Source organism: Mauremys mutica, chromosome 16 (genome assembly GCF_020497125.1).
Source record: "Mauremys mutica isolate MM-2020 ecotype Southern chromosome 16, ASM2049712v1, whole genome shotgun sequence".
In the NCBI taxonomy this organism is placed as follows: domain Eukaryota; kingdom Metazoa; phylum Chordata; order Testudines; family Geoemydidae; genus Mauremys; species Mauremys mutica.
In genome coordinates, this window is record NC_059087.1 from 26,294,142 (window position 1) to 26,365,639 (window position 71,498).

General features: G+C 47.1%; 1 protein-coding gene across 2 annotated transcripts; it reads left to right on the forward strand.

Moving 5' to 3' along the window:
* The first annotated feature begins 1,349 nt into the window (after nucleotides 1-1,349).
* On the forward strand, nucleotides 1,350-14,536 carry TBX3 (T-box transcription factor 3). 2 transcript variants are annotated; one of them, XM_044989906.1, is made up of 7 exons: nucleotides 1,350-2,732; nucleotides 4,478-4,745; nucleotides 5,844-5,990; nucleotides 8,046-8,122; nucleotides 9,382-9,539; nucleotides 10,743-11,413; nucleotides 12,501-14,536. In XM_044989906.1, the coding sequence occupies exons 1-7, from the start codon at nucleotides 2,338-2,340 to the stop codon at nucleotides 12,942-12,944; spliced, it is 2,160 nt and encodes a 719-aa protein (XP_044845841.1). In that variant the 5' UTR covers nucleotides 1,350-2,337; the 3' UTR covers nucleotides 12,945-14,536. The 2 variants fall into 2 exon arrangements, with proteins under 2 accessions (XP_044845841.1, XP_044845842.1); XM_044989907.1 differs by lacking the exon at nucleotides 1,350-2,732 and adding an exon at nucleotides 3,715-4,207.
* Nucleotides 14,537-71,498: the final 56,962 nt, after the last annotated feature.

Consider the following 71,498-nt stretch of genomic DNA (forward strand, 5'->3'; position numbering starts at 1 on the left):
CAGCAGGGGTTTGGGGTGCTCCAGGCAGGGCCTGGTTGTGCTTTATTTCAAGGCTCGGCCTCTCCAGCCCCCACCAACTTCCCACCCCCCAAAGAGCCCTGCACTTCCCGTCTTCTCCCTGCGCACCCATCTGGAGGAGGAGGGGTGGGAAGGCGCTGGGCTGAGGAGTAACCCATTCGGCGCCAGCACGACCTGCTAGCACAATCCACTGCTTAACAAATCTACCCCCCCTCCCATTCCCGCAGTATCCCCTAGAAGCCAGTGGGGCAAGGACCCAGCCCCATCAGAGACCGGAGAGCAAGATTTCACGGTTTGCTTTAGAAGAAGAAGAAAAATATATATCAGCCGCCCCCCCACGCCCCCGATTCCTGTGCAGATACAACTCGGGTGAAGAAAAGAGCAGGAGAGCGGGAGACTGCATGTGGCACAGGCGATCCCTGGGTCCGATATCCTCCCCCCGCTGCAAGACTTGGCCATAGAGGGATACACAGATTTAGAACCAGAGCCAGGCCTGGAGACACTTTCGCCTTCAGCGAGAGCCTTTTTCTAGGTGGCGTTAGCCCAGACCTCATGCCAGGAGGGGAGCCCCCCGTTCCTCCCACACCCGTGGAACACCGATGGCCTCTATCGCACGCGTCTGTAACGTATCCTGCCTGAGACTGGATCCGAACAGAGCGTGCGGAATAGTCCCTCACTGGCTCTGACTCTGGTACCGGGCCTGTGTCCCTGGCCTATCGCCACCCCCTGTATCTGTCCTGTAGACTCGAGTCCAGAGTGGGTACGAGGTAGAACGAAGCCAGCACAGGGCGTGTTTAAATGGGAGGCCCTGGGGAACCTGATCCCTCTAACGAGGGCCTGGGCACAGCAGCCCCCTAGAGACCCGGGTCATTAAGGCCTTTCAGCAGCCGCAAACCGCGCACCTCCTGGATTGCAGAACTAAGGTGCCGCTCCCCGGGCAGAGTTAGCGCGGCTCCAAGCTCCCCGGTCCCCGCCCCCGGGCCCCTTAGCGGCTGCCCGGCGAGGCAATGCAAACCCCGCTGGGCCAGGCGGCTGCTAAATCGAAAATGAAAATGCCCAGCGCGGGCCAGCCCTAGATCTGGCCAACGGGAGGGAGCAGCGGAGCCCTGCTCTGATCCAGGGAAAGGCGAGCAGCGCCCAGCCCCCCTCCCCCCCTTCTCTAGGGCTGGAGCAGCTCGGGGGGGGGGCGATTTCGTCTCGGAGAAGCCACCTAGAGGCGGTTCTCTCTCTCCCCAGTGGCTCGCTGCGCCCTCCCCTCTGATCATGTTGACATATTCACACGCCATGGAGTAGTAGTGATGCTTTGCTGCAGCGTTACAGTTTCCGACACCTTCTTTTTATAACTCGGCTCTGTCCCCCTCCACCCGACCTGTCAAAACCACGCCTATGGAGCCACACAATTGGTCCGAAAGCGTCAAAGAGCCAATCAAGTAGGCTCCAGCTCCCCTGCGACCCATAACACATCCCTACAATCTGGTGCACGGGAAGCAGAGCTCACAGGGAATTCTTGGAGCTGAAAGTCGCTCGCTCTCTCTCCCCTCTGCTGGAGTGTGTCGGAGCGGAGACCGGGGTGTAATTCCGAATAAAAAAGGCAGGGAGAGAGAGAGAGAGAAGGGAAGGGGAAAGGAAAGAAAGGAGGAGAAGAAGAGACCCTTATTGGAATCAGGGCTCCATCCGAAGGCTCTGCGGGGAATGGGGGCGGGTGAAACGGAAGCGAGATTTCACTGCAAATTTTGTAGCTGCTGCTTGCTGGAAGGGTGATCCAGCCAGGGGTCCTTTTATTGTTTTGTGGGGAGTTTTGTTTCGTTTTCTATCTCCCCCCCTTCCCTTCCCAGGCTCTGTTCTGCAGCCTAACTGTGCAAGGAAGGGAAGGGACCCCCGCCCCACCGCAACAAGAAAATAAACCACAGAAAGACAACCCGGCTTCGACCCTGCAACCGAGGGAGAGGAAAATAAAACACGCACAGGCTCCAGGAGCTCCCGTGTCCACAGCGGAGACCTCCGTCCGCCGCAGCCACATCCTTGGATTTTCTTCTGCTGCTTCTACATCCTTTGAAATTGAATGCAAGAACCTCCACTCGGGGAGAAAAAAAAACCCATTAAGACTAATCAGCCGCCGCCACAAGGAGAAGCTGTCCTGAGCGATTATGTCTCCTGACTGGGCCGCTTGCAGTGTGTAGTTTTTCTGTTTCATGTACTCTGTGCCCATAGATCTCGCCCCCCCACACACCCTGTTTGGGGTGATTTTTCCCCCCCATGATGTACTGTTAGAAACCACTCCAGGGCTCCTCCAGCGGTAGGAAGGTCCGGGGGGAGTGGATGAGTATACCGATGAGAGATCCAGTAATCCCTGGGACAAGCATGGCTTATCATCCCTTTTTACCTCACCGGGCACCGGACTTTGCCATGAGCGCCGTACTGGGACACCAACCTCCGTTCTTCCCGGCGCTTGCCTTGCCGCCCAATGGGGCGGCTGCCCTCTCCCTTCCCGGGGCTCTGGCCAAGCCGATTATGGATCAATTAGTCGGGGCGGCTGAGACTGGCATTCCCTTTGCTTCCCTGGGTCACCAGGCGGCAGCTCATCTGAGGCCTCTAAAAACCCTGGAGCCAGAGGAAGAGGTGGAAGATGACCCCAAAGTGCATCTGGAAGCCAAAGAACTTTGGGAACAATTCCACAAAAGGGGCACCGAAATGGTGATCACTAAATCAGGAAGGTAGGTCTGTGTGTTTGGCTCCGTCTTCCCCTCCACCCCACAATGCAGTGCCACAGAAAGGCAACGACTTCCTCCAGAAAACTTGTTTCATCTGGAATTATGAAAACTTTCAGCCAGCTGAAGGGACTGAGCTGCAGGGCCCTATTCAGCTGCTGAATCGCAAATAGTCGATGTTGATTTTGTGTGTGTGAAGATGTGTGTCTGCGTGTGATAAAACAGCTCAGTGTTACTTTGTAGAATATTATAAGAGAAAAAAATAATTTTGGTTAGGATTTAAACTGGCTTGATTTCTGCTTCACTGCATGTTGTCCCTTATCAACGGGAAAGGGACATAATTCTGCTCTTGAAGTAAATATAGCAATGATAGATGAAATTACTTCGCTTTTTTCAGTTGCTTCCTTATGAATCTGTGTTTCTACTGTGATCTATGCAAGCATTTGTGCTGACTAATGGTATTTGGAAATACATACACTGATAAAAAAGAAAAAAATGATCTTACACACACTGCAGAGTTATAGGTGTCTGTTTTAGAGAAGGTTTTGCGAGCAGTTTTGGTATCCTAGAATATATGCATTGATATCTATCTATCTATCTATCTATCTATCTATCTATCTATCTATCTATCTATCTATCTATCTATCTATCCACAGACGTATATTAAATATGAATGTACGTATGTTATATGTGTGAGTATTCTATAATGTGTATACTAATAACACACGTATATGAATTATATATATACATACATATATACACAATTAATCGTACTTAACTGTATTTTATTATAAACACTTCTAATTCATATGTAATCTGCAAGAGCAAATAACTCTTAACGAACCGTTCCTGAGAAGTAATCCTATAATGCGTATAATAGTAAGATTTAATGTATAGGGTTTTTTTTAATTATCGCATGACTTGTAGATTGTAGAGCCACAAAAGAACTGAGAGCGGGAGAAAATTGTCCCTATAAACTCTCCCGCCTCCCCCCTTTTTCTGTGGCCAAACTTTTGCATGAAAGATTGAAGAGTATGAGATACTTCTTATTTGTTGCAAAGTCATGTGTTTCCTTTTAAGTGAAGATTGCTGAATGCCAACCACTCGTTATAATAAACAGCAAATTTGTGGTATCCTGTTGCAGTTTAGAACTGGACATAGGAGCATAGGGGAATGTGGTTTGCAAGGAGCCCTGCTCAGATATGTTCTCCTGCATGGAGACATTACTGGAGTCTGAATTTCACACTTAAGTACAACATTGTGGCTCTTTCCCGGCCCCAGTAGAAATCTTGTTTCGCCCCCACAGCTAATGGAATGACTCCTAAAAATGCAGAACATTTACACATTAACCAATGGCTTCCCGTGGTCCTTTGTGCAGCACTCAGGGAAATAAAATCAAACAAACACAAATCGCTGCAAGATCCAAATGCTATGTCAGGCTTTGAAGTTTGGGAGTGGAGGGCGGGGAATTTGTGGCGATGGTAGGGAAATATACCCATCCTCAGCACATGCTTTTTGGGGGAAGAATTTTCTCTTGAAACCTCTAAGCGATTAGGGGAAAAAAAACACTTTCGGGGGTGCTGGTGGTAAATCGTGTTGATTTCAGAGCATTTTGCTATTGAGACATGAAATTACTGGTTGAAGTGGCACTGGGATATAGGCGGTTATGGGGGGGAGGTGGTGTTTTTTGTGTGTATGTTTTTTTTATCTTGTCTTTTTTTCTGTCTGCCTGTTTCTCTCTATATCCCTAGGAGAATGTTTCCTCCATTTAAAGTGAGATGCACTGGGCTGGATAAAAAGGCCAAGTACATTTTATTGATGGATATTGTGGCGGCTGATGATTGTAGATATAAATTCCATAATTCCCGGTGGATGGTAGCCGGCAAAGCTGACCCTGAAATGCCAAAGAGAATGTACATCCACCCGGACAGTCCGGCTACAGGAGAACAATGGATGTCCAAAGTCGTCACTTTCCACAAACTTAAACTGACTAACAATATTTCTGACAAGCATGGATTTGTAAGTTCCTTTTCCTTTGGGTTCTTCTCTCACTTTTTCTTTCAATCCTCCCCTCCCACCCCCACATAATACAATTTGCAACAGAACCAGCCATTGAGTTTGCAAAGAGGGTGAAGCGTAGCAAACAGACATAATCGAACCGATCTGGAATATTGCAGGAGGGGAGTTCAAAGACGAAAAAAAGAATAAAAAGAAAGAAGCAGCTTTTGCATTGATTTTAACTCGATAAAGAATAGATTTGTAGAAATAATATTTTTTAAAAAAATAACCCTCCTCTGTAATACCCACGTGTCCAGCTTATAATGTAATGTATTTATTTCCCTTTTGATGAATATACTAATTTCAATCTTGATACATCTAGAAGCTCATTGGAACCAACATTGGCTTTAAAATAGTGATGATCGCATTTTTACTGTGGGGAAATTATATGAGGATGTGTATAAAGGGTTTCAGTGCCCGGGAATGCAAACATTTAAATATATATGAATCAAGATACTATAATGCAAGTCCGAGAGAAAATAAACAGACACAAAACTGAGAGTTCAAGGGGGCCATTCATTTCTACCCACTCCATTACATTTACTGGGTGTGCAGTGATAAAAAACTAACTTAATAATTAAATCAAACAAATAGGCTGATAAGTGCTAAAAGAAGTTAAATGATCCACTCTCTCTCTCTCCTTGGGAAGCCTGCATCGGAGCAGGGAGTTGGAGAATCTCTAATGCTGTGAAGATTGCATTTGCTGGCTGTGATTTGATTAGATGATAAATTTTTGCTCTTCGCAGAAGGCCTTAAGTGGGTTGGGACCGCCAATTAGTTACAACTAAGGCCCTGGATTGTTTTTTAAATTAAAATACATGTTGTCCTTATCGCAAACGATTCTCCCCCTCCCCCGTTCTGCTGCCAAAATGCTGGTCGATTTCAAAACGCGTAGAGAGATGTATTTGAATTGAAAACCGAGGCGCGTAGCTGTCAACGCGTGGGGACGGCGAGGTGTGCGTTGGGAGTGGAGAGGGAACATCCTCACATTCAGCCTCACAACCGATCCCCCTTTGTAATTCCGGGTGGTGTTGTTTTTGTATCCCCCCGCGATTGCAGACCATTTTAAACTCCATGCACAAATACCAGCCGAGGTTCCACATTGTCCGGGCCAACGACATCCTCAAGCTGCCGTACAGCACGTTCCGAACCTATGTGTTCCCCGAGACGGAATTCATCGCCGTGACCGCATACCAGAACGATAAGGTAAGGCGGGTCGGGAGGGATTCCTTTGACGTGCTTTGGCTTTTAAGAAAGCTTTTCTGGTGCGTTGTTGCTCGGAAAATCAGGAAGTCTGCAGCTGTGCAAACCAGGCTCCGAATAGCGCGTGTCCAATTTGCCTTGGCACTGTGATTTCAAACGGGAGGGTTTACACTGAGTGTGCACGTGAGGGAGGGGAATCGGTGTTTTCGGTGCGGATTCAATACGAGTAACAGGGTGTGTGTGTGTGTGTGGGGGGGGGGACTTTCAATCCGATCGGTGTTTAGAAAGACAGGCCAGAGCGTTTGCATTGCCTTTGGCCTTTGTACCAGGTTACCTCCTTTCACAACACTGGGGATAAGGCTGGAAAGCACCTTTGCTTCCTATTATTAGTTCTGTCCTGCAGTGTTTTTTATTACTGTTGTTATTGATTCGGGAGGCGGGAGGGGGTAGGTTCCGATCAGGGAGGCTCTCTAGCAGAGTTTAGCAAAGTTGTAGCGCGCCAGACTTCTCCAGACTTTTCCAGTCTGCCAGTGGATCGGTTGCACCCAAGGAGTTGTGTGTGGCAGATTGGTGAATGCTGAATTTAGGACAACGGAGACAGGGCTCGGGAACCAAAGAACCAAAACTGGCCGGTTTTATTCCTGTTCCTCCCCCCTCCCCCCCACACGTTATATTTCTTTCGTTAAACTAAAAAGTGCTGGATTTAAAGCACCTGGCTGAGTTGCTGGAATTTTGCGATATGTAAATCCTTGTATGCCCCTTGTATTTAAAAGTTGGAGGGAAGATTCCTCACCCCCTAATGATTCTATTTTAAAGAGCTATTTGTCATTTGGGGGGAGAGGGTAGTTTACACTGGTTCTGCAAGCGTGCTCTGTGTAAAGAAATCGAAGGGAAATGTATGCAGATGAGACGAGGCTGGATTTTGCACTGGGACTTGCTAGCAACGGTGCCCGCTTGAAGCCGTCAGCGGAGTCTGACTTCGTTGCAGAATAGAACTCAATGTACTTGTCTCATTGCCATGAAATTGTGTGTAAAGCCTATTGTAATGGAAGCAAAGTGCCCCTCGCCTCCTGCTCTATCTTGGCGATCCTGCCCGAGAGGTCAGAACCCACATTCCACGACTCACCTAGCCAGGCCTTTGTTAGTTTCGTGCGATCGATGGGTGCCGGGTTTAACTTTCTAGACCGAGGAGATACCACGCAGAGTTCAGGGAATCCAAACTGAAGGCATAAGTTATGTTTTAGGGAGCTGCTTTGCTCTCTAAGCGGAGGTTGCTGGGTTTGCAATAAATAAATAAAATACTCTTCCCTCTTCCCCTGTCACTCCCCCGATTTTGTAAATGAAACCTTGGTGCATTTTTCTAGTGTAAACTCCGCGCCTCGTATTTACAGGAACTCCGCAAACTTGCAGGGAGGCTTACATCTACCAAGTGTCTCTTTAAGATCGCCCGGGCCCCACCGATTCTTTAAAGAGGCTTTAAAAATGTAAAGCGGATAAGCGAAAACAAATGTTTTCAAGGGTAACCCGGTGCTTTTTAATCTAAAAAATCTTGATGCATTACAAGGCGTTTTCAATAAAACCAGCTCTATATTCGCCCCTCCCGCAACACACGCTGTGCAATATAACTATATAAAGTACTTTATTATATAGCAAGGGGGTGGCTCTGATTCGTTTGCGGTTTAATTATAGCATTTAAAGAGTTTAAACTGAGGCATAACTTTAATGGATCGCAGTGCGCTTAGTTACATTCCTTCCAGCGCGGTATTAGCAACCCTGGGCATTTTCAGTAGCAAGACGTTCTGTGCGACTGTTTTGACTAAGCCAGTCCGTCGTGTCTTTAGAACTGTGCAAAGTCAGAGTATTCAAACGTAGAGATCCGCCAAGTAATCCGCTTGCCCCTGCCAGCGCAAAAATCTTTGCCCCTCCGCGTATTGATGTATGCGCCGTGTCTCTTGAAAAGGAAACCTCCCGCTGTATGGATTGCAGGGGAGGGAGGAGATTTTTGAAAATATAGGCGGCTTACTTTGTGGCCTCTCCCCACCTTTCTTCTTTCTTTAGATAACCCAATTAAAAATTGACAACAACCCCTTTGCCAAAGGTTTTCGAGACACCGGGAATGGAAGGAGGGAGAAAAGGTAAGTGAAAAGTTGTCCCGTCCTGTTCTTTCTATCTGGCCAACTTTAGAACATGTCCAGAGGTCAAGATAACTTCCAGCTTGCTCCAAACTAGTTCCTCCCCGCCCCCAGCCAAATTGATTAAGGAGAGTTTGTTTCATAAAGCAAAACAGATTGAGGGTGATTCGATTGTGTTTTTACCTTTTTCTGCATTGCACTGCATTGGATTGATATGAGAAGTGGCATTGGTATCTTAAGAAAATGACATGCGGCCAGGGATAGAAATCTCTCTTAAAAGAGAAGGATATTAAAGCATGTGTTTGCAGCTGGCTTTGAAAAATAGGAGGAATGAAGACTAGATTTGAGAGCCCAGGGTTAAATACATGCCGTAGTGTACATTGGTATCTTCCTTGGGGTGTTAAAAACCCCTTTCTATACTGAAGAGAAAATATAATACATCTCTTTTATAAAGATGGCACCTTGATTATAAAATTGTCCAGGACTTTTTTTTTTATGTCTATAAAATAGGAGTAGTTCATATTTTATACAGAAGCACACAAAGCATTTTTATTCTGGCAACAGGCTTGTTTTAATGCCCTAACAGAGAGGCTTTTTATTTAACGGGGGAGGTGGTATTTTATCCATTTCCGATCCATTTTCAAGATGAAAAATATTGGTTCTTTAACCCTTCCTCCCCCCGCCCCAGCAGAGTGTGAAAACAAAACCCACAGTGAAGCCACAAGACGGAAATTATTTCTAATTTCTCTCTAAATATAAATAGATTTCACTCCGGGTTAATTGTTGGTGAAAAGATTACATAAAGTACCTAGCAAAATAACCACTTCCTAGCAATCTTAGCAACCATTAAGATGCCTGAGATCCCAGGAACATGCTAACATTTTAAAAGCTAATCGCTTGGGAATTATTATTTTTTTTCCTCCTCATTTATTTAATACTCTGCCCTCGCTAAGTACTGATGCTAACCGCTTCCAAGAATCTCTTCTCATTAGCAGACAATCCGGAGCGTTTTAATTCTGCCTGGAAAAAATGTCTTCCTCCCATGAACCCTGATCCGTAATAAATGTGACCCGATCCCCACCAAACACACGGGGGAAAAGAATCTGAAATGTACAAAAAGTCATTATTCGTGCAAAGATTCCGTGGCCCCCATCCCGCTGCGCAGCCAGAAGGGGGTGGTGGGGTGCAGCTGGGCTTGTTATCAGCTTAACTGAAGTGCTGGGTGAGCGAAGAAGCCCCCTGAAGAGGTGCTGTCCCCGCAGAAAGCAGCTGACCTTGCAGTCCATGCGAGCTTATGACGAGCGGCAGAAAAAGGAGAACGGCACCTCGGATGAGTCCTCCAGCGAGCAGACGGCCTTTAAGTGCTTCGCTCAGTCCTCGTCCCCCGCCGTGTCTGCGGTGGGCACGTCCAATCTGAAAGGTGAGGTTCGCTCCCCGCACGCACCTTCGAGATCCCGACGCCGGAGACCGTCTCTGGGTTTGTCTTTTCGCTTTGGGCGTGAAGGAGAAGTTTCGCTCCTGGCCAAACTTCTGGCTACAGCGAAGCCGATGATTTTGAACATGCATCCGCTCAAGGCTCTTTAGATATACAGACCCGCTTCTCTTCCCCACCCCTCCCTCGCTTTTTTTCTGCTGCTGTGCGCTGAATTTCTCTCTCTCTCTCTCTCTCTCTCTTTTTTCTTCCTCCCCCCTCCCTGTGGTTCAGAAAGGAGCCAGCCCCGAGTCAAGGGAGCAAAGGCAGACCACGGGGCAAAAGTTCAAAACTGGAGCCAGGCCATTAATATTCATGTTTCAATCTGTTATTAAAGGCAGGCTCCTTCCCCGGCCTCCTTTATAAAATCCTACTTTCTTGCAGAAAAATCGCGGTGGATTTATCGTTCCTCCTCTTTTCTTGGCGGTGGTGTTGAAATCTTCCTTGGACTTTCTGTTTTGTCGGCCAAGACGCTGGATTTCTTTTTCAATTCTCTCCCCTCCCCAATTTTATTTTATTTATTCTGTGGTTTAAAGTCGTGCAGAGGCGGAGGTGGGAGGGGAATCTGAAAAACAGACTCGATCTTAACACCTGGAGGTTGCACTTAGGTTAGGAGATAAAATACCCAGGAATCTGATGCAGGGCCAGGAGGGGTGGGGGTGGGGATAGGAGAGAGGGGAGTTTGTTCAAAGCCTGCAGCGGGTTTCCTGTCTTTAAACAGGAAAAAAAAGTCTGAAAGCTGCAGAAAGTGATTTAGAAACCAAGAAAAATCCCATAACGTTATTTTTAAATCCCTTGTTTAATTACATTTGAATAGGAAAATGAGGATTTTGCTTGGTATACACACACAATGCGCCCACGACCTGCTCCGAGTTCCAGTACAGATTTAGGTGGCAGCTAATTCGGATTTACCCCGCTGTAACTGACTGGCCGAGGCACGTTCAGTCTGGGGTAGTTTGCCATACACACGTGTATGTGGTTCCTCTGCTGATTGGAGTGGAAGGATTCGCTGTGGTTTGAGTTCAGGCTTGCAGGGAATATTTCCCCAGCCCTAGGCCTGGGGAGCGCCCAGAGAGGTGCTGCCTGGCAGGGCGCATGGCTCTGCAGCCAGGGCCACGGTTGTGCAATAGCGCCCGCTGCTTTGCCTTTCAGACCTGTGCCCCAGCGAGGCGGAGAGCGACGCCGAGAGCAAAGATGAGCAGCAGCTGCCCGGTGACTCCGGCAAGATCAGCACCACCACGGCGGCGGCGGAAGACCCCCGGGAGAAGGGTGGCAGCCCGGCCAAAGCGCCCTTCTTCTCCCCCGACGCGGCGGCCGGCAAGAGCAGGGAAGGCCCCAGCCGGACTGAGAAAGCCCCCCCTGACTCCAGGCACAGCCCAGCCACCATCTCCTCCAGCACCAGAGGCCTGGGCAGCGAGGAACTCAAAAGCCCCCTCAGGGACGCCCCGAAGGTGGACGAGTCCCGGCTGCTGAGCAAGGAGCCCTTCGCCCCGCTCACGGTTCAGACGGACAGCGCCGGGCACCTGAGCCAGGGCCCCCTGCAGAACCTCGGCTTCCCCCACGGCTTGGCCGGCCAGCAGTTCTTCAACCCCCTGGGCAACGGGCACCCGCTCCTGCTGCACCCCAGCCAGTTCGCCATGGGGGGAGCCTTCTCCAGCATGGCCGCCGGCATGGGCCCCTTGCTGGCCACCGTGTCCGGGGCATCGGCCGGGGTCAGCGGACTGGAAAGCACTGTCATGGCCACGGCAGCGGCTCAAGGACTTTCTGGGGCGTCGGCAGCTGCGCTACCGTTTCATCTCCAGCAGCACGTCCTGGCCTCTCAGGTACCCCCCAGGCCTGCCTTTCCTAACCCTGGCACCCACAGGGTGCTGCTGGGCTGGGATTCCTTTCCCTCCAACGCGGCTGCGATGCCTCCTCTGCCCGAGGGGTCCGCCTCGCCTTTCGTTTACACTGGGTTCTGGCTTCTGATTTACACCCGTGCAACTAAGAACAGAGTCAGAACCCCCCCCCCCACACACACACACCGGTAGGGAGCGGTTTTACAAAATTGCAACGGGTAGAAAGCACCAGCTTGTATAAAAATTAACCTAGGATAGAAAACTGGGAGGGGGGGTGTGGTCTTTGTTTTTCTTTTAGTCTTTCATTTTTATTCCCCCCTGGGAAACTTGTGTACAGTGTGTTTGATCTAGATCTGGTTCCCTTCCAAGCGCTGTGACTACCTTACTTCAAGTAATCCTTACTAACCTCCAGTTTGACGTGTTTGTTTTAAAGAAGCACAGTGAATTTGGTGATCTGAAGGGTGGGGGAATTCGGTGCTGTTTGAAATTCATCAGTCAGCGATGAGAGAGACTGTAGGGCTCTCAACAGTGAAATAAAGAAAAGGTTGGGAAAAAAAGGGGGGGGGGAGAATCTCCACTAATTTCCATTAGGGACCATGGTCTCTCTTGTATCTACAGGCCCACAGTTTTCAAACTTTGGGTGCCTGAACTTCAGCACTCGCATTCCTGTGTAAATAGCCTGATTTTCAGAGGCCTCGGGCCCAGTGGTTTGAATGGGTGATCAGCACCTTTTGTGGAAAGCCTGGGAGGTGTTTCCAAATGAATTGAAGTGACTCCACTTTGGGGCTTGCAAACGGTGGCCTGGCTATGCCCTGCCCTGCCTTGATCTGCTCTGGGTGTAAATTCTCACACTCCCAGCGGCTCTGCCTTTGACATGCAGGCCTGTGTGTGTGTCTCCTGTTCCATAAAACAGACCCCAACGCTCCCCAGCCGGGGGGCGGGGGGGGGGATGATTTGTGGCGAGCTGAGGGAGCGGTGTGTTTTCTCTCTGGGCTGCATGGGAACATGGACCAAGGGTGAAAAAACACTGACACCCCCCCCCCCCCCTTTGCTTCTGTTTTTCTTTTCGCAGGGCCTGGCCATGTCTCCCTTCGGAAGCCTCTTTCCATACCCGTACACCTACATGGCAGCTGCAGCCGCCGCCTCCTCCGCAGCCAGCAGCTCCGTGCACCGCCACCCCTTCCTCAGCGCCGTCCGCCCTCGGCTGAGGTACAGCCCCTACTCCATCCCCGTGCCCCTGCCGGACAGCAGCAGCCTGCTGACCACCGCCCTGCCCAGCGGGGCCAGCAGCACCGGGGAGGGCAAATCGAGCAACCTGGCAGCTAGCCCCGCTTCAGTAGCCTTGGACTCTGGCTCGGAACTCAACAGCAGGTCCTCCACCCTCTCCTCGGGCTCCGTGTCCCTGTCGCCCAAACTCTGTTCTGAGAAGGAAGCGACCAGCGAACTGCAGAACATCCAGCGCCTAGTGAGTGGACTTGAATCCAAGCAAGACAGATCCAGGAGTGGGTCTCCTTAGTATTGTCCCCTCGCCACTGCACCCCGTTCCGCTGCAGGGGCGGGAGGGGGGGGAGAGTGGGTTAACACGGGGGGGGGTCCCCTATATTGTCTCATTTCAAATCACTCTGGCAGTGCACTTTGTTTGAAGGAAGCTTTCTGCGGACCGCGCTGGCTTATCAGCAAAACGTATCTGGAAACGGGCGAAGGAGAAGGGGTGGGGGCCTGGTTGGAAGAGCTGGTTTGAAAGCTGCTATCAAAGCTCATGCTGATCACAGCAATGACATGTGGGCCAGAGAGGGGGTTGTGCGGGGGGTGGTGATTTCTTTTCTTCACTGTGTAAAGCAAGCAAACAAACATATGGATTCAAAATAAAGTAAGACAAGTGATTTTTTTTTCTAAAAAAGGTGTAAGTAACTTGCATATCAGTTCTTTCAATATTGTTTTTTTGGGGGCTGGGTTATCAAATATAGCTCTTGTTAGCCTATATTAAGGGAAGCTGTGTCTTTTGACATATTCTTGTGATGTCTCAAAGCCACCTTATGGCTTTTTGCATGTTCCATAGTAGTCCGCTTTGGGGGAGGGGGGGTTGTTTTATTTTTGGATGCTTGTTAAAAATCCCAGGGATAAAATTAAAAAAAAACAAATAAAAATATGATCCTTACCCCTTTCTTCCCACCCTCCCCCTTTGTAGCAACAAAAATAAAAAAACGTAGCTGGAAAGGGAAAAAAATATTTTATCTAAAAACCTCTGTAGCTTGATTGTAGGTTTCCTACAGCTTTTCCTCCTTTACTGTATATGCAATAACAAGGTTTAAACATAATGAGAAGAAAAAAGTGGACACTATTATTAAAACAAAGTATTTATGTAATTATTTGATAACTTGTAAATAAGTGGAATATGAATACTCAAAATTAAACTTTAATTTATTGACAGTGTACATATCTCTGTAAATATGACTGCAGCTGTTTTTTTCTGTTTTGTTTTAGTCATTTTCCAGTTCATACTTCCTTTAAAAATACACCTAAAACCAACAAACCAACCAAATCTATACCCCAATGATAAGTGTTCACTTTTATTTTGGTTCACCACCATGCAAACACTTAACTGATTTTTTTTTAAAAAAGAGCTGAATGCAAAAGAAAAAGAAGAAAAAAAATCAATGAACTTAAAAAAGAGTGAAAGAAATGTGCCATTGTAGCGGTTAACCCTTGTTTTTCAGTGTTAAAAGTGCTACCCCCAGTATAAAATTTCAAAAAAATAAATAAATCATAAAATGACAACACACTTCTCCAGTGACTTGAAAGGGAAAAGAGAGAGAGAGAGAGATGAAGAATCTAGGTTTTTCTTTACTTTTTAAAATATATTATTTTCCAATTCCCTTGGTGTGTCAAAATCACAATGGATTTTTACTACTGTTATGCTTATTGTTGTCTTTGTTTGAGTGGGTGCATATTTTAATGGCTTGAAAGTCAGGTGCTCAGAGCTGGTTAAAAGAAAAATGAAGGTATACTTTGTGTTATATAATTGTCAAGAAGTTCTTGGATTTTATGTAATTCCTCCCCCCCCCTTTAAAAGTCACTGAAGTTTCAATAAATTTTTATTGAAATGTCTTTGGGACTCTTGTGAAATGCCTTAATAGAAACGCTCCTAAAACTTGAACTGGAGGGAGAAGAGAGGGGTTTTTAAAATATTGCCTTTTCTGTCTCTCTGTTTCTTGCTCTATATCAAAACTAAGATCTTCCATGTGAAATGAGTTGAGAAGGATCTCGTTTAAATTAAACAGTAAAGAGAAGGATAACTTGCAATGTTCCTGGGAAAATACAAGTTTTAACCAAACTGTTTAATAATACCCTTTTTTTTTCTTCTTTTTCTTTTAAAAAAGTGGATTCATATGCAACACAGTCAAGTTTTTTAATGGAAAAATATTAAGTGACATTTGAAAAGTTAATGAGAATGGCTCAGCTTTGCTTTTATCCATCATAAATTAATAAAGCAAAAGTGAAGAATTAGAAAATAGATCTGTTAAAATTTAATGCAAAGGCCTCCTCAAAAGTTTGCAGGCAAAGTGCTTGTAATGTGGTGTGGTATTACTATTTTATTTCCTTCTGTCTGTTTTTCGGAGTAGGATAATTCTAAATTTGCACTGAAAACACATTTTTCTTCCTCCAACTTGTCCTGTTTTTATGGTTGTAATAATAATACTAAAGACATATAAAACGGCTGTAGCAGGAACACAAATTCGGTATTTAATAATTGGGTTTAGATTCTAGTTGCCTACCCCCACCAGGCCTTGGAGGTTATAAGAATAGAAATAAAGAAAATTGGCACCAGCTCTCTGTACATTTGCCAACTCCTTGATCACATTCTCAAGCAGTATATATATATTTTTCCTTGTTAAAAATATTTTTTTAACAGTTAGTGGCCCATATATTGGAAAGTGATTCATCTCCAGCCAGTAATAAATATTATAAGGATCCATTTCCAGGCTGTATCCTGTTTTATTCTCCCTCCTCCGCCCTGCAAGGCCTCTGAATTGAGTGGTTTGTAGATAAACAGAGGTCCAGTTGGTGAAAGTGGATATATACAGAGCAATCTTCTACAGCCCTAATAAAATCCCTTTGTAATGGGCACTTGGACGCTTCCCTTAAGGAGAACTGCTGCTGAAAACGTCATGCAAAAGAAGGGGGTTAGTCACACTTTGGGGTTCATTTGATCCGATCTTCGGTTCATGGAGAGTTTTGGCGAGAAAAGGGACATTTCATCTTATTTGAACCCCAATAAAACATTTTTGCTTCTTTATAGCACAGGAAAGACAGCACAATGTTAACGAGTCCAACTGTTGACTTTTCTGTACTTTCCCCGGTACTTAGTAGAGGAAAGAAAGTTGATGGGAGTTTTAGGAACAGTAACACACATAGCTCTACGCAGACACAAAGCCATTAACAAGCACACACTACACAAGCGCTGTATAGACACCCTACATATTGCACACACATCCACACGCTGCAAACATAATGCACACGCACACACACTGCTTACACATACATATTGCACTCACACACACACATTCCTCGCAGAGCTGTCTCCAGTCGATCATTTACTGGAGGGTGTTTTCTGGTATTTGACAGCGGGAAGGATGGGCTTGTTTTAAACCACTGCGTGTTAAATGTTGATGGCTCAATCGGCACCCACGGACGTTATTAAGGGACAGGAGCAAATGCTTTTTTCCTTTGGGTGTCTTGCAAGCCCGTTGTGAGGACTAGTAAGAAATGTCAGTTCAATGATGCACCACTTAGCTGGACTCTAAATCATAAACCCCCGCTCAGTTTCGGCCCAAATATTGCTGGGGAGAAAGGCCGTTGGCTGGGAAGGGTTAGAGACGCAGAAGCTGTATGTTACCCGCACAGCTACTGCTGAAGAAACCTAAAGCAGCGTCTCTCACCATTCCCGCTAGATGTTCCGGGCTATTAACGAGCTGCGCCTGACGTGTGCAATAATTGATGCATACAAAGTGTATTGGAAAAAACATCCTTTTCGCCACGTGTGAACGTCTCGCGTCCGCCGAGGCGGAGGGCTAGAGGAGATGCGTGTAAAGGAACTTGCGTGCTCCCTCACCACAGAAGCGGTGTAAGAGTCATTTTACTTTGGGGCTGGTGGATTTTTGTTGCTTCGTGTTGTGCTGCCTGCTTGCACTGGGAACGTGAGACGTGTTTTCAGGGCGAGGGTTTGGGGGCGAAGAGGGAGCCTCGCTGTTGGCTGGCTGCTGGAAAGCAGTTGTTCCTGTCCGACCTCTTCCCCGCTGCCTCTGGGCTCATTGATTAGCGGATCGCCCCAAACGTCTCAATGGACCTGAGCTACCTAACTAGCCCTTAGCAAAAGGGCAGGGTCCCGCTGGTGGCCCCGTGAACGCTGGGGGGAATCTTCAAACCTCACACCTGGAGCTCAGAAGTAAAGGCACCTTTCCCTTGCCTGTTCGCCCTCTTCCTATTCGGGCAAGCTACGAGCCAGGCCCCACCAGGGAGGAGTTATGCACCCAGGTGTAAGTCTGACTTGCAAATGGCTTTATCTCCTGTGTATCTTATTTGTATATAGTAACGTTAATGAGTAACCATTGTGGCGCTTGTGGATAGAGGTAAACGGCGCGCAATCTCGCTGGATTATCCTGTCTATTACTCACCTGGCGCCTGGGCTGATCTCCCCAATGGTTTTATGGGATTGCCGGCTTGTGCAGGCGCCCTGCCTGGCGCTGGGGGAGCGTTTAGCGGGAGAGGAGCGCCCCCTACGCGAGCGCAAGGAGATAGCAGGAGCTCCTCGGACTTCGAGGACGCCATCAGGCTTTTGCGAACCGGGGGTTCGTTTCCTTCTCGGGCCAGGAAGCCCGCAGTGAAATTGCAGGAAGCTAGACGCTGCAGCCTTTGTACTGAGTCGTGTGGAACTGGGTGTCTGAACCCGAGGCACGGGACGGTGAAGTGATTTGAACGCCTACCGGGGACTGCTCTCCCGGGCGTATTCAGAGGGAGCTTTGCTTGATGGAGTGCAAAGCCGATGGGAAAGGCGGCCACGGGTCTGCCTCCCAGCCCACGCGTGACGCGAAGAAGAACCTCAAGGAGTTGCGCGCGCGCGCGCAATAAGGAGTAAACCACCCAGTGCGCAGCAGAGACGCAACTGTTTGGGATTTCCAGCCAGAGCGGCTTTGAAAATCAGCAGCCTGCTCTGACAGCGTCACTCGGGGTTTTCTCCCGGTGAACAATTTGTCCTGCTCGTTCTAGAGAGGGTCAGAATTAAAGGTCTTGGTGACCCGGAGAGCGCCAGAAGATCACCTGCCCTACACTCCTCCACCACGTGATTCTTTCTTTCTTTGCTTTCTGTCTTTCTTTTCCCCCCGACCCCCAGGAAAGGAAAGTGAGCGGTCATGTCCCCCTTGAATTCACACCCCTTTCGTTGTCCTGCCGCAGGCGACACCAGCTGTTCTGATTTTTCCACCAAGCAGCACACAAGTCAGCCAGTCCTCTCTCTCTCTCTCCCTTTTTGTCTTGAAGTTGCACGCGCTGTTCTTGCGGTCCCTGCCCGGTGGGTTCAGCCCACAAGATAACATTAGTTAATTATTTATCGATTACAAGTGACAATTTATTACACCCAAGCGGGTTTTCCCCCTACAGATCCTATTAAAACCCTCCTCCCCCCACGCCCCTTCAGTGGAGCGGTTCCCTCCTGCTTGGAGTCCGCGCTCTGTGCCGGCTTGTGCAACTTGTTGTGTTGTTGGCCTTTGCAGCTTCCAGTAACAGGCAACAGCTTCAAACCCACCAGCTACGATTCCATGTCCTGGCGCCCCTTGGTCGCTTTTTAAAAACGCATAGATACCCCCACCCCACCCCATGCTAATACTGGCTTTTTCCTGCCAGAAATGGAATCTTCAGCCGTAATTTCATTTGTTCATTTGCCGCCTTGAACGATCAGAATAAAACAGGATACATGTCGCCTGAGGGGATCAAAGGGAGCTCCAGATTCTGTGCAAGGAAGGAAAATGTTTCCTTCATTACCGATTGTTCTTAAATGTCTTAAAAAGCAACGACCAAATGCAGTCTGTCCCTCTTCCACCTCCTCCCTCAACTTACTGCACCCTGGGCTGTAACATTTCACGAGCTGTGCTACAGGGAAGTGACTAATAACACAGACACAAGTTTCGTGCAGCCTTGAAAAGTAATTATTTTCCATCTCAGAAAACAGGAGGATTAGTGCGCTTTCTACACCGGAGCTGTTGTGTTGTAAGAAACACAGAGACAGCACATATATATCACACCGGCGCAAAATAGCACTGAACATTGGCCGGCTAAACCCAAGCTCGTGAGTTCAATGCTTGAGGGGGCTACTTAGGGATCTGGGGCAAAATTCAGTACTTGGTCCTGCTAGTAAAGGCAGGGGGCTGGACTCCATGACTTTTCGGGGTCCCTTCCAGTTCTGTGGGATAGGTGTATCTCAAATGATCTTATCTGTCTATCTTAAAGATCCATAGCTACAATCACTGATACATACCACAAATGTGAGATTGTGGTCAACAGAGTTATTTACTTTCTAAAGGTACTTGTAGGAGTGTGGGCATATATCTATACCTATATATCAAGAATGCATGGGTGTGTCTCCATGTATATGTGTTGGTGTGTATACACACACAGAGATATACACATGCTCCTATGTGTTGAGCTTAGCATTCAAGGTCAATCTGAGACTGGAAGCCCCTAATGCATATGTAACCAGTGTGGTTGTAAACAAAGCACTACACACCCAGGCGGTGTGTACAGTAGTGTGTGAACACAGTGATGTGTTTAGAGCTCTGCTGGTGGGGAAACAAAAGCGCCCCGTGCAATAACTGGGGCCAAAAGCCGCCTGAAGTGAATGGGGTTTTTTTTGCACAAGGAAGGTGAATGGGCTTCATAACTGACATTGTCATGCAGCGATGCCCTGTGACACTGCTCAGAAAGGGAGCGCGGGGGATGGCCACATGCAACACGCTGGAACCCTCCCACCTTACCTGCCCATCACTGTGCCCCGTGGGAAACCCTCCACTCCCCTCTCTAGCAGCGAAAGACAGAGACTCTCAGCATTGCCAAGAGGGGGAGGGCAAGTGGGGCAGTTTGCCCCAGGCCCCACCAGGGCCCCCAGGAGAATATTCTATAGTATTGCAACTTGTTTTTATGGAAGGGGCCCCCAAAATTGCTTTGCCCCAGGTCCCCTGAATCCTCTGGGCAGCCCCTTGTTCTTCAGCCTGGGTGCACAGGACACCCCTTGCTCTGCCCCTGCCTTGCAGACACGTGCTGCCAGGGGCGGAGATAACAGCGTCTGGAGAGGCCCAGGAGGGCGCTCGGGGAGCCGCACTCCGCTTTCTCTGGGAGTGGCGGGGTTGTCCGAAGCTTGGCTCCAGCCACGTGCAGCTCCTCCTGTGGAGGTTTCTGCTCCGTGTCAGTCTCAGGGGAGAGATGTGGACGTTGCAGCTGGGGGCAGCTGTAAGTTTGTTCCTAGAATTAATGTAAGGGCGTTACGGACATGATCCGACGCAAGCTTTTTGACGGTTCTTTTACAATGACCATGGAGACACACAGACGTTCTCTTTCCCATGCACAGACGCACGACCTCCACTCTTTAACCCCCCCCCCCCCACGGGAGCACACCCAAATATCTCCTCACACCCCGTTACACACAACGCCCCATACAACTCGCCCTTCCACCCCCTTCACGCCGGGCCAGGGAACCAGGCATGAAAAGGGACAGTCCGAATCTTGCAGTGGGACGATCGGATGGATGTTCTCCCTCTGACCTAGCAACCCTTCGCTGCAGCCCAGACCTTCTTACGTGGCTTGAGAGTTTAAAGAGCTCCCGGTCCCCCCTGAAGCGTGGGGCGGGGGAGAGAAAGCCACTGGCTCATCAGAGAGCAGGACTGAAGCGAATTCGGCTTCTTTTTTTTCGACCGAGTCCCAAACTCCACACCTGCGCCGCCTAACCCCCCCCCCTCCTCCTCCTTACAAGGGAACAATCAAGACCGGAAAGGCGTGTAAAAACATGGCGAGGATAAACTCGCTAGTGAGCTAGCAATGCAGGGCAGCCCTGCGACCCTTGCTCCGAGCCCTCCTGACACGAGGATTCTAATCCGGATTTGCACGCCTGCTCTTGACAAGAAGTCAATTCAGCTGCGGACAAGTGGCTCGAAGGGGCGCTTCCAGCTGTGTTGCTTCAGATTCTATTCAATGGGGACATTTTAGATGTTGCTAGAAACACAGATTAACAAGGGGGTAGAGAGGCAGGTGCTCACATTGGGAGGGCGTTAAGATTGTAACAGGCTCTCCGAATTCGCAAAAGCTCGATAATACTCCTGTATTTTTATCACACGTCCGTGCTATTTACTCCTTGATCTAGAGCAACTGTGTTAATCCCCAGCACACACTTCATAACATAGAAGATCTAATTTCTTGCTGTTTTTTCATCCCAGTGAGATTCCCTCCTCCTTCTCGTGTATCCCTTCTCCCCAGTTCCCTTCTTGTTAGTTTAAGAGAAAATACTGTTCAAGCAACTTTAAAAAATGAACTAAAATTCTTACAGCAGAAAGGGAAACAACCCTTGTCTAATGCAATTTGACTGGGGACAGAATTCCTGCTGAACTTGGGATCTTTCCTTGGAGTGGTTTCTCCTGCCTCCTTACCCCCCTTTTCTGCAGGCGGCAGGCAGACCTTTTTGACATCTTGACTGGCATGGGATTGAAAAGTCTGTGATTGAAAACAAGCTGCTCCGAGACAGTAGGCTCCACTCTGCTGAGTGTTTCAATTGGGTTCCAAGACCATTTTGGAATACAAGAAGCAGCGCTCATTTGACTTCCTGATGAAATCTACAGTTAGGCGGTGTTTCTCCCTCTGTGTGTCTATCTATCTATCATTTAAATGCCATTTAAAGACAGAGCAATATTGATTGAGTCTGAGGACATTTGAGGTGTATGTTGCGTTTGGTTGGTTGTTTTTTTGCTAGCTTCTTTGTTTGTTGCAAGTTTAAGTTCAGTTTTTGTTTTAAGTTTACAAATCCTCTCATTGCAAATTTAACCTGAAAGAAAAGGGATATTTTGGGGGTGAGAAAACCCCAAACAAACTCACTTTGGACACGTCCATTAAAAAAAAAACCTAAATACATAAATGGAGATACACCACAGCAGTATGGGCGGGGGGGAACTCAGGGAAAAATACGGCTCCCCATTTTTGCTGAAGCCTTAATAAAATGCAGGACATTTGTTCTTATAAAGATCAGCTGCGACATTAGATCGCAGCCACTTGTAACGGGGAAGGGGAGGATTTGTTTAAGGCAGGAGTGTAAAGTTTTATAACATTTTTCTTTCAAGGAAGAGGCTATTTCTGAGCTGAATCGGTGTTGGCGCTATCGTCTGCAAAACCGCGTTTTCATCTGCCAAAGTCATAACGTGGACATTGAGGTTTGCAATCAGTTCTCTCGTTTACCTCCTTGGGCATTTAGCATTGCAATCAGGTCTGTCATGAATCCCCGCCCGGACAGGCTTCTTTCGGACTCAGCTCTGGTATTGCTTGTTTGCTTTGCGTTTCTTTAGAATTAGTTTTAAATGTGATTTGTTTAAAAAAAAAGTCAGTGACTTTATTTTGAGGGCCACTCCACTTCCGCCCCGAGTCTCGGGTTAAACTAAAGATTTTTAAAAACATTTAAAATGCAAGAACTGATCATTAGTGTTTCCCCAAAGTTCTCCTCTCGGAAGAGAGAAAAGCGTGGTTTAACCGACGGCTACTGCTAAGTCTCACTTTAGGGCTGAAAGGGCTTATGACCCATTGCACCCCTTACTATTTATTCGTCTCGCTGTCACAAGTCATCAGTCATTGAGGGGATTTTAACTTCACAACCGCATTGGTGTGTGTGTGTTTTTAACTATGACCGCTGATTTCTCCACATGACTCCAGCTGGAAAAGAGAAAAATACCCCGAGGTTTAGACACCCGTAGGAACACATGTGAAACGATCCCCGATTCTGTAAAGTTAGGGCTAGATATTGGTTTGCATCAGGAATAATTTGCTCCGGGGAAAGTACAGAGTGGGGCTGGGATGAGGCTAACGCTACCCGGGTTTTAACAGAGGCGGTGCAGTTTTTCGGAGGGCCGAATAAACAGAAAGAAAGAGAGAAAAGAGCATTCACAGCTGAAGATTGTGGCTGAAATTGACCATGATGAAAAACGAGGGGCGTGTGTGTGCGCGCGCACACATTAAACTACGTTAACTGGCACGACATTAAAAACTTTGTGTTGTTTATATAAGTAATACATATACAACTCTGTTATCTAAGTAATATAACATGTAATATACTATCGTATGTATGATATGAGAAATACCTCACACTTTCCCTGTGTATATACACATATACATTATACATACACCGAGTTATAATATAGACACTTTGTAGATGTATACAGTACATGTAATATATACATATAAGTACAGCTCATATTAAATATAAGATGTACACAAACATACACATCTATAATTATGTATATATAAAATAATACTCTTAGACTGGGGTAAAAAATCTACCAACTATTTTACATACATCTTTAAACACTTCGTCTCCTGTCATTTCTCTTTTCCATCATGATCAAATTCAATCACAAAGTTCAGCCGTAAATGCCCTAAAATTCTCTCTCCATCTCCCTCCCTCCCCCCGCAGATTATTTAGCTGCAAAGCACCTTTACGTATGTTTGCCAGTTTAATACATCCAAGGCTAAACTCTGTGTCCCTCGCATTGCGATTCTCTGCTTCTTCCCGAGAAGCAGGCGTCATTTTTAGCCCCAGTTTATGATTAGTCTCCTCTCTGTTTAGCCCCTGGGGAGAAGCGCCTTTGTTGGCACTCATTCACTCGGTCGCTGATTTTTTTCCCTTGATAATTGTTTAAATGAGGCTGGGTGGCGGATGGAGGGAACCCCCAAATACATATTTAAACCCTCCCCGACCCGTGGATGCAACTTCTCCTGTCGGGAACTTCTCCGGGGTTGCTCGAATGCTTCGGAGCGATTTCCTTGTGCAACCGTGACCGATTCCGAGCGAGCAGCTGTCCTGCCTTGCAGATAGTAATCAACAGGGTCAAGGATTCTGAGTAGCAATGTCGCCTGTTAATTAGGGGAAATAATTTTCGGGCCAATCCCTGACCAGCTTGCACCCCAAGTCTGCACGTTTTGGGGTCCCAACCCCAGCGCCTTGTTTTTGCATTTCTTGATAATCTTCATAAATCAGTTCTGTCCATTGGACTCATGCTAGAACAGGGAGTAAATCAACATACCTGCCCGAAAGGGAAGGGGGGAATCGCAGTTCATGTGGAGTACAGTGCAGTGCGATGATTCAGTGCCCCGGCCTGGGCGGTCTAAACTGTTCTTGGAGTGCCATCTGCTGGCAGAGGCTTGTAAATTCAACTCCTTTGTCTTTGCAAAGAAGTGAGTTACACGCAGAAAATATAACAAAGAAAATTCACCCGACTCGCTTGTCTGTTCTTGTCGCTCTGTAATTCACTTCTTCAGTCCCCGTCCCCCCGCAAAGATAACTGGCATGAAAGATCTCCCCAAGTGTTACCCGATGATGGTAAACCTATGAAAACAACGTTGTGAGATTTCTTTGGTTATTAGAGCCAATTTCAAAGTGCTTTAGTTATACAAATGAAATGAAACTGCGTGTTGTCCATAAATGAGGGGAAAGGATGGGCCTGTCTGACGTCCATAATTACACCCGATTTCTTTCTTTGGCTTGAGTAAATGTGTACAAGTGAGCTTAGCGGTATAGGCCTTGTTCAATACCCCATTGAAAGCAATGGTGAAGCTCTCAGTGATTTCAGTGGACTTTGGCTCTTTGGATGGAGGAAGAGTTTGGCCCTATATTTTTATAGACAAACTACAGAAATACTGTGTGTGCTTAGCTGTGCTCTAGTAGGAGGGAATTTTTTAAAATGGAAATCCCCCCCTCCCCCCTATAAAGTTACCATTGGGTTAACCCACAGGTCAGTAAAGAACAAGTCGTTCTGATTTTCAAGTATTTTATCTTATTATAGTTTTATTGCTATATTATCCTCCCCCCCCCCAGGAATCACTATTTCTCTCTGCGCCCCCCCCCCAGCTATTCTGCCTGAGAAGCAGAAATTTTGCAACCAAAGCTCCTGATCAATTTGCTGAGGGAGGCCACTCAAATGTGAGAACACGGATGTAAAAGCCGGAAGACTTCAGGGTAAACAATGGGAACGATACTGGTTGCATGTTGCCATGCAGTGGTCACACATTGGGAAAGAAAGCCTTCTCCGTGAGAAGGAGGTCAGCTTCTCCTATGGAGCAGCCATGTATGTTTAACTGACCTATGGATCCCAGGCCCCAACCTCAACATTTCTGGAACAGTTGAGAGGTCCTAGTGACGCAGACAGGCAGAGGCTCTTCAGGCTCAGCAGAGATGGAAAATAAACTGCTGTCCTAGTTTCCAACTGTCCCTGATTATTCATCAGAAATTCCCATTGTCCTTTCTCAACCTGCTGTGCACTCTCATTAAGAGCTTGGAATCGTGTCGATGCGCGTGAGTGCCAGGGCTGCTTTTGCAACCTCTGCAAGGATCAACATGCAGGGTTTCCGTGGCAGGTAATTCCTGCTATACAGCAGGCTGAAAGATTTATGAAGGAGTTAAATCCTGAGAGTTTCATGTTAATTCTTTTGGGGTGGGGCATGGCGGGGAAAGAATGATTGTCATTCTGCAGAATAGCAGATCTTGCCACAAACGTTTAGTGTAGCTGTGCAAACAGAGCTTTGGGGGAATTCACAACTAGATGGCCAGCAATTTTGCTGGAAGTAGAAGGATTAACTTGAGATGTATCAAAGTAACCACTCTTAATTCCTCGGGTGTTGGTTTTTGATCCAAATTGACAGGGGATATGCAGTCTGGAAAGCAAAGCAATTCCTTACATTTCTTAATGTGTTATCTAAAGTCCAGATCACTTTATGCTCAGCGAGGATGGCGCAATAGACAAGGCAAAGTGTCAGAAAATGTGAAAGCGCATCTGCTCTTTCCACTTGGATAGCTGCTATCAGTTTGGATAATGGACATCCTGTTCAGATCCTTCGGGGGAATCTTTGGGACTCTGGGCTTCCACTAAAAGGGGACATGCTGATTTATTTATTGAATGATAGCCTGATTTGGGGAGTAATGGATTACTTGATGCCTTTTCTTCTCCGTCCTTTTAAATGACAGCTTTTCCAGCAAAATCCAGGAGAGAGGGAGAGAGAGGAATCTAGAGATAGTCTTTTAAAAATATGTTCACATCAGTTTGGTACACATTAAAGGGAGAGAGTGACAGAACTAGTGATAGCCAGACATAGTATGGAAAAGGCTTCAGATCTACTCCGCTTTGGCACCTTAATCCTGGCATGCAAGACCCCTCTGCTAGCCCAGTCCTGGGCCCCACACAGCTTTGCCAATGAACATTGGGTAACGTTTTCCAAAGGGACTTAGGAGCCTAAGTCCTGGCAGTGGCACTTAGGCACTTTTGAAAACGGTGCCCCTTATTCCTGATAGACCGTCATCGTATTCCTGATATTGCAGTCCTGGGCTCCTTCTAGGCACTTTATTCCTGACATGCAGGACCCATTTTCCCAGGCCTAGGCCGGGGCCCAGCCATGGCTCTGTCACTATACCCTGATTTGCAACATCTCCTTCTGTTACAGGCTGCCCCACCAACCAGTGCACATCGTTTTCGACCTGCACCAGCCTGGCCCTGACTAAAGACTGCTGGTCAGGCCAGTTTGTTTGATAGCTTTTGTCATATGGCCAAAGGGCCATTAGGGACCATAAGATGCATTTCTGACAAGCAATTGGCAACAGGGTTTGAGCCCAGATCTGCAGCTGTGGTGGTTTAATGCTCTAACATGGAGCTTGCTTCCATCCTCTCTCTTCTCTTCCGTAACCCGTCTCCACACACTTGCTTTCTGTTCTGCAGGAGGCTAAAACTGTAACTTAATAAGCAGCCGGCCTGGTGTTGCGCCTCTGGTTGGTGACACCAAGCATTGTGCAGGTGTTGCCAGCTCCCTACAGGAGAGGTTGTTGAGATGGGCTGGCTCAGGACACAGTCACCTGGTGTCACGCTGTCATACCCGAAACTGGATCTGAGCTGCATGGGAAACCAAGCTGATACGCAAGGCCCAGTTCATGGGATATTATATTGACCCAGTAGGAAACTGCCTCTCCAGCCCCACTGCAGGAGAATGAAGGCAGGAAGGGCATCTCCCCAGAGAAAGGGATCAAAGCTAGAGAGGTTTTCCAAAGCAAGGGAAGGGATGAAAATCCCATAGACTCTCTCTGGACTGTCACCCCAGCTGATCTAGTAACTTATCATGATATCAACCCCCATCATCACTCTGCCAACATGCCCAGCCTTTGCAACCACCTCCCTGAATGTCTCTAGGCTTTCTCCCACGTTACCCTTTATTCATGGGAAAACGCCCTGATAAGATTTGTACAGCCATTGCCTCCTCTTCCTCCAGATCCCTCCTGCAGACGCAGTCCTGCCATGACCCTTACAAAACCCAGCTTGCTCATTATGACTAGGCCGGGGGTGAGCTGGGACTCGCAATGTTTGCTCAGCACCCAGAACAGTAGGTCCTGAGCCTGAGATATATAATGCTTATTGTATGACTACTCCGAACAGGTTATTGTGGTGGGGATTTGAAGATCGTTGCTTTTTTCATGGTTCCTAGGAATGAATTTTTCAAAAGTGCCTCAGGCCCAGATCATCCCAGGTATTTAGGCTCCTAATTTCTATTCATTTCAATAGAAGTCAGGAACCTAAATGCTTTAGAGAATCCAGGCCTCAGAGAAGAAGGGTAATAATAATTGGAGCTATACTTATCTCGTAGAGCTGGAAGGTCATTGAGTCCAGTCCCCTGCCTCCGCTAGCAGGACCAAGTACTGATTTTGCCCCAGATTCCTAAGTGGCCCCCTCAAGGATTGAACTCACAACCCTGAGTTTAAGCAGGCCAACGCTCGAGTCAGTGAGCTAGCCCTCCTATATGCTACAGTGCAGCCACTTCCTACATCACCTTCCTACTCCATTAGTCTACTTAATCCACCTCTCTGAGCCAGGGTAGCTAAATTGATGGAAGAATTCTTCCATTGATCTGGCTGCATCTACAATGAGGGTGAGGCCAACCTAACTACAGTGCTCAGGGTGCCAATTTTTGCAATGCCCTGAGAGATGTAGCTAGGTGGATCTAATATTTAGGTGTAGACCAGTAGTAGATCAAGTCTCATTGACTTCCAATGGATTTTAGGTGCCTCAGTCACTTAGGTGCTCTTGGAAAATATACTCTCTATGTTCTATGGTTCTAGTGTCATGTTTTTTTAAAAAGTGAGATGTGAAGGATTAGTTGGAGAATGGGAGGAAGCATGTGGGCAGATCCCTAAATTGCTCTCCAGAGTCTCTGTTTGCATTAAAAAAAAAAAGGTAAGTCCCAGCTCCACAAAGGTATCTAGGCTTCAAACATCCTAAGTCACTAGATGTTATGGTTGTAAAGGAAACCTTGAGAACAGGACCTAATGTAATTCATACTGCGCTGTCCGCCTGAGTTTGCACACAGCCTGAGACAACGGCTCTGAGGCACGGACACCACATTCATCTCAATGGATGTTAACACAGATGGCAATGACGACACTTTAAATGCCAGCTTGGTTAGTGGTTTCACTGATCAATAAACCAGGAAGGAAAACAGAGGAATGAGCCCAGTGTGAAGACTTACATCAGCATCCCCCAAAGCATGTGTGGGTGTGGGCGGGCTCATAAAACCCAAACTGGCAGTGACCACGTTAAGGGGAGCTGTAGCAGCCAATATGCACATTCTGTGGCACCCGCAGGGGAGACATAATTAAGGATTAGAGCCACCTGAGGAGACCCAGCCTGGGTGGGTCTATAAGGGACAGCCTGCAGGGCTAATAGCTGAGCCCAGAGAGAGATGCTGCAGTAGGGAGAAGACTGCACAGATGAAGGGGGTCTAGGGTGTTGTCAGAAAGGCTGGGAGCCACCCTGAGAAATTGCCTCAGCCATAAATTGGGAAAAGCTGCCCAGAAAGCGGGTACTGTGGGGAGAGAGGAGTGTGCAGCTCCATGACAGATACTGGCAGACATGCAAAGGTAGGTGGCAGTCTTGGGGGCCAGTGGGAAATTATAAGAAACAGCCCTTAGCTGCTTATCACAAGGGTCTTGGGCTGGGGCCCAGAGGAGAGGTTGTGCCTGAGTTCTCCTTACATCCCTTAGCAGGAGGGGTCTTGGGAGTAAAGGGGCAAGGACCCTACATGGGGCCTGGTCTGTGGTCACTTAGGCTTTAGGTTTTTGTTTGGGCTCCAGATGTGGGTGAGGCTGCGAGTGTCCCAGCTGGAGGGGTGAGGCACAAGAAGGAACAGACTAGGGGTTTCTGTGCCATGCTCCCCCATGAGGGGGGGCACCCCAGCTGGTGACTGAACCTTCTATGGGTTGTGTAGTGTTAGCTGGGGGTGCAGAAGATGCAGTGGCTGAGATGGGTTGGCCTTTAAAACCCCATGGCTGGGGCCCAGAGGGGGTGGGCTTTTCCCTGGGGGTGGGGGGCACTGTGTTCAAATGCTTAAGAAATGCTGCTCCCATGGACCCATTTGCAGAAAGTGTGTTTTGAGTGGCTGTGTTCTCCAGGGGAGATGGGGGGTGGGGGGCTTTGGGATGGGCAGCAGGACAGGTACTTTTCATCCCTGGGTCACCAGTTTAGGCCATCCCAGGGATGTAGAGAATGAAAATTGCTGACATCAGGTGGCTTTAATCCAATTCCTGGCAGACAAGTGTCCAGCTCCCAGAAATCTCCCTCTAATTGGCAGTGTTGTTGGAAGACTTGGCAGAGAGGCTGAGGAAAGTGAATTATCCTCTCCCCTCTACTCCACAGGTGGCCTCCCCAGGTTGGCAATGAGGTCCTGCTGCTGGGCCTGCACTGGGGCTAAGACACTCAATCCTGCTGCCATGGAAACCTTCTCCATCCATATCTGAGCACCCATATGGCCCCCATTCCCCTCAAACCACCCCTGCGAAGCAGGGCAGCAGAGATGATCTGTGCCTGCCAATAGTGGGGGGGGGGGGGATGTGCAGAGTGAGGGCAGCTGGCTTCAGCAGTGTTACTGAACATGCTCAGTCCATATGAGCATGCTCATTACAAGCCAAACTGGGGGGGAGCAGCACCTGATTCCATATGTGTCACGTCTGCAGGACAGCAGTTATCCCCATTGTACAGATGTGAAACTGAGGCATAGAGGAGTTCAGGTCACAAAGAGATCCTGCAGCAGAGCAGGGAAATGACCCCAGGTCTCCCAAATCCTAGACAAGCCCTGTAACTACTCATTGGGCCCTTCCTCTCATTGGGTGTAGGAGCCAGCACAAAAGGCTTGATCTTGCAATGGGCCAAGGCTGACTCCTGGAATGCTGAGCCCCCTCATCTTCCACTGACTCATGGGAATAAAGGGTGCTCAGCACCTTGCAAAATTGAGGGTGTCAATCATTCTTCAGGGCTGTCCCCCTGGCATGATCCACTTCCCGTGCACTAAGGCCCCAACTCCGCAAAGCACTTCAGCACCCACTTAAGTCCTATTGAAGTCAACAGTCTGCCAGGCAGATCACTGAACTGGGGGCTCCGTGTGGGCACGGGGGGTCTGCACGAGTGATGCTCTGTGCAAGGTCAGGGACCTTTGTTTGCCGGCTATGCTGCATTCTGAGGCACCCCTGCTTAGGCGTCATGCTCGCCAAGGTCACGAACCCTTTAAAGCCCTGAAGACTCCATTAAGTCTGCTGCACGTCCATGTAACATGCTTCTTTCATCCTGCGCCAGGACGAGGGTGTATGCGGGGAGGGAGGGTGGCTGAAATTCTTATTTTTATCATTTCTCTAGCACGGCACTGCAGATGTCCACACGGCTGTGCGATAGGTGAAATGTGTGAGCCAACAGTCCATGGCTGGCGCGGCTTATAGTCAAAAGGCAGGAACTGAGAATACACAACAGAGCAAATATTGAATGGATTGCATGCTTCAGTCAGAATTCTCTTTCTCTCTCACACACTGTCAACGCTCCATGTTAATATGTCACTCACTTACATTTTTGTTAGCATAGCTGTATCAGCCTTAATAGGCTGAGAGTATCTGAAGACAATTCTGTCCTTTTCCATACCAATAGCCAGGGAGTTTTGCAAACCTTCTCTGAGCCTATTTAGAAGCTTTTATTAAGGCCAAGAAAAGCCTTAGTGAGTTACCCATCTTCAAGATCAACAGTCATCTCCTTGCCTCTTTGTCCTGCCTCCCGCGCTCTGGCTGCTGCCTGGCTGGCTGCCATGACCCCTGTATGTATGACCAGAGTTGTCTCTGCAGTCACAGACAGCAGCAGCAGCAGGGCGGGGGTCAGAATAAAGAACCAAGGCTCCCTTGAACAGACCTCAGTTAATGAGATGAGGGGCGGAAGCGGCTGAGTGTGTGGCAGATCATCTTGCCACAAAGAAAAGCAAAATAGAGTCCCTACGACTCTAAGTGCTGCCTGTGCTGTGTTTTCATTCTCTCTTCCTAGTGCGGGAGAAGTTGCTGGCAAGGCGGAAATCACCAAAGAATGCCTGGCTTATTATTCTGCTTCTGGGTTTGAGTGGGCCACTTTCAATTTAGGGCAGGTCACCCTAGACTGCTACTTCAGCCAGACCTCTGCATCTTGAGAAATTAATTAGGAAGAGGAAAGCTGCTGGGTTGGAGAGGAGGGGTGGGGGAGTTTCCACTCAAACCTTCAGGTCTGGCTGGTGCTAGAGATGTGAAAATCAACAAAATGAAGGCTGTGGTTTTCATCTGAACCTAAGGCCCAGATCCTGAAAGGTATTTTGGTGCCTAACTCCTGTGGCAGTTAAGCACGGAGGCCCAGATCTAGAAAGGTATTTAAGGGCTTGGCTACACTTACAAGTTGCAGCGCTGGGAGTTACAGCGCTGGTCATGCAGCTGTGTAGGGCCAGCGCTGCAGTGTGGCCACACTGACAGCTACCAGCGCTGCAGTGTGGCCACACTTGCAGCACTTTCCAGCGCTGTATTGAGAGGTGCATTGTGGGCAGCTATCCCACAGAGCACCTCGTCCCGTTTTGGCGCCGTTTTGGCGCTGAGTATTGTGGGAAGGGGAAGGAAGTGTGTGGGTCATTCCGCTTCCTGTTCCAACGCCCCGTGGTGCATCGCTTCACATCCCAGCATTCTGTCTTTCTGGCAACGTTTGGCGCCATTGTGAGTGTATTTCTGCTCTGTGTGTGAATCGCGATTTCTGTGGGAAATGGAGCCTGAGCTGCTGAGGACTGTGCTGATGAGTGTCGCTAGCACAACACGTTTGGCAGTCGAGCTATTCCTTCAGCTCCAAAGTGACAGTGAGGAGTCTGACGATGATATCGATATCGATTCTCCTGCCGCGTGTGACACCAAAGTGCTTGTGGCATTCACAGAAATGCTCAGCACCGTTGAACGCCGCTTTTGGGCTCGGGAAACAAGCACTGAGTGGTGGGATCACATCGTCATGGAAGTCTGGGATGACGAGCAGTGGCTGCAGAACTTTCGTATGAGAAAAGCCACTTTCATGGGACTGTGTGCTGAGCTCGCCCCCACTCTGCGGCGCAAGGACACAAGATTGAGAGCTGCCCTGATGGTGGAAAAGCGGGTGGCTATTGCAATCTGGAAGCTGGCAACTCCAGACAGCTACCGGTCGGTCGGGAACCAGTTTGGTGTGGGAAAGTCGACCGTGGGAATCATTTTGATGCAAGTTTGCAAGGCAATTAATCGCATCCTGCTAAGAAAGACCGTGACTCTGGGGAGCGTGCAGGACATTGTGGATGGCTTTGCACAAATGGGTTTCCCTAACTGTGGAGGGGCGATAGATGGGACGCATATTCCTATTCTGCCCCCCCCCCCCCGGCATCAGAGTACGTTAATCGTAAGGGGTATTTCTCTATGGTTCTCCAGGCGCTTGTGGATCACCGCGGGTGTTTCATTGACATTTACACAGGCTGGCCTGGAAAGGTGCATGATGCACGCATCTTTCGGAACAGTGGCCTGTTCAGGAAGATGCAGGCAGGGACTTTTTTCCCAGACAGGAAGATCACAGTAGGGGATGTCGAAATGCCCACTGTGATCCTTGGAGACCCCGCGTACCCGTTACTGCCTTGGCTCATGAAACCCTATACAGGGAAGCTTGACAAGAGCAAGGACCGGTTCAACTACAGGCTGAGCCGGTGCAGAATGACTGTGGAGTGTGCTTTTGGGCGTTTAAAAGCCCGCTGGAGATGTCTGTATGGGAAGCTAGACTTGGGGGAAAGCAGCATCCCCGCGGTTATATGCGCTTGCTGTACCCTCCATAATATTTGTGAATGGAAGGGTGAAACATTCAGTCAGGCATGGACCACCGAGGTTCAAGTCCTGGAGGCTGAATATGCACAGCCAGAGAGCAGGGCTAATAGAGAGGCCCAGCACAGGGCTACAAGGATTAGGGATGCCTTGAGGGAAGAATTTGAGGCTGAAAGCCAACAGTAATGTTTGCTGCCTTGCATGGGAGTGAATTGCACTGTTTACACTGTTATTCTATTATCCCTAATAATATGATTTGCAGTGCCTCTTTCTTTACTGGGCTAAGGTATCTTTAACTATCTGCTATAATAAAGACTGTTTTCAAAGCAAACAATTGTTTTATTGAAAAGAAAAAAACTTCCTTGACAGACAGACAGACACACAACATTTCATGAAAACAAGAGGGCAGGGGTGTGGGTTGGTGAACTGTACAGTCACAAGTTTGCATATGTCCTGTCTGGAGTGCTGTTTAACGAATCCTGCACTTCAGGGTGCATATACTGCATGGTGATGGGGGTTGAGTGCAGAGGGTAAGGGTGGTGGTAGGTATCAGGGCTGGTTGGTGAGCGTACAGCTGTTGGAGGCAGCTGGTGGTGGTAAGAACCTGAATGCTGGGGAAAGGTGGTTTGAGCTGACATTGGGGCACAAGGCAAAAAGCTTTGGGACCGGGGGGGGGGGGGGAGTAGCACGGTAGTGCTCTGCCTGCATGGCAACGAGTGACTCGATAGAGTCCGCTTGGCGCGACAGGATGCTTAGAAGCTGCTCTGTGCTTTTCCTTTTGGCCACTGCATTTCTCTTGCGGATCCTGCTTTCCCTCTGGCGGATCTTGCTTTCCTTCTCTCTCCACTCCTTCAATTCCTTTCTCTCTGTAGCAGAGTGATGAAGAACAGTTTTCAGCATGTCCTCTTTGCTCTTTCGGGGATTTTTTCTCAAATTTTGAAGCCTCTGTGATGTTGAACATCTGGGCAGTCCAGTAGTCAAGGTCACTGTAGAAACACAGAAATGACAACATTTAACACGGGCAGCATTGTATTCACTATCTCCAGACATGAATTGTTACACTGAGGGAGTTCTCACTTTAGCATTCTTTTCCCAAACGCATAACACAACAGAAGCCACGAAATGGTGAGTGAGGGGTGCTTATAGAGGGAGAAGTGGGGCTTGATTGATAGAGGGGAGCTGGTTGCTTCGGGTAATCTGGAGTGCTAGAGGGGTTGAGTGAAGATGCAGCTGCAGGGGTGATCTTATCTCCCTATCTCTTCACTAAAGAGTCTCCCAACATTTTTCACAGGAGTTAATCCTGGAAGATGTCTCCTTGCTGCGAGTCACTAGGGAACAGCGGGAGGCTCTTTTAGAGCAATGTGGATTCCGCCCGGGACCCTACGCGGCTTGCCTGTGTTCAGAAATGGTCCCCCCACCACTGGCAGCACAGTGGCGCGGACGCGTCACCGTCACTGGGACAAGGGACACAGTGGCTCTGCCTATAAACCTGCGCAGGCATATTGCCCACGCTCTGGCTGAAACTTTTGCTGAGATAACTGAAGCAGATTACCGCGACGTGATAGACCACATCAACGGGCTATTCCACATCTAGAGGCTGGCATGCATGCAGCCATAACCCCCCTTCCTCTCCAGAAACATTTCCACCCAGAAAATAAAAGCCGCTTACCGTTAACCCGCTCCTCTGCTTGTCCTTCTGCAACTGCTGGCTGCTGCGATTGGGTACTTTCCTCCTGGCTTGAGAAGAGCTCCTGGCTGCATGCCCACTCTGGGGTGTCTTCCCCCATCCCAGTAGCTTCACTCGCGGTTTCCTCCACCCCCCCCCCCGCCGCCGCCGCCTCCGCCTCCTCCTCCTGTCCCCCAGCCTGCTCAGAAGTGTCCATCGTTGTCCTGGGATTGGCAGTGGGGTCACCCCCAAGTATCTCGTCCATCTCCCTGTAAAAACGGCAGGTCGTGGGGGCAGCTCCTGATCGGTGATTCCCCTCGCGGGCTTTGTAATAGGCACTCCGCAGCTCTTTAACTTTCACCCTGCATTGTAGTGCGTCCCGATCATGGCCCCTATCCAGCATGGCCCTTGATATCTGCTCAAAGATATCGTAATTCCTACGGCCGGAGCGCAGCTGTGCCTGCACAGATTCCTCCCCCCAAACACTGATGAGGTCCATCAGCTCGCCATTGCTCCATGCTGGGGCTCGTTTGCCACGTGGAGGCATGGTCACCTGGAAAGATTAACTGATTGCACTCCACACCTGGCTGCAGCAAACAGGAAGGAGATTTTTAAAATTCCCGGGGCATTTAAAGGGCGGGTCACCTGAGGCAAGAGCAGTAGAGTGCAAACTGATGAGCAGAGTGGCTGAACAGGAATTCTGGGATACCTCCTTATTCCCTGGAGGACAATTAAAGCGCTGGTGAGTGTCCACACCTGCTGAGCAGCGCTGGATCACCAGCGCTGCACTCCTTATACCCCTGCCGGGATGGGTTTTCAGCCAGCGCTGCAACCAGGGAGTTGCAGCGCTGGTTGTGCCCTGCAAGTGTGGACGGGGTGTAATTGCAGCGCTGGAAAGCCTCCACCAGCGCTGCAACTTGTAAGTGTAGCCAAGCCCTAAGTGACTTAGGAGACTTTTGGTGGGACTTCAGTGCTTTTGAAAATTCCACCCTAAACATTTACCCTGGACCTGAACCCACCAAACTTTTGGGAAGTTCGAAAACATGTGGCCAACTTGGTCGTCTTTCTTTTCTCCCTTCCTTGCCCTGGGACCAGAAGAAGTGTCCTGATACAGCCTGTTCTTGGGACTGGGGGGAAATAGTCCCAGTCCAGTCAGAAAATCTTGTAGGAAAACCCTGTTCGTCTGTGAGTCCTGGGTGCAAAGACTGAGCACCACTATCCTGGCCCCACCCAGTGCTTCAGATGAGTCTCCCAAGAAATCAACACCTGGCTCTGACTGAACTGAAGCGAGACTGAAGTGAAAGGGAGTTTCAAGGAGCTCCTATTGTCTGCTGTTGATGAACCCAAAAAGCATTTATTTGGTTTCTGACATGGTGGTGATTGTTTGCCAACACACTGATCTCTGCCTCCCTCAGTCATCAAGGCAATAACAGAGATGCGTTGTTTGTTGGTGGCAGTCTAGTTCCATAGCTAAGACACTGGTCTCAGGATGTGGTTCCTGGTTCTGCCATTGATCTGCGGTGTGACTTCATGTAAGTTACTTCCCCTCTGTATACTGGTAAGAGCTATGTGTTGGTACAGCACTGTCAAAGTCAGACTCAGGACTCACAATTTGTCAGACCACTCTGTTTTATTAGCAAAGCGCTCTGCCAATACACCCAGATAGCTTGAGTCCCATGCAAGGCTTAAGCTACTTTATTTATACAGATAAAAAGGGTGCAAACTTAACAAGATTACAAAGCCAACAGAACTGATAAATTTACCTGGGGCTAGACACACACATCTTATTTCCTTATTAACTCTTACCGATCTGCTAATGTCCCACCATTAGCTTAAGTGGACCCATTGTTCCATACCTTAATGTTTCTCTTCCTGACAACTTTATCTCAACATTCCTCATTTCTGCTTAAAGGAACATACAGTATTTCTTTAATCCAACATTTTATTATGATATTTAAAAAGTTTCTGGTGATCAGGGAATAACGTATAGATATCGAGGGGGTGCAAAGTTCAGTTTAAGATCGGGTGGCGTAAGGAATACATAATCGGCAATAGCCCCGATTAGGGGGTAAAAGGTTAACGGCTCAACGTACAGACACTGAGAGATGAGGGTATGTTCATATGATGGCTATGTTCAGGTGTGGCGTATAACGAGTGGATACAATGATGAGGATGGATTGACCCTCATTTGGTGAGATGTAAGGTTCAGTGAGCTTATGGTTCCGGTTCTATTACATCATCCCATTGGCCTCAGGTTCATATCTGGTGTTTATTCAAGACTTTGGTCTTGCTCATTAAGTCATTCAGTGGGTGAGGGGGTTGGTCTATAGATTCAAAGAGTTTAAGGCCAGCTGGGATCACTAGATCATCTAGTCCAACCTCCTGCATATCACAGGCCATTAAATTTTACCCAGTTGCATTGAGCACAATAACTTGTGTTTTGGCTAAAGGATGTCTCCCCGAAAGGCATCCAGTCTTGAGCAGAAGACAGCAAGGCAGAGAATCCACCTCTTCCCTTGGTAGTTTATTCCAACACTTAATCATCTTCCCAGTGAAAATGTGCATCTCATTTCTAATTTTGAGTGTCTGGCTTTAGATTCCAACAACTAGCTTCTGTTCTCCTTTCTCCACTATGTTAGAGTCCTTTTAACACCCAGCATTTTCTCCTGGAGAAGGCACTTAGACCCTGTACACAAGTCCCCGTCTTCCCCCTTCTTCCCCCCTCAGTCGTCTTTTTGGTAAGTTGAACAGAGTTCTTTACATCTCTCACAGTAAGGCATATTCTCCAGTCTCAAATCATTTTTGTGGCACTTTTCTGCACTCTCTCCAATTTTTCAACCTTTTTAAAATGTGGACACCAGAACTGGGCGGTGTAGTCACCAGTGACACACACAGAGGTAAAATCACCTCCCCAGGCCTACTCACTACTCCCATGTTGATCCATCAAAGGATCATGTTAGCCTGTGTTGCTACAGAAGTATAGTAGGACCTCACATTGAGCTGCTTGTCCAGTAAGACCCAAACACACTTCATACAGGAGAACCCCTCTCTACCCATGATCCACTGAAGATCAAGGTTGGTCAACTATTTGTTATCAAAACACGTTTTTCAATGAAAAATGACTTTTAAACTAAAATGGAAAATTTTCATTCTGGCCATTTTTTCCCCCAATGATAAATTGAATGTGTGTGTGTGTGTGTGTGTGGGGGGGTGTTATTTAAACAAAAGATTTCAAAAGCCATTTTAAAATTATTTTTCTTTCTTTGGTTTGCCAGCCCCCCAAAAAATATTTAGTCAGAAGAAATTTTTGGGGGGAAAAGCTATTTGACATTTTTGACCAGCAAATTCTTTGGGGTGATGCAGCTAACAGCACTTGAAATGAAACTTGAGAGATGGAATTAAACGTACCCTCGGGTATGCATCCATTTCTGGCCTCTTTCAGTTTAGGTTTGAGTATATAGGGTCTATGAAGTTTTAGGGCCCCCTCTTTTGCTGGCAATAATTGAGTCCTGCTAGTCTGATAGAAAAGATTGGGGATCTATATTTACAATACTTTTTGAAAGCCAAGATCTCTACCAAGGCAGAAATAGAAGAAGGGAACTATACTTCCCTCCCTGCAAACTTGTAGCCAAGATAGGGAAATTGTAAAGAAGGAAGTAGCGAGTGGTGCTAGGTAGCAAGATGCTCACTCGCTCTGTGGATATCTTTATTACAGGATAAAGCCAAATGTGCATGGGGCAGGCACCCAAGAAACTTCCTCCTGATCATTGGATGCTGTGGGATGGGGTCAAGTAGAACTCCAGACCTTCTGTCCTAGCATTTGGGTGAATCTACTGCCAAGAGAAGTAGAGGTGTAGGAGGAGGGTTAGGTCAAGGCCACAGTGTAATCCACCCTCTGCACCTGTAGAGTAGTGTGGTGGGAGAAGGTAGCGTATGCTGCATCCTGTGAACAGGTAGAATCATAAGGTTAGGAGGGACTGTATGGGTGAGATCCCAAGATGTAAGGATCCAGAGCCTGGGACAGCTGGTAGTCCTACAGTGCCACCAGGAAGTGCAGCAAGGACTGCTTCTCTAGGGATTCGGCCTCTTGAAACTGCTGCTGTTGCACAGCTCCTACTGAATCTCTCTCCCCCCCACCCAAAGTGTAACAACTCGGGACCTGATTGCTGTGTGCAGTCATTGGCACCAGTGCAAAGTGGGTATAAATTGCTATAGTTCTGATCTAGTGTTTTGCACTTGCCTTGCATCAGTGCAAATGACTGCACGTGCTCCAAGGGCAACAGGTCACAAGCCTCCTGGTCTTACTCTGAGCGTTCAGAGCTTCGGAGGGGAGTTTGTGAGATGCATCATCACAGTGATGGTATTAACAACCTTGCATCTTTCACTGGCAAGAGTTATTCATTTATTTTCTAAAACACTTAGGGGATTCAGACGCCCAATTCTCATAGATTTTTAACAGCAGAACATAAAAGTGAGTACAAACCGTAGGAAAATATTTGTAAAGGCTCCTCCTCCCACAAGATTCTACTGCCTGACAAGACGGTAGCACAAAATGCAAGAGTGTATTTATGTGCTGACTGCTGAGTGGTTTTTCTTTTTCTTTTTTTTTTTTTGTAGTGTGCAAATGATTCAGTTCCTTAACTTTTAACCAGAGCAGCCAAAAGAAAGTGCCTCCCAATGGAGCCATCTAGTGGTGCAGTCTATGCTATGGTCCGGCACTAGTATTTTCTCAGACAACAAACCTATCCCCATTACTCCAGAGTCTCTTCCTTGACTACCGCAGGGGCAATCATCTGGCTACAGCTGTATCCTGGGTTCTGGGCACAGTGTAATCAGACGTGCGCCTCTAAAAACAGGACTAACAGGATTGTTTATTGATGGCACATGCCAACAGTCTCTGAAATAGTCCTGAGAGACAGCAAGAGCTAAATAAAAAGGAAAACAAATGACGGAGACATAGGTGATGTCTTAGGAATATGCTCGCTGAGTATTAAAAGCGCCCCCTGTGATGGGATGATTACCCAACACCAGCCTTGAAAGGATTAATGGGGCTGAGAAGGGGGCCTGTTAACTTGATAGGCTGGCTCAGTTACCCCTGACTGGGAACAGAGCCCAGCTGAGAAGGAAAAGGCAGGGCTCTGAGAGAGCCAGGAAGCTGGCACAGGAGGACAGGGGGAGAATAGAAGCCCTGTGGGGAGAGTGTACCTAGGAGAAGGTGGCGAATGAGTCGGATAGAGGCAAAGAGCCTGACAGAGATGAAGTAGGAGCAGCCCAGGGAAACGGTAGCAAGGTTTGGGTCTGTGCAGAGTTTGGCTGCTGGTTGTTGTAGGGTCCCTGGGCTGGAACCTGGAGTAGTGGGTGGACCCAGGTCTCCTACCGTCCACTGGGGAGGTGGCACAGACCAGGCAGTGGAGCAGGAGATGGCATAGGACAGTCATCCAGTGGGACTTTGCCCCCTCAAAGGGAAAACATGTAGTGAGCTGGCTGGAGGGCCAAGCCACAGAGGGAGAGCTCCCGGCATCACAGGCAAAGGGGTAGATGTTCATGTGAATGAACAGCAGAAGGGGGCATTGGACCTGGAAAGACCTAATCCCCACAGTGGCCAGGAGGAGGCTTCCCAACAGTGAGTGGAGCTGATGACACCCCCCCCCCCCCAGCGCTACCAGTAGAAACACCATTTTTCATGCTCTTTAATGTACAAAGGTGAAGGTTGTACCAGCTTTAGTGAATCAGTGCCATCCTAAGGGAGTAAGGCCCTCTGTACCCCAGGGGGGAGACCTCCCAAGAGATGCGACCACGGCTTGGACCATGGTACAATTCCCACTTCAATCTTTCCTGTGGCCCCAGCGGAGGCCTGCCAGCAGAGAGGATATGCTCAGTGAGTGCATTCTCCAGCCAACTATGCCATGCCTCCTTCCTGGGCAACGCCACCCGCATTTTGGACTGTGCTGGCCCCCATTGCTTCCCACCCTCTATAACAGAGTAGTCTGCAGCCAGCTTCCACATCCGCCCCCATACGGAATTGACTTCAGTGGAGTTACGTATTGTATGTGAAGTTAACCACATGGATAAGTCTTGGCAGGATCAAGGCCTCATTTTGTGTGTGTGTTTTTTTCCCCCCCCCTGTCCTGTAGGTTTAGTGCCATTATTATACAACTTCCAGGCTTGATTCTCTGTTGCCATTCCCCTTGTGTAGGTGTAAATGCTACTACCCTGATTTTTCTGGTGTTTTACCTCCACTTGTCACTTGCCTTGAAAGTGACAGGAAAAAGTTGCGGAGCAAGGGCGACTCAGACCCATTGCTCTTACTCAGGGTAAGGGCGACTCAGCCGAGGAAAGCTACAGCACCGCAGCTGTAGTCCATAGAGTAGACACTTCCTACAGCAATGGAAGGGATTCTTCTGGTGCTGTAGTAAATCCACTTCTCTGAGCAGTAATTGCTAGGTTGATTGAAGAATTCTGCCATCCACTTAGTGCTGTCTACACAGGGGCATAAGCCAGGTTCACAATGTCTCTTGGGTCTCTCATACGCCAGAGTGACGTAGCTGGGTGGAGCTAGCTTTCGAGGATAGACCAGTCCTCATTCCCTTAGAGAAGGAAAGAATCTTCTCGTCATGTTAGTTAATCAAATGGTTTAAAAAAATCCACCAAAGGTGGTTGTGTTTCAAAATAATCCCCTCTAGTTCCTCTACATGCACCTCCTCCTCTGATCAGACCTGATATTAAAGCATGGTGCAAACCATAGCCACAGAGTATATACTCCTGAGCTCAAAAATATTTCTCATGATGATTTAGATTTTCTAAAATTAACTTGCCAATAGTTTAGGTCATACACATGTCTGTTCAATAATCTCTATTTTTGTCCTCTTATAGAATGTCTTCCATGGAGGAACTAGGAAACACTTTGCAAACATTAGCTCTGTGCCCTACTGAAAACAAAGGTGGAATTAAGAGGTGCACGGGGCTTTTGCTGAATTTCTGTCCAGTGGTGAGTTTCTCCCATTAGTTAATTAAGCCTCATTGCAGCCTTTTGATCTGGGCAAGTATTCTTACTGGCTAGGATCTGTTGTGTTAATTTCAGTGGAATAAAGGTGTTAACATTAAACAGTGTTAAATGAGATGGGGAGTTTAGTATACAAAGACCTCAGCCAGCTTAGTACCATGGCAAACACACCATTAAAATTCCTTTTATTAAAGATACAGAAAAGAAGGAAACACTGTGTGAAAGCATTTGAAATGGAAAGTATTAAGTAAGGCTTTCATTTTCACAACATTTCTTGTCCCCCCCCCTGTTTGACAGGGTCTTAGAGGGTATCAGAGATGGTAATAACTGTCCTTTGAGGAAAGAGAAGAAGTTGGCTGAGATGAATTGACACTGTTCCTGTTATAAAGGACCATCCTATTTTATTGCAGGTGGTGGTTGAGGTTCAGCAGGAGCTGATAGGGGTGGAAATGTCAGCTGGATCCCACTTTCTGGCCAGAGCTGGTCAGGACATCTCCCAGGATTAGGACAAAAGGGTCTGGGGTTGCAGGAGATGGTGCGGGTAGCAGCCATGATGGTGAAGCTTGCTCCAGTAGCCTCCATCCCCTCTTCCTTTTCTGTCTGTTCTTTTTGTCTCCCCTCCCACCCTGACCCCAAAGTCTGCTTTAAGGACCCACAAAGGGAATTTTGTCCAACCGATTAGGTCTAATAGCTGACACCAGTTTTGGTTCAATGACTTCAGCCACCACATCACCTGTTTTAAGCAGCATAATTTCAACCGTCCATGGATTATATCCGCATGGTCCTTTTGGTTTGGCCTGATAGTTTCTTTGACTGGTTTTCTTGCACCTATTCCCATCAACGTCTGTTGTTTGAGATTGTGACATTTTATGAACTTTCATGTACTTTTTACAACTAGGGTAAATCTGTAAGCTTAATTATTACAACAGAGCATCTGGGCATATCTCACCTAATCATTTCCCTGCCACTGCAGGGGCCTCAGGAACTGATGTGCTTTGGTTTCTAGTGTTTTCTCCCTGTGGCACACAGAACTCTAGTCTCCTGAGGTCCAAAATGCTTTGGTTTAACTGAAGTTATTGGGCTCTGCGAAGGGATATTTGGGTGAAATGTAATGGCCTGTGATATGCCGGAGGTCAAACTAGTTGATCTAATGGTTCCTTCTGGCCTTGAACTCTGTGGAACTTTGATGCTCTCTCCATTTAACAGAAGAAGAAATTGGTTCAGAGGCCACATAGCAAGTCAGTGGCATGGATGAGGCTAAACTCTGTCTGGTGCCTTAATGACGAGCCCCACCTTACCATACTATTTTGGTTTTTATACTGTTAAGAAATAGGGCCATGTATGTTTTATATTGGAGGCAAAGCCATGAGAAATACATTGCTTTGGGGTCTGCCTCCCACTACTTCTCCTGTAGGTTGTCCATTCGTGCTTCGACAGAGCCAGTGTGATTGATGGTCATCACTTTGGCTGAGGCACGGGGAACTGAAGCAGGGACCTCCAGACCTAAAAGCACAGGTTGTTACAGCTTGGGATAAAGCTCTTCAATTGGGCCTACAATAGAGGGGGACCTGTCTCTCTCCGACCCCCCCACCAGAGTTCAGGGACTGACCTAAAAAGATTCACAACACAAGATACTCCGTTCAAATGATTATTGCTAGGCCTTCCAATTCATCCTAATTTGGAAAGCATCTTGGAATGGATACGATCATTTGAAAGTTATGGTAGGGAAAGAAACAATATTTCCCTTCCAACGGAAGCCTTGGCCCAGATCCTCAAAGCTCTTGAAATCAATGGGATCAGTATTTGAATCAATCAATCTCTGAAGATCTGGGCCCTTGTATGAAAAGAACCCTATGTATGATTTGCCAAAACCTGCCTGTCTTCTGATTTGACCATTATATTTCAGTGCTCACAAGGCCATTATAAGATGTGACAGCTGGTAGTTTAATTTTAAACTATATATGGATAGATCATTATTTGGGGAAAAAGGTATAACAAACTTGGCCACTAGATGGCTCCAGTGAGAGACCTGTTGATATTATGCCAAAAAGAGCTAGCTCCTTTTTTCTGGCACCAGGGATTCTTCCCAAACTCTGTCTCTCAGTAATCTTTGGCTTCTGCAGCTCAGCATCTGTCTCGGTTTGGGGCCGTATAACCTGTTTGATAGCAGTTTCTTGTGCCTTGAGGGGCTAATGATTAGAGAAGGCTTTTCAAGCTAAAACAACCTTAACAAAGGGAGGGTAATGGGGGGGGGGGGAATGCTTTCACCATTAGATGCAGAGAATTGAGGCCACTGCTGGGCAGGCATTTAAATCTGTCACCGGTAGAGCACCAGTTGTGCATTTCCAAACCATCAGTGCATGATACCGGAGATGAGCTCCGAGCCAAACACCCCTACACTTGTTTTGGAGGGGAGGATGAGTTAGAATCCAAACCTGGATCCGGGTCTGAAATTCCCCAGATCTGACATGAAACGTGAACCTCAGAAGCGACGTGATTTCTTTTCCTTTTGAAACACATAAAGGGTCAGATCCTCCTTTCAAGTCAACAGAGCTGCTCAGATTTACAGCAGCTGAGGACTTCTTGGGCCAGAAATATAATAAATCTTTAGAAGTCAGTGTGACGGTCTTCAGCCCTGTATTCACCTCCTGCATGCTACTGTAATAACATTTGCACAATGTATGCAGTGCAAGGCATCATTTGAAAACTCATAATTTGCTGGTCAATATTGTCTTGATAAAATATATATGGCAACATTGTAGGTAAAGTTATAAGATTCCACTGTATGGTGTTGTTAACACATGTTCCAAACCCCAGCCGTGCCTAGACAGAAGTTGGCAATCAAGCACAAAGGGAGTTCCAAGGGGTGGATAAACAGTCAAAAGGGAGGCTGTCCCCTGAATTTCAGCAGGAAATCTTTTCTAAGGGGGGGGGGGACTGACACCATAAAAACGAGGGACAAACACCCCAAGGCAGCCCTCCTCCCCCTCTCACTCTGTTCATCGATTGACTGCACCAGAAGGAACGTAGGAAGCAGCCATGACACAGAAGAAGGGGTTTGGTCTAGAGGTATGGCCAGGAAGAGTATTAAGAGCATGTGGTGAGAGAACCTTTTGCTTTGAATTTATCAGCTTAAGAGCTGCAGTAGTGGTGTTTTAGCTTGTACCCAATTCTGACTTTTGCCCCTCATTACTTGTACTCATTTAAAATCGCTCTCTTTGTAGTTAATAAACTTCTGTTTTATTGTTTTAGTTAAACCCGTGTGTTTGTTTGGGGGAACGGGATTTGTGCATATTGCTTCTATTACTAAAATGATGGACTTTCTATGAGCTTGGATTGTCCAGGCGAGGGCTGAGCCCTACAAAACAGACATTTCTGGGGAAATGTCCAGGACTGGGATTGTGGTGGAGGAACCTTGGAGTGTAACTCAGGCTAGTGAAAGCCTGAGCCTGACTAACGGGTTGCAAGTGCACACACGCATAGCTAGGCGTGACTTACACGCTAGACACTGTTTGTGGAGGCAAAATCAGCCAAGCAAGGGCACCCCAGGTTAGGGGCCGGGGGTGACACAGCCACTCACTAATCTCGATAGTGTGTCCTGGGTATAGGTCAGATGCATTCTGCCCAGTGTGGTTATTCTGAAATGGAATTTAAAAGTGAATGACAAGGTCATTTGTGTGGCCTATATGATCAATACACTAGTGAAGAGGCATTGACAGGCAATCAGAAATTGCCACTTGTGTATGATCATTTGTTTCCCAACTGCGAGAGTTTCTTCTGGTTAGATTCCCCAGTGCCCCGTGCTCTGAACAGTACAGAGTCTCTATTGGATACAGCGCATGGAATGGAGAAGGGGCTGCATGCTTTCTGTGTTGTACCTGAGCTTTGAGTTGAAACTTATTTCACTTTACAGCTACAGATGGACTGAGGAGGTGATGTGTTCCTGGGGCACCAACCAAGATCAGGCTAGGCACTGTGTAAACACAGAGTAAGGCACGGTCCCTCCTCTGAAGAGCTTACAGTAGTCTAAATAGATAAGAGGTGCGAGAGGAAACTGCGGCACCGGGAGAAGTGACTTTCCCAAGGCCTCAAAGCCGATCTACTGGGAATGAACCCAGGTCTTCTGTGTCCCCATCTAGTCCGTTAGTCACAGGACCAAACTGACTGTAACGGAGGCAAAATGAGTTACACCTGGGGAAGCAGGCAGAGACTCAAGCCCCCATTGTATCCAGGCTTCCGGTAATACGCACAGAGCTGATGCCATTCCACACCTGAACTTTTCAAGGCTAAGTTCTTCTTGGGGGTCTAAACCCCCCAGATGAAAGGTGCATCAGAGCATGGGTGGGAGAACTGCGGTTATCTGCGTTCGTGTGCAGTGCAATGGGAGCCCTGTCGGTCCCAGGATAATAGAGAGACGAGGTGGGTGAGGCAACATCTTTTATTGGGCTAACTTCTGGCGGTGAGAGCGAGTTCTCTCTGCTATCCTAGTTCTGCAGCCTACGAAGCTAGATGCTAATTCCAGCGATGACACTGATTCTAATCGCTACACCACGCTGGGCCACCTGTATGCCTCAGGTCAGCGGCACTACTCCAGGGGCCAGTCTGGCTCGCTGTCTCTGTTTCCTCCCCTGCCTTGTGGGGTTAATAACACCTCTCTGGGCTGTTGGGAGGCTTAATTAGTCATTGGATGTAAAGCGCTTTGAAGATCAACAGTGCTGCGTAAATGCTAAATGTCATCATTACTGTAGGCCCGGGGCTGTGCTGTCTTGCGGCACAGAGAGGGGCAGAGGAGGGAGTGAGAACTCAATAGGAGGCACCTGAAATCTCTCCCTTGAATGCTTCTGTACCTGAGGGAGGGAAGCTGAGGCCTCACACAGGACCTTTAAAGTACATGGTGCTGCTTGGTGCATATGCCCCAGTGCCAGTAGAAGTTAATGGGGCACAGTAGGGACGAACAGACCCACTTTGCAGGGGGCGTGGGCTGACTCTTAAAATGATCACAAGGCAAAGACAGGGGGCTGGTGGATTACTGTCCATCCCCTGCTTAGGGTGACCAGATGTCCCAATTTTACAGGGACAGTCCCGATATTTGGGGCTTTGTCTCATACCCCCCCCAACTCCCTGTCATGATTTCTTTTTCACCCTTGCTATCTGGTCACCCTACCCCTGCTCCATAGAAGATAATTTACTTCCTCTGCACACATGTAACTTGGTGGGTATGCACTTCTGAGGGCAGAATCTAGCTGACCTTTCCTGTACCTCGGATTCAGTCACTGGTGGTCAGCGACTGTCGTAGACCTCTGGTGTCGACCAAGGCAAGCTACAATTTGCACCAGTTGCACTTATCCCCAGCTTGAAACTGGATTAAACTCAATCAGTGCAATTTGTGGCTGTCTCATCTACACTTGAGCTTTGCACTGGTGCAGCTACCCCAGTTGCTGTCCCTCATTGGCTAAACCAGGGCTAACCCCAGTCTAGAAAAGGGCTAAGATGCCCTTGGCTAAGAGCATTACAACGCGGCTCATTCAGGAAGGCGTCGGTCTCGTGTCACTCATGAGAACCCCCCTTCCTTCGGCGAGTGGCTGGAGAGGTTCCCGAGGAAGTGTGAGCCCAGCCCTATTTGATTAGGGGGGTGATTGCTACAGCACCAGGCCCCTGAGAGGCAGGGAGACATACCCAGGGGAACATGGGAGTGAACTCACGCCTCCTCCTAAAAATAATTGTCCACTGCACAACACTCAGCTACAAATAACTCCCTATCGTGTTTCAACTTATCCTGGGTTGGTGACTGCTGACTCTGTATTTTTGATGGGTTTCACTGATTTCCTCAGGGCAGTTTGCTTTAGTGAGTGCAGCACAGATCCTCAGACGGTGCCAACTGGCTCAGTTCCAGTGAGCTGAAGAGCACTACGCTGGCTGACACCAGCGGAGCATCTGGCCTAGGCTTTTTAACCTGAAAACCCAAAGCACCTGTAAAGACAAGTGCGTTCATTGACTATTTTGGAGACTGGCAAAGAGCCAATGGCAGGGGAGGGTGGTCCCTAAACTCACTCCACCCTCGCTGGGAGCTTGGAGTGGGTGAGAGAAGGAAGGCAAGAGAAGATCACGCCCACACCCCAAACGCTCATGGTATTGCACGTAGAGCATCCGACCCCAACCAAGGTTGGTGCCGTGTTGTGCAGGATGCTGTGCAAACGTAGTGTCCCTGCATCAGACAGAGAAGGAGTGGGAAGGGAAATGGCAGCTCACAGCGGAGACATGAGTTGCCCAAGGTCAAACAGCAGCAATAACATGGAGGTACCCTGTCTCCCAGCGCAGTGCACTCTCCAGTAGGCTAAATTTAAGGTTGCCATGGAGATTTCATTAGATGACATTATCTTTAACTAAAGATTAATCTTTAATTCCTGGAGACACCAGGCCAATCCTGGAGGATCGGGCAACCCAAACCACACTGCTAATCTGTTGGATAGGCTTACAGCGTTTCTGAAATGCTTGTTGTTTGGGAAGGGTGTTCTGGTTTCCTCTGTGTTAGAAGAGGGGTCCCCCAGCCATGCCCATACTCCTAAGAACATTCTGCTGGAAGAGAGGAAACCTTTCAAACTTCTTTGGCCTTCCACGATGTCAAAACTCGTTGATGCACCTGATTTTCCAGCTGTGGATATAATTACGACCAGAATGATTAAAATTACATTGAAAGCAAGTTATCAGATATAACCTGTCTTGGACCATCCCAGGGAGGGGACTTATTATCGAGATCTGCCTCAAATGTCTCATGCATTGTTTCTTATATAACTAAGGAAGGCTAGTGTGCCAAGATTACATTTCTGCTCTTGATTACACCTTTGATTTCAATGACTTACAGCTATTAACTCCATTGCTCCTGACAGATTATATGTACCTGGAGCAGAGTGAATAATTTTTTGGTTCTCTGACAATTCTGGAGGTGAGGAGGAGAAATTCATTTCAGGTCAACCTGAAAACATTTTAAATGTTGGTGAATTCAAAAAATTTTTTTTTTAAAATGCATAGACTGTCGGTCTTTCATCAGTTGAGACTGAGTCGTTCACAACACATCTTCCAATCTTCTATCACTCTGGCCATCCTTTGCCATGTTTGTCCATATCTCTTTGTTAGGAAATCATCTCACCTCTTTGGAGGCTGACTGCATGGCCGTTTCTGTTCTCACGGATACCACTCGGATATGGCTTTGGTCCATCTGGTGCCGCTGAGTCGGGCCACATGTCCCGCCCACTGCATTTTGCTGAGTCTGCTTTCAACAACGTCTCGCTCTCCAGACTGCTGCCTAATTTAGCTGGGGAAGTGATTGCAGAGCAAAATGCCCAAAAATGCATGGTTTGACCCAAAATGAAATGTCTAATTTTGATTTTGAGATTTTTTTTTAACATTAAGATTTTAAAAATTAAATTGAAGGAAATTTTTCAAACAAAACAAGGTTTTGAATCAAAACAAAAATGTCAAAACATTTTGGTTTTGGGAGGATTTTTCTGTGTTTTTTTTCAAACTAAAGCAGGCAGATTCAATGAGAATTTACAAAATGTTTTAGTCAATCTGAATCAACAATTTTTGACAAAAAAAAAAGTTTGTCGAAAAATTCCAGCTATCTTTGTTCATTTAGTCACCTGCATGCATCATCCTGAAAGGAGGACCAGATTTTCAAAAGAACTCAGAAGGCATAATGTGGGGCAAATTTAAAAAGAGATCTGCATTAGAGAGTTTGGAAAATGAGGTTTTCTCCATGATCAAGTTTGACTTCTCATTCACAAACTGAAACTTTTCAGCAGATTTTTTTTTTCCATCAGACAATTGAAAAAAAATTTGAAGGAAGCAGGTGTGCAGATGAATAGCTGAATGCCCCCTTCATCCTCCTAATTTAGGACAATATGAATTCATAGGGTGGGATTTATTTCCCTCCATTTTTCTTGGTCTAGACTCTGCCCTCCAACTCTTGTTCTTTCCCAACTTGATCCCGTCCCCATCTGGTACAATCCCAAGGAATAATTCACCCTCTGGCACTGGTGCAATAATTCCTTTCTCTCTCTCTCCATCCCCTTAAATACACCATAGATTGGAGCTCTTGTCGTTTGAGGTAACCTGGGCAGGATGTGGGGCGGAGCCAAGAACTGCAGGAACTCAGTCAGTAAGAGCTCACCAGAACCAAATCCCAGCAGAGGACTCCCAGAGCCCGGAGGCATGGGAGCCCAAAGGGGCTGGGTCCCGCACAGGCTCCTGAGGATCAGGAACCCAGTCCTGGCACAGTGCTTAGAAGTAGCTGGGAAGTAGGTGAGGACAGGGACTGAATCCAGTGTAATGCTTGGGGTGAACTGGCTCTCACAGGACTCCCAGCACACATCCAGAGCTGCCGCTGAGTCAATCCTGGCCTTTTCCTTTTCTGGCGCCTCAGTGGGATGATGATTGATGATGACAATAATGATGAAGAATATGATTTAAAAGGGATCGCAGATGCTGCGAAAGGTGAAATGCAGGCGAAAGGGGTAAGATGTTTTATGGAGACATCTCAGAGAATATTGCCTTCAATACCTTTAACCCTTTGTGCTTAAGTCTGGAACTCAGCTGCAGCATTGAAGAATCCCCAATTTCTCATTCATGTCTCTTTAAGAGCGAAGTTTGCCTCACTGCTCTCTTATTAAGGCCCCTAGTTCCAGTGGGTGTCTGTCGTTGCCCCTACCGCAGTCTCCAGGATTTGCGCTTGGGACCTTCACAGCATCATCACACAGAGTCCTGCCACTTGAGCTGAAGCAGTGACTTTATTAGGTGGTGACAGTAGTAGGCTGTTATCCTCCACCCCCTAACAGGAAACATGGTGCCCACTTTGCATATATATTATATGTGCACCAAACCAGTCCTTATTAAAGTACTAGGCAGTCAAATCTAATCTAAAATCTAGTCATTATCTCTGTCTGACTGTGTGTGTATTGTGCCCATCACCAAGGCATCTGGTTGATACGATATCTACAGCACAGCTACAGATTACATTCGTGTTGCTGCAGCGGCTTGGACTATTACTGTCACATATTGTAGCATTTCCTGAATAAGAAAGTTTCTCCCCTCATCCTTCAAACTAAGGGCTGGGTTGTTTCTTTGGGCAAAGGTGGTACATAGCTGCACTGCCCCAGGAGTAGCATCAGGGAATTAACTGTGACCCTGCTCCCTTCATGGTCCAGGAGGGAAGTAGCCTGCTGCAGTATGTGGCTACGTGCACATTCCTTACCCCCAAGAGCTCAGCTCCAGCCCTTTTGCTCATGAGGGGTTGTGTGTATGAGGAAGCCTGTTTATCCCTGTGCCCTGACCTAAAGGCTGGGGCTGCCATGCAGAGGTGAGTATGAGTGGGTCTGACTCCCCTTTCTGGCTGTGAGCGGGTGTGTAAGGCTGGGCCAGGATCTAGCTGTTACTCAGGCCTGGTCTACATTACGCGTTTATACCGAATTTAGCAGCGTTAAACCGATTTTACGCTGCACCTGTCCACACAACGAAGCCCTTTATATCGATATAAAGGGCTCTTAAAACCGATATCTGTACTCCTCCCCGACGAGGGGAGTAGCGCTCAAATCGGTATTGCCATGTCGGATTAGGGATAGTGTGGCCGCAATTCGACGGTATTGGCCTCTGGGAGCTATCCCACAGTGCACCATTGTGACCGCTCTGGAAAGCCATCTGAACTCGGATGCACTGGCCAGGTAGACAGGAAAAGCCCCGCAAACTTTTGAATTTCATTTCCTGTTTGGCCAGCATGGAGAGCTCACCAGCACAGGTGACCATGCAGAGCTCATCAGCACAGGTAACAATGCAGTCTCCTAAGAATCGAAAAAGAGCTCCAGCATGGACTGCACAGGAGATACTGGATCTGATCGCTATATGGGGAGAGGATTCCGTGCTAACAGAACTCCGTTCCAAAAGACAAAATGAAAAAACATTTGAAAAAATTTCCAAGGCCCTGGTGTAGAGAGGCCACATTAGGGACTCAGTACAGTGCCGTGTGAAAGTTAAGGAGCTCAGACAAGCCTACCCGAAAACCAAAGAAGCAAACGGAAAGTCCGGGGCAGGGCCAAAAACATGCCGCTTCTATGCTGAGCTGCGTGCAATTCTCGGGGGGGTCCGCCACCACTGCCCCACCCCTGTCCGTGGATTCCGAGGTGGGGGTGGTAATCGCAGCCATGGCTGAGGATTCTGCGGATGGGGAAGATGAGGAGGACGAGCTTGTAGAGAGCACACAGCACTCCATTCTCCCCAACAGCCAGGAGCTTTTTCTCACCCTGATGGAATTACCCTCCCAGCCCTCCCAAGCAACTATCCCAGACCATGAAGCCATGGAAGGGATCTCTGGTGAGTGTACCTTATAAATATAAGACATGGTTTAAAAGCAAGCATTTTTTAATTATTAATTTTCCCTGAGGACTTGGGATGCATTCGCGGCCAGTACAGTTACTGGAAAAGTCTATTAACATGTCTGGGGATGGAGTGGAAATCCTCCAGGGACATCTCCATGAAGCTCTCCTGGAGGTACTCCAAAAGCCTTTGCAGAAGGTTTCTGGGCAGGGCTGGTTTATTCCGTCCTCCATGGTAGGACACTTGACCACGCCATGCATGTAGCAAGTAATGGTATCATTGCATGACAAAGCCTAGCTGCGTATGGTCCCGGTGTTTGTTGGCATTCAAGCAACATCCGTTCTTTATCTCGCTGTGTTATCCTCAGGAGAGTGATATCGTTCATGGTAACCTGGTTGAAATTCCGGAATTTAATTAAGGGGACAGAGATGGCCATTCCTACTGGGCTGTTTGCCTGTTGCTTAAAAGAAATCCTTCCTTGCAGGTAGCCAAGCAGGGGGAAGAGGGGCAGGTGATTGGCGCTGAGCTTTTTCGCGTTTGGCTAGCAGGGATCTTCCCTGTTACCAGCCACGCGGGTGTGTGTGTGTGTGTGTGTGTGTGTGTGTGTGTGTGTTTAGCAGTGATCTTCCATGATACCAGCCACACGGTGGGAGGAGGGGTAAAGTGATCATCCCAGAGAATTGGATGCGGGGGTGGTTTCTGTTGCTGCATGTTAACAGGAAAGAAGCAGCACTGAACGGGCTTTGCTTGCTATTTGGTAAAGGAGGGTGCTCGATATATGAAGGCTGCAGAAGACAATGGCTTACCATGGCCGCATGCAAGCCAAATTCTGCTGCCCAGACCTGCGTCTGTGAGATTTCTAACACCAGAGCCACAGGCACTCAATATTAAGATGCAAAATGCGACCTTGTAGTCAAATCACATGTGCTATGTAAGGTGAACAGTGTTGTTCACCATGAAAGAGTGTAAGCATTGTTCTGTAAAATGTATCTTTTTAAATACTTCTCTCCCTTTTTTTCCCTCCCTCATGCAGCTGCAAATTTTTCAAGCCTCCCTACTCCATCCCGAAGGCTATCTCAGATAAGGCGGTGGAAAAAAAAGACACGAGATGAAATGTTCTCAGAAATCATGGAAGTGACCTGCAATGAAAGAGCTTATCTGAATGAGTGGAAGGATGTGGTATCAAATTACAGGAAAGATGCCAGTGAACGTGAGGACAGGAGGGACGCTCGAGATGAGAGGTGGCGGCAGGAAGATCAGAGGTGTAGGCAGGAAGATCAGCGGTGGTGGGATGTAACTTTGGGGCTGCTGCGTGATCAAACTGACATGCTTTGGCATCTGGTGGAGCTTCAGGAACAGCAGCAGGATCACAGAGTGCCGCTGCAGGCCCTGTATAACCACCCTCACCATGTTCCACATCCTCCTCACCCAGACGTGTAAGAACGCGGGGGGGGGGGGGGAGGCTCCGTGCACCCGCCCACTCCACCTCTGTGGACAGCCCAACCAAAAGGCTGTCATTACTTTGAAATTTTTTTAGTGGCCTTTTCCTTCCCTCCTGTCCTCCTCCCAAACCACACCCGGGCTACCTTGTCAGTTGTCTCCCTCTTTTTATAATGAATTAATAAAGAATACATGATTTTTAAATGATAGTGACTTTATTTCCTTAAGCACGCTGTAATCGAAGGGGGAGGGTGGGTTGTTTACAGGGAATGAGTCTATCAAGGAGGGGTGGGGTTCATCAAGGGGAAACAAACACAGCAGTCACACCGTACCCTGGCCCGTGATGAAACTGGTTTTCAAAGCTTCTCTGATGCGCACCGCTTCCTGGTGTGCTCTTTTAATCGCCCTGGTGTCTGGCTGCGCGTAATCAGCGGCCAGGTGATTTGCCTCAGCCTCCCACCCTGCCATAAAGGTCTCCCCCTTACTCTCACAGAGATTGTGGAGCACACAGCAAGCAGCAATAACAAAGGGGACATTGGTTTGGCTGAGGTCTGAGCGAGTCAGTAATGTGCGCCAGCGCCTTTAAACGGCCAAATGCACATTCTACCACCATTCTGCACTTGCTCAGCCTGTAGTTGAACAGCTCCTGACCACTGTCCAGGCTGCCTGTGTATGGCTTCATGAGCCATGGCATCAAGGGGTAGGCTGGGTCCCCCAGGATAACTATAGGCATTTCAACATCCCCAACTGTTATTTTCTGGTCTGGGAAGTAATTCCCTTACTGCAGCCATTTAAACAGAGTAGTGTTCCTGAAGACGCGAGCGTCATGAACCCTTCCTGGCCATCCCACATGGATGTTGGTGAAACGTCCCTTGTGATCCACCAGTGCTTGCAGCACCATTGAAAAGTATCCCTTGCGGTTTATGTACTGGGTGCCCTGGTGCTCTGGTGCCAAGATAGGGATATGGGTTCCATCTATTGCCCCGCCACAGTTAGGGAATCCCATTGCAGCAAAGCCATCCACTATGACCTGCACATTTCCCAGCGTCACAACCTTTCGTAGCAGCAGCTTAATGATTGCTTTGGCTACTTGCATTACAGCAGCCCCCACAGTAGATTTGCCCACTCCAAATTGATTCCCGACTGACCGGTAGCTGTCTGGTGTTACAAGCTTCCAGAGGGCTATTGCCACTCGCTTCTCAACTGTGAGGGCTGCTCTCATCTTGGTATTCTGGCGTTTCAGGGCAGGGGAAAGCAAGTCACAAAGTTCCATGAAAGTGCCCTTTCGCATGTGAAAGTTTTGCAGCCACTGGGAATCGTCCGAAACATGCAAAACTATGTGGTCCCACTGGTCTGTGCTTGTTTCCCGGGCCCAAAATCGGCGTTCAATGGCTAGAACCTGCCCCATTACCAGCAGGATCTCCAATGCGCAGGGGCCCACGGTTTGAGAGAATTCTGTGTCCATGTCCTCATCACTCTCGTCGCCGCGCTGCCATAGCCGCCGCCTCCTCGCCTGGTTTTGCAGGTCCTGGTTCAGCATAGACTGCACGATAATGCGCGAGGTGTTTACAACGTCCATGATTGCTGTCTTGAGCTCAACAGGGTCCATGCTTGCCGTGCTATGGTGTCTGCACAGTTCACCCAGGAAAAAAGGCGCGAAACGGTTGTCTGCTGCTTTCACGGAGGGAGGGGTGAGGCTGTACCCAGAACCACCCGCGACAATGTTTTTTGCCCCATCAGGCACTGGAATCTCAACCCAGAATTCCAAGGGCAGGGGAGACTGCAGGAACTATGGGATAGCTACCCACAGTGCAATGTTCCGGAAATCAACACCAGCCTCAGTACATGGACGCACACCACCGAATTAATGTGCTTAGTGTGGCCGCGTGCACTCGACTTTATACAATCTGTTTTAAAAAAACGGTTTCTGTAAAATCAGTATAATCCCATAGCGTAGACGTACCCTCAGTATGCAATGATGACTGCAATGTTCTCTGCCTGAAAACGTGCTTTTATAACCAAGCTCAGGAAAGGGAAGGGGAAGGAGGAGTGCTGCAAGCGTCAAGGTGAGCTGGAAGAGCGATGTTCTGAGATTTAATTTCCGTCCAAATAATTTTCTCAAGCTGTATAAACTTTCTTTATTTAAAACAAATACCTTCAAAAACGCATGCTGTGTCCCTGGCCCCTGGAAAATGTTCCCAGTAACAACTTTTGCCTGCACTTACCCCTGAGCCAAAAGCCAGCAGTTTTACCTTTTCCCCCCATTAATTTGAACAGTAAATTTCCTTGAGCAAAGTCTCCTGGTCCCAGACCGCAGAATGAATTTAAGTAAACAAGGTGTACAATAACAGACTTGTGTTAAGGCAGGTTTTTCAGGTGGCCTCTAATATCTTGTGTAAGTTCTAAATCTCTCCACACTACGGAGGGGTTGGTGTGTGTATGTAGGAGAGGAAATGATTGAAAATACCTCTAGGTAACTGTTTGAAGCAACCTGCCTCATATCCAGCAAAAGTGGATCAGGTGTCTGATGACCAAAGACATCAGGTGAAAAATCAGTGCCGGGAATCCTATCAAACTGATGAGCCCCCGGCTTCTGAATACCAAGTTCCTAGAAGGTATCTCTAGTTGGGCTTTCAAAAACTGAAGCAACCAAAATCACTAATTGCTTTGAAAACTCTTGGACTAATTAATCTTCAGGATTCAGCCCATTTAAAAAAAAATCCTCATGAGAGAGGTAATAGGAAAGCCATAAGAGATGTGAAAAGGTTCCAATTCATACCTGTACATCACAGAGCTGTGAGTCTGAAGACTGATGCACTCTCTTTACACCATGCAGAAGATGTGCAAATGGCTCTGTTTTGCCTCAGTAAAGTGTCTCCACTTGGACCCAGAGGGATCATCTCAGGGGTGAGAGAATTCAGTCTCCTTGATGCATTCATGCTTTGGTGTCTCTACTGAGTCTGCTAATAAGAGGGTCGCTTGTGGTGAGAAGGCTTACTAGGAATGGACCAACTGTTTTCATAGCCCATCAGATGGGTCACAGCTTTCAGTTAAGCACCAGCCAGGTGAATTTGATCTGACAACTCAGAGGTGAAGGATACGAGAGCCCATTTCTCTACCTTGAGCTATCCAGTTCCTCTCATCAGGGGGCTTCTAACGTGGACTATGGATGTTCTCTCAAAGGGCTTCTGTTCCTCCTTTGTTCCTTTGGCCTGTCTTGGTGAGTTGTGCAGATGGACTCATAACAGGACACCTCCACTATTTCTGGATGAGGTATGTGGGTGTTTTAGCCCTTTCCTAGCTAATGGACGAATTTTGGGTTTGGTGTATGGTGGTATGTGTAGACTAGTATGACGAGGACAACAGAAACATCCCTAATCTTTCGCTTGCCAGTGTGGGCGTGTCCATCCATTAAATTTAATAATGAATAGTCAATGGAAACCATGCATAAAGGGAATGAGAGGAAAGACAATGCAGGATGTTTAATGTTTCAGCCCATGGGGGAAGCTTATCCATGAAGATTTTCCACATCCAAGGGTCAAAGGGATGGGAGGAGAGCAATGCTGGTGCAATGAGATTGGCAGTAACTGGTTTTCCAGCCATCACCTCAGACCCAGGTTCATTTCTTACCTCACAGGCACTGAAGAAGGACCTTTGGTGGGGAAAGCAAAGTCTTCTACCAGATTTCTGATTACATCTATGGCAGGGATCTCCTAAACGGTAACTTCTGGGCATAGCTCTCAATGAGACTTGTGCTGCTAAGTCACGTAGGCACTTCTGAAAATCCCATCATAGATCAAGTGGAAAAGAATGCCTCTTTCTGCTTAGCAACAGAAAGCCGTATCCCGAGTGAAAAGGTTGTAAGTATTAGCTTGACATAAAGGTCCATTGGTGGTTTCCTTGGACTCCACTGGACTGTGGTTCATTGCTTTGGGTTATTATTTACTCTGAACTAAGACCCTGCTTGTAAAACTGGTTCTGTTCTAGCTCATTTGGGAGGAAGGAGCAAATATCAAGTTTCAGCATTAAGGGCCTTATCCAAAGCCCACTGAAACTCTTGACTTCAATGGACTTTGGATCAGATCCTAAGCGTGTGGAGAGTAATTTACTAAGGCAAAAATGAGCTCATGTCTAGCTACGCTTGCTTGATGTATAAGCCAAGAGAAGTTGCCAATTACACAGTCTAGGGGGCAGTAAAAGGTCAGGACCTTTTCAGTGCAGTATAGAGCATTGAGCCTAAAATGAGAGACCAGGAGACAACGTAAGTTTGTGTGACTAAGGGTGCGCTTGAGGTATTTACAGTCTGGGCCTGTTGTCCTGGACTTTAGATCTGTTTTTGAGGAGATGCGAGGAGAGATTGAGCCTAGTAAACCATTTATATTGCCATTCTATGCTTTCTAATACCGGCTTGATTTCTTTGCTACAATACGCCCATTGTTTATCCTTGAAAGAGGTGTTAAGATCCAACTCCAGTTTTTGGCTTGCCTTAACTTGTAGGAGAAAGACGTCATAGCTAGCTAAACACTGAGCATGCAACCTTGGCTTGGCCTACACTTAAAAAGTAGATCGATTTAACTTCCTTGCTCAGGGCTGTGAAAAACATCCTGCCCTGAGTACCAGGGTTACGTCAATCTAACCCCCAGTGTAGCTGCAGCTAGGTCAACAGAAGAATTCTTCTGTCAACCTAGCTACTGCCTCTCAGAGAGGTGGATTAACGACATAGACAGGAAAACCCCTTCTGTTGATGTACGAAGCATCTACACTACAGTGGCATATGGCCTTTGAAAGCTTTAGGCCTCGTCCACACTACAGACACTTTGCTGGTATAGATATACTGGCAAAGCCCGCAAGTGTAGCGTACTTATGCCAACAGAAGGAATTTTTCTGTCCTCCTGGTAACGCCATCTCTCTGAACAACATTAGCTGGGCCAAGAGAAGCATTCTCATGCCAGCATAGCTGGATCTACACTGGGGTTTTTGTTGATGTAGCTATGTCAGCTGGGGTGTGTTATTTTCATACCCCTGAGTACGTAGCTATACCAGCATAACTTTGTAATGTAGACCTGGCCTTACTCATGTTGGCTGGCACTTATTCCTGTGGGTAGCCCCACAGACATGAAGAGGACCTCTTCTGTGAGTGAGTGTCATTAATATGCACAAATGTTTGCCAGTGTGAGCGAAGGGTTGAGCCCATTGTAGATTAGCAAAAATCACATCGCACAAAAACACTTAATTACATCTAATGTTTTGCTTCCAAGGGGTAATTTTCCCTTGGGTCAAAAATCATTTAATGTACTTCCAATTCTTCTTAAATTCTTATTCTTGAACAAATAATTTAGGAAGGGATTTTTAAAGCAGCCAACATTGGCCTAACTTTGTTCCCATTGAAGTCAATGGGAGTTTGAGGAATCAGTTTTGAACCTTAGGTTATTGTGCCAGTGCAATGCATCACTGCAAAATTAATTTTCCCTAGATTTGAAAGAAGGTATCGCATTTGATTTTCCATCTATCATCTATTTTTATTAAGGCAATTAACACCTTGGATCTAAGCACAGATTGTTTCCATACACGTAATATTAGCCTCAGACAAACGTATAATTGCGCGCATGGTTTTGTGTCTTTGCAGAACTTTTTCAAAAATGAGCTTGATGGGCCAAATGCATCTCTAGTGTAATTTGTTTTAATTCAACTGAATTACACCAGGATAAATTTGGTCCCATTTGGAGAACTCACTTCTTTCTAAAATGTCACTTATTTATGTTGAATATGGACCTTCCTAAAATGGGTAGCTCCACATTTATTTATATTCTTTGGCTCTGATCTGATTCCCTCTGAACTCAGTAGCATAACTCCCATTGACTTCAATGGAGCAGGCTCAGACATCTATACAGTATGCCCAAAATAAAGATCTCTTCCTTGGACCAGTGCTGGTTCACTAAGGCTCTGGTTCAACAAGGCACTTGAGAATATGTCTAGCTTTAAATATGTGAGTAGTCCCATTAACTTTAAAGTTAGGTACATACTTGAGTACTTTGCAGAATCAGGGTCTAACTAGCTGAGAGACCTATTGAAAAGCAAGAGTTCTGTTGCACAATGTGTCCTAACCTCAGAGACACCTGTGGCCTGTGAAGAGAGGACCGACAACCCACTTCTGAGTAAGCGCACCTTTTAAAGTGTGGAGTGACTGTCATTCCAGGAATAACCTCATCCTATATAAATGTATTTTATACATATTTTTCCATAACTGTTAGTTGATTATATGCTGCTGTGACACACCTTTTTACATAGAATTTGTTAGCTACCTGTTACGTTTAACAGCCTATCAGTCAGTGAAAAACACAATCATGTCATTTATCAGAGGGGTAGCCGTGTTAGTCTGGATCTGTAAAAATCGCCTGTGATTGGCTAGCCAACTACAAAAGCAGTTTCTCCTCCCTTGGTGTTCAAACCTCAACTGCTAGAAGAGGGCCTCATCCCCTCTGATTGAACTAACCTCGTTATCTCTAGACTGATTCTTGCCTGCATATATATACCTGCCTCTGGAAATTTCCACTACATGTGTCTGACGAAGTGGAGATTCACCCACGAAAGCTCATTCTCCAATACGTCTGTTAGTCTATAAGGTGCCACAGGACTCTTTGTCGTTTTTTACAATCTCGTCATTGTAGCCTAAAAGATTTTAAAGCTGGAATTGAAACCGTTATGAGCATCTACTCTAACCCTGCATAACGTAGGCCATAACATTTCACCCGGTTGCTTTTCCATTGAGCCCGGCAACTTGTGGTTGAACTACAATATAGCTTTGATGTAAAGGCTCAAAGTGGCAGAGAATCCACCATGTTCCATCATAAGCTGTTCCAGTGGTTAACTACTCCCACTGTCACAAACTTGTGCTTTATTTGCAGTTTGAATTTGTCTAGCTTCCATATCTAGCCTGGATCGTTCCTTTGTCAAACGGATTAAAGAGCCCTCCACTATCAAACAACTTCTCCCTGTGCAGGTAGTTATAGACTACCGTCCTCTTAACCTTCTCTTCAATGAGCTAAATAGACCGAGCTCGTTAGGACCGATTTTTAAAGATATGTAGGCACCTAAAGCTGCTATGTCTAATAGGATTTTCAAAAGCTTCCCATTGATTTGCATCTATGGGCTTTTGAAAATCCTACTGTGCACCTGGCTGCATCTTCAGGCACTTAAATACCTTTAACAATCTGGCCCTTTATGTCTCTCACTGCTGGGTGTGTTTTGTAGACTTCAGAACATACTTGTAGCTGCAAAAATAAAAAGTTCCTTTTTTTTAAAGTTGCTCATAGTTACAATGAGTCCATTACAAAGTAATACAAGGCAGCTCATATGCGTTTTACAAGGCATGGAAAGTGCTGCAATTGGCGGATCATCGATTACTGCTTCCTAAAATAAACTCCTGGCACCAGGAACACCACTGGACTGCCCCTTCTTGACAAAATTTACAGCTATTTTCCTTCTGGGAAATTCTTGTGGCTATAAAAGGAAGGCAAGTCTCTAGCTTTGCCTGAGGGGAATTAGAAAAGCCTCAGTGGATTGACAGCATTCTGGAACAATTGGATACACAACGCTCTCTCGATTATGTGAATTTGTCCCTTTGATCAGACACATCTTCCCCTGCTCTCTTCTGGGTCAAAAACATAGGTGAGTCCTGATGACGTGGTTGTAAACTATGCTAAAAGTGAGGAGCTAGAGCAGGGTGAAACACAAGCTTTGGTTGGTGGCCAAACAGGGATTTGCAGAGAACAAGAAGTGACCCTGCGATCCAAAAGCCACTGGGTTTCAATGGTAGTCGCTCTACTGACAGATGTCCAGTAAGAGGCAAAATAATTCTGTCAGCATGAGTTCAGCTTGTCTCCTCCGATCTGCATCCCGGATGTCTGTAAACTACATGGATTTTGTCTGTTATTGTCCTTTGGGTTTCATATCGTGCTTTATTTGCACCTGATTATGTAAGGAACACGTTAATAGTAGCCATTAATACTAACCCCTATTGTGTGACTCTGATCCATATTGCATGGCTGCGGCCAGGAAATAAAGTTTCGACCTTTAGCAGCACTCCTGTATGTCACACCTTCCTTACATCCTGGCCGTGCTACCTGGTTCTCTGCTTGCTTGGAGGTTACTCCCCTACTGTTCCAATGGGGCATCTGTTTTCTCTTCATCTCCTCCTGTGTAGCAGCGGTGCCTGGTGGAAGCAACTGGGCTCAGTTCCTGGTTTCCAGATGGTTTTATGACCATCCAAGGTTGTTCTTTCCAGCAAAGAACCTGGATGCCTGTAGTAGCATCTGTAAAAATGGAGGAGCCAGCATAAGGTGACCAGACAGAAAGTGTGAAAAATCAGGACAGGGGTGGGGGATAATAGGAGCCTATATAAGAAAAAGACCCAAAAATCAGGACTCTCTCTATAAAATTGGGACACCCGGTCACCCTAAGCCAGCATCATGTGACCTGTCAGTTTTCTATAGACCCCACCCCCACCCCCGAAAGTGCTCCGGAGAGCACAGTTTGAGACTATCTGCATTAGATTTGGAGTACAAGGAACAGAATAGCCTTTCCTGGAAGAGTGAACCAGGGGGGTTCTAGCATGTGCAAGCTGATACACAGGTACGTGGATTTATTTTCTCTGCAGACTGTTGCCTATTTGTCATAGTGAATGCATTTGCTAGATGTCACTAGTTCCTGCCAGACGGCTGGCAGGTTTGTTCTAAGGCCTGAGGTGAGCACAGGAATAATTAAAATGATTGGGAGCGTTAGCAGTAGGGATGGGTGAAGCGCTTCGGGGGAAACAGAATGATCTGAATCTTTGCCAAAAATTCAGACTGAAACCAAATAGAAACTGTTCAGGCGTTTTAAAAGGAAAATCAGCTGATTCTCAATTATATGTTTGTCCTTTCTGTTGGGCTTTTGTGCTTCTGAGCTTGGCTGGGAATGGAAGCAGAAGAGACCAAATCCTGTGAGGAAAGGTGGGTTCTCTTTGTATTCTTGACCTAACTGGGAGAAGACAATGTGAGAAACCACCTGAGGGACCCTGTTATTGAGAGATTTCCCACACAGTTAGGCAGGACCATAGAGAGGAAGCATGGTCCAATGGTTAGAGTGCTAGCTTGGAATTTGGGAGTTCATTTCCCTGCTCCACCACAGATTTATTGTGTGACCTTGGGCAAGTCACTTAGGCCCAGATCCTCGAAGGTATTTAGGGGTCCAGCTCTCTGGGCTCAGGTCCCCATCAGTAAAATGGAGATAAGATCCCTGCCCTATTTCACAGGGGTGTTGAGGATAAGTACATTAAAGATTGTGAGGGGCTCAATACTGTGGTAATGGGGGGTGGGAAGGCTGTGAGGTTGTAGGATCCCAGAGCTCAGGCAGCAACCCCAGTTCAAACCTCTACACTACAGCCCCTTAACCCAAGCCCCATGAGCCTCAGTCAAATGGCACCGGCCAGTCACAGGTGTCTAATTGCAATCTAGACATACCCTCTTTGTTTGGTCCAGGTGAACCGGATTCATCCCTGCTGTAATGCCATTGAGATCAGAGTTATACCAGGGATGCAATTGGCCTGGCCTTTCCAATCTTGTTGCTGATTCCTATGAGGTTAGATGACAATTATTAGAGAATGTCTTAGGGGCAGTCCGTGCTCTCATTTTCACCAGTGTAAATCCAGCGTAAGTCCCATTACCATCAGTAAAGTTACTCCAGATATGTATCTGTTTAACTGAGAGCAGAGAGCTCTTCCTTTTCATGTTGCTGCAGAGGAGCAAGGGTGTGGTTAGATTCAGAGGGAAAATTTTGCTGCAACAGAAATGTCTTTAGCATGCAAATGAAATTAACCCCCCCCCCCCGCACCCCCTAGAAATAAGGGAAACTGCAGAGCTGAAACCACAGCCCTCATTTAAAAGAATGCTGTCAATGAGCTTTTAAAAATAGATTTTAATTTTCTCAGCTGTTGAAAAACGCCTCCTGTCATGTTAAAAATGATCACAGTTCCTTCACTTTTTATATGCAGTTATTTTTCTTTTTACTAAGCATTGGTTTTGTTTGTGCTGGCTCTAAAGTTGTGTGGGGACTGATTTTAGGGACATATGAATTGTCACAGTGGATGAGACCCATGGTCCACCTAATTCTGTAACCTGTCTCTGATATTGGTCAGGACAAGATAAAGAGTCAGGAGCAAGAAATCCTGCAGTTGGAAGTTATGGGATAACCTACCCCCAGGAAAAATTTCCTCCTGACCCCTGTTAATTAGAGGTTGGTTTAAGCACTGAAGCATGAGAGTTCATGGGGGTCCAGATCCTCAAAGGTACTTACGTCCTTAACTCATATTGAAATCATACCTTTGAGGATCTGGGCCTACATCCCTTCCACATCTCTTGATAATTCTGTAACGTTTACAACTATAACCCTGGATCATTGTGTTATCCAAATAAATGTCAAATTCCTTTTTGAATCCCATTAAGATCTTTGCCACAGTGACGTCTTGTGGCAATGAGTTCCACATGCTAAATGTGTAAAATAGCATTTTCTTTGATCAGTTTTGCATTTGCCACCATTTCATTTCATTTCATGGAACATATCCCTTGTTCTTGACTTAGGAGACTGGCATAGCTCCACTGACGTCAGTGAACTTGCTTCTGATTTACAAGAGTGAAAGTAGGGGAGAATCAGGCCCCGTCGTTGGAAATGGTACCATCAAGGTTGATGCATACATTGCCCTGTTTCCAGGAGCGTGCACTGATGCTGTTTTCACCACTCAAAGACCTGGTTGTGCCTGTATGCACACAGGAAGGAGAAAGTATATGGTAAGGAGACAACCTCCCACTGTAAAAGGGCCAGGCATGCTGTGACTCCTTGCACTCCACAAAGGCAGCGGCGTTGGCCTCTGCAAAGATGGTCGGAAGGAGAAAGAGGGGTCATGGCACCAACCCTTCCTCCTCGCACACAGCCAGTTAGCGGCAGGCTCACAGCACCCTCTTTAGGGGTTGCACAGTGGGTAGGGGGAGACAGTGCCCCTCCATCCTCCAGGCTCCTGCTGAGCTGGAGCAGTTCAGCACTGCTACCTCCTTGTGGCTGTAGCCACACCTTGTCATTTGTTATCGGTATAATGGAGCTCTGCTCGGCCGTGCCCTCTGTCAGTCCCCACCCTACTTCTGACATGCTCCCTCTTTATAGCAGGGGTTGGGGGTGGCTTTGTATCAGCAGAGCTTTCCTCAATACAAGGGGAATCCTCGGCTGGTTGTTTCTTGCCTGTTTCCACTCAGGCAGTGTAAGAAGGATGTAACCCACTGGAGAATGTGGCTATTTGCATATCCAGCTAGTAATGTTTCAAACAACACTGCATTAAAGTGCACGGAGGAACCTTCAGTGTGCACTAGCAGGGTCTACGTGGACCAATTAATGTGCAACACATGAGTGTGTTTTAGAAACTGCACCTTCGTAGCCCACAATTACTGCTCCATGTAGACAAACGCTTAGATACAAGCCAGGGAGAAGGGGTGTCACAAACTCCACTGGGGAAGGGGTAAAGTCAACAGGAGTCGAGGAACTATTTCTTGTGGTTTTTCCAGTCATTACTGGATAAACCACAATTTCATTTTATTTTTTAAATCGGGGTGTTTTATCCGTGTTGAAACCTAACATTGGAAGCCCTAGATATAGATGTTTTCTGAGGGGAAAATCAAATAATTTCAGCAAAGCAGACAGTTCCTTACAAAAAAATGTCCATTTTTTTGGAAACCACGTTGTGATGGTGCCTCCCATAAGGCTTTATGGAAATATGCTTATGAATATATATATGACATAACTAGAATATGTTTTAAGCTACATATGCCATGTAACATCTCTGTAAAGGTTATGATCTACTGAATCTATTAATCCTATTGGTATGCAAGTATCATTTTTGTATTTGAAGTTATGAATATTGGCTGGGCACTGGCTTGATTTTTAAGTAGGCTTTGTAAAGCATTTGGTCACTTCTTGAGAAAGGAATGTGCAAATTAAGTGCCCAATCAAGAAGCACTGAAGGGACAATGGATCTTGGGAGGCTCCAATCCACATAAGAAGTCTACATGAGGACATTCGAGGTAGCAGGTAAGCCATGGCTGCTGCCTGTAAAAACTGAGTCATGCATGGACATGTGACTTGCCCATGTGACTCCAAAACTCCATCTTGGAGCTGGACTTTGCATAGGAGAGGGGAGGGAGTCTCCACCCACAAGAGAGAGTCTATTTAAACCCATGGGAGACCCCTCCATTTTGTCTTCAGCTGGCTAAAGGGATAGCCTCTCCACCCCCAAGGATACCTGAAAGAAACTGGAACAAAGGACAGTAACTACAGGGGGTGTGAGTGATTGCTGGACCCAGACTAGAAGGAGACTAGTCTGTAAAAGGAAGCTTACTGGAATTCCTCTAAGGGTGAGGTTTTTATCTGTATTCAGTTTTATTACTGTATTAATCTTAGATTTGCATGTTTTATTTTACTTGGTAATTCACTTGTTCTGTCTGTCACTACTTGGAACCACTTAAATCCTACTTTCTGTATGTAATAAAACCACTTTTTACTTATTAATTAACCCGGGGCATGTATTAATACTGGAGGGGGTGGGTGCAAACAGCTGTGCATACCTCTCTATCAGTGTTACAGAGGGCGAACAATTTATGAGTTTACCTTGTATAAGCTTTATATAGGGTAAAATGGATTTATTTGGGGTTTAGACCCCATTGGGAGTTGGGCATCTGAATGTTAAAGACAGGAACACTTCTGTAAGCTGCTTTCAGTTAAGTCTGCAGCGCTGGGGCACGTGGTTCAGACCCTAGGTCTGTGTTGCAGCAGATCCGCGTGTCTGGCTCAACAAGACAGGGTGCTGGAGCCCCAAGCTGGCAGGGCAGGAAAGCAGGGGAAGAAATAGTCTTGGCACATCAGTTGGCAGTTCCCAAGGGGGTTTCTGTGATCCAACCTGTCACACATGTATTCCATCAAAAAAACATTTAGCTGGAAAACTCCCAATCGTCATGAGCTGTGAGCTCTGTAGGTGTCTAAATGAGCATTCTAATAACAGCATCTCAGCACTGACTAAGAACTGGATACCCGAGGCTGATAAACAATCTGACTCCCTACGCAGTGTGCCTTGTCCTGTCTCTGCGTTTACAGGCATCCAAGTTCTATACTTCAAAGATTTGTTAGTTTATTAAAATCCCCAGTGGAATTGGCTGCCATCCACCAGGTTAGGCTTTGGATTTCCTTTCCCCACCTCCAGCCCACCACCGCAACATCTCCCACCCCTTGAAAGCCGGAGGAAAGCTTGTGTGTGAAATGACTTACCCTCTAAAAGAGATTTAAACAAGTGCGAAGGGGAGGGGGAGGGCAGTTCACCCCATGTGGAGGACAAGCACAAATCCTATGCGTAGCACGTTAGCGAAATGCCTGGTATGTCCTCCTCTAGTGTGTGGTTTATAGAGAAGATAACAGCTTGCTCTTGCTGCCAGTTAAGAGTTAGCTCTTTAGCTCAAGCGGAGAGAGGTCTGTGCTGTGGTGCTGAGGGTTCCGGGTTGAACCTGCAAATGACTTGTGTGCGACGTTGTTCCATCAGCCCTGCTCTGATGATTTAAGAGGTGCTGGCTCCTCTGTATAAGAATCAATCTCAAGAATGGATTATAGCTGAAAGCTGGCAGGTGTGATGCCTCTCAGTTGGGCTAATGGGACAGATCCCTTTTTTGGATGCACCAGGAGAACCCAAACACCCCCAAAGCATCTTGATTTAATTCTCACCTGACGTAACTTGCAGTGAGTCTGACCACAGGCTGGGACAGCTCCCTGAAATGGTGCAGCTTTCTCTAGTGCCTGACCACAAATTAGTAGCCACAGTGGCGCTCAAGCAGAGCTCTTGGCCGGCAGTTTTGAGCCGATCCCCAAGAGGGGGAGAGTACACCACACAATGGCCTTCTCCAAGGAAAACTTAACTGAGCAAACCGTTTGGATGGCAACAGACCACTTACCTGACCTGTCATTTCCTTCCCTCCTGGCACCCGCCACACAAGCGCACGTGCGCAAATCAGCCCATTCATGGCTGCTGCTGGGAAACACATCCATGAAAAGGGATATGCTCCCCTGAGATCTGAGAGGTTTGCTGAATTCTTCCATCACCTGACGCTAGCCAACTCTTGAGCACAAAGACTGAGGCTGCCATGCATAAGCCACTTGGCTAGGAAATAGCCAATAATTCCTTGGAACCGTTTACACTTCATAATTGACTTACAGTGGGGAAGCATTTAAAGAAAAGAGAGCGATGACACTTATTCATAGCAACAGGTAACTTTTGCATTGTCTAATTTCAAATTTACTCAAATGTTTTGGGTTCTAGTGCTGGATTAACTCCAACACCATTTAGTTTGAATTTTAGTTTGGTGAGAGGGGAAAAAGGAGTAGATATGAAAATATTTTATGAAGAAATAGGGTGGAAAGTCAGGGAGAAGAGAGGGGATAGAGTGAAAAATAAATGCAGAGAAAAAAGAGGAATAAAAAACCCCATACTACTGAAGCAAATATGTTTATGCTGGAGCAGGGCCAAACAGACTTCATGACTCTAGCTAAAAGTCCTTGTCTTAAAGACCTTGGGCCTGATTCACGCTTTCCTTGCACATTGGGTTGTCATTTACACCAGTTCAAAGTGGATGCAAAATATAACCTTCTGCTTTAATAGCATTTTTTTACCCACTAGCACTCCTGTAAACGATTATACCAGGGCCAGGGCAACGATGTACTTGGCCTCCTATAGTCAAACCCAAATAATATTGTATTGGGACCAGGGTTCAGATGAAAGAAGTTGGGGAGACATTGTATCTCTCTTCCTACGGTGACAAAAAGAAGAGAGGTCGTGGCGATATAGCGCTCAGCTATCTATAGCTATAGCTATTATGGTAAGGCATGTCCTAGAAAAGCCGAATCCTTGTTATTCACCAAGTCACCTCCTGACATTCAGATCCCTCCTTCTCCACTGCCCGCAAGAAGCAAAGCAATCACGCGTTCAAAAAACCAAAACAAACAACCTGTCTCTCCAAGTTCTCCTGCCTGATGGCTTTCCCAGGATGTCCCATCTTTGCTGTTCCTTTTGGGCCAGAATGTGATTCCTATCCTCACTGTGAAAACAATGCCATGCACCGTAACTATCCCCTTTGCCTCCAATGGGTCTCTCCGCCCACTGTAAGGTGCTATTCAGAATTACAGTGTGGCCTTTTGTTTTAATGTCAAGCTCTTCGGAGCAAGGCTGGTCTTGTCTTGAGTGCAGTGTTAGTGCTTAACAATTAAAGAAAATATTAATCAGTAATGATAACGGACAATGAAATTAACCTTTTTTTGTGCTTTGAAGCACATTTTTCCGCTTCCTAAGAAAGCGGCCACTCTAAGTGGGAGGAAGTCCATAGATAACATCGACACACATAATTATGGAATAAATGTATTGGGTGGATGGCACTATATGTATTGCTAATAAGACAGATAAATAATAGCAATCCATGGAGACAGAGGCAATTAAAGTGACAGCAACTCTGATGGATTGCTAAATAAATAGCTGGAATGATTTGCTAATGCAATGACTCAACTAGCAGTAAATAGATATATGGACACCCAGATACAACAGAAAATGACAGAAATATGAACCTGGCACATCCCCAAAATGAACACTGAAGAGCTACTGTGGATGCTGCGTGCTACCTACTGTTCAAAGAAGACATCCAGGACCCACTCAACTGTACTAAATCATAGGGATAATTTATTGAAGCTGTGAATTGCACAGTTTGCCGGGTATCTTTCCCTTTGTGGTTACTCAGTGCATCCATAATTTGACTGTGGGAGTTTTATCCTTCGCTGTTTGTCAGGTAGAGAGATTGTGGGGGTAGTGGCTTGCAAAATGTTAGAACTTTAGCTGCATTGAAGAATCTAGTGGGGTATATTTGACAGCTAATGCTCGAAAACAGAAAAGCAAGAGCCAAAGGCTGGTTTCAGTTAGTGCCCCATGTACAGCTCCATCAGGACAGGTTCTGCTCTCACCTCCATCTGTCGGAGATCTGGAGGCTCCGTCTATCATTTTCCTTTGGTCTCGCTAAGCCGGACCAAAAGGGCCATAGGACAGACACAAGAAGCCCGCTCTGGGGAATATTGGTCTCCTATGCTGAGTGCAGAATTGGCCATGGCAGCTCTTCACTCTCTCTGCCACAGCACTGGCTGGAGGCGGCATTCTGGGGTAGGCCAGGGGTGGAATGGAGGTGGGCTGAGAGCAGGTTGAAAGAAGGAGGAGGTGTGTTGGAGCAGAAGGCAGGTTGTCTGGAGTACAGTAATGTCCCAGCTATTCTGCATCCTGCAAAAGGAGCCATTGAATCAGGGATGCGATTTAAGGCAGGCCTCAGGACTACCCTAGCCTGTGCTTAAGGGTGCACCAGCTTCCAGAGAGGCTCAAACTGCTTCACCTCTGTCCCTCTGCTGGCACCTGCACTTATGCAAGGAGTAATCTGGTTCAGTGTATGTCTACATTCCAGCCAGGGCAGACCTGTTCTAGTTGTGCTCCAGCTAGCTTGCCAAAGATGGAAGTGGGGATGCCGTGGGCTGGGCTTCAGGGTGGGCTGCACAAACCCACAGGACCCCCAGGTACCTACTTGCTTCTGCACCCAGCGCTGAAGCCCACACCATGGCGTCCTCACTCCTATTTTTAATGAGTGAGTTTGAGTACAGCTAGCGCAGGTATGTCTACACAAGCTGCCATTGACACCCTCAGCAGCCATTCACACCCTCCGTGTGCTTCGCTTCACATATATGGTTTAGTGGCAGATCAGAGAGATTCGCAGCATATAGCTGGTCTGATAAATAACTCCCCTGTCTCCACTTTCCCCTGTCTATTTCCTGTAACTCCAAAATTTAGTCTTTCTTTCTTTTCTTTCCTACCACAGTGGAAATACCACTATTTACCTTGGAGCAAGAACTAAAAGGCCAGAGTTCGTTCCCACTGATGTCCTTGCCAAAACATCTCCATGACTTCTATGACAGCAAGGTGGGGCTCATCAAAACTCTTTCCAAAGACAAATATCACTCGACAAGACTGTTGGAACAATAAACAGCTGTCGGATGTTCTGGGTACTGGCGTCTTCCCAACTGTAATGCTCCTTAAGTCAATAGACTCCGAAAGGCACGGATGTGTTGAGATGTAAGTACCTCGCTGTGCAAAGACACAAACACACACACAGGGTGAAAAGGGAATAGTGAATTCGGGCTGCCCTGTAATTCAGAGCCAATTTGTAATGTGTACACCCCATTCCTCCGTGTTTCTCAGGCCGCATTCAAACTGGTGCCTGTTTGGACTTGAATTTGAGTGTAATGAAGAAAGAGAAGGCAAAGTAATTTTCCCCCGAGGCTGCATTTCTGCTCAGAGCCCTGTCAATTTCTTTGCTTTCATGCTTTGCTTGCATGCACATTCTCCCTCTTTCACTATTAATTAATAAACTAATCTTTGCTTCAGAAAAATGGTTTTCAAGCTGAAAAGCACTTATGCATGAAGTATTATTTTTATTTTTGTTTCTCCTGGTATTCAGGAGGACAAACGGACATGAAGAGAGTGCGTCCAAGTCTATTCCTACGCTCCAGAGTTTATGCCGTCATACCCGTCCCAGTGCCGATGCAGCTCGCAGCCTACACCTACAGAAGGTGTTTTTCTGCTGATGTAGGAACTCCACCTCCCCCGATGACATTCGCTAAACTGACAGACACTCTTCCATCAGCACTGCTGAATCGACGGGTGGGTGGGTGGGGTGGTTTGGCGCTTGTTTGGCTAGCGTAGCTGTGTTGCTATGTTAGTGAGTTTGTTGGGTTTTTTTCACACCCTGGCTGAGATAGCTCTGTTGGCGTAAGTTTTAATTGTAGACCAGGTCAAAGTTAATTTTCAAGTGAGAGACCTCGTGTGGTCACCTATGAAAAATGAGTGCAAATCATGTGAAAAACACTGTCAGTTCAGTACAGAGAGACAATGTGGCCTTGCGGCTAAGGCACTGCCCTTGGTAGTCAGCAAACCTAAATTCTAATCCCTCCTCTGTGACTGATGGTGGGTAAATCATTGCATCTCTGAGTGCCTGCCTTCCTTCCCCCTTTGCATGTCTTCCCTATGTAGGCTGTACGC

Excerpts from the sequence above, each read along its gene's own strand:
- TBX3 (XM_044989906.1), top strand. The coding sequence starts at position 2,338 with ATGAGTATACCGATGAGAGATCCAGTAATCCCTGGGACAAGCATGGCT. Across the intron at positions 2,733-4,477 it reads GTGATCACTAAATCAGGAAG|GAGAATGTTTCCTCCATTTA; the intron begins GTAGGTCTGTGT and ends CTATATCCCTAG. Across the intron at positions 4,746-5,843 it reads TTTCTGACAAGCATGGATTT|ACCATTTTAAACTCCATGCA; the intron begins GTAAGTTCCTTT and ends CCGCGATTGCAG.